Genomic DNA, 66,608 nt, shown 5'->3' with positions numbered 1-66,608 from the left:
CTTAACTGTAACTCTATCCCCCACCAACATTCCTTCCATCCTTATGAATGTGGAGAACTACCGAAGTATTGCCACCAATACCTTATCCTCTGCTAGTGCCACATCCATTCCTTGAAGTTCAAAATTGACAATAATTGATAGCGGGAGCAACATTTGCCTCTTTTGTGGCATGAAGTTGTTGTGGTACGCTCTAAAAAACAATTGAAACTCCAATTGTACATATGCATCCACTCGTAAAAGTTTGTGTTGTGCTCTTTCATCCTTGATGACCACATTGTAACACTTTTTCCCCAGGTCTTTCACATCCTCTACTACTACAGTAACCATCATGTCATGATATACTAATGCTACACACATCCAATTTGATATCACAAAATCAATCAAGACCATTCCTTCAACTATGATATGAATAATCTTCTGCCCTTCCTTCTTGCATCTTGCACAACTCTATAAACTCTTCTAGATCCACTTCTATATGGTATTCTAGTTGGCTTCCTTGGCTGTAATATCTCCTCAATCTTCATAGAGGGTAGCCTAAAAGAAACTATTGGCACATTTGGACATACTGACATTTTCAAGTTCTTTAGCATCACCCTTGGATACTCTACATTTGGCCTTTGCTTACCTTCTGGAGATATCTAGACTTTTGGAAAACCACTATCCTACACTGTTCTTGAAGATGACACCTCTCCTTTTCCATCTTTCATCTTTCCTTTTCTCTCTTCATCCAACATCCTTTTAAACATTTTCTGTTCAATTGATGCTTCATATGTTCAGGCTATTGTATCTATTTCACTTGGATTTTCTTGTCTATCCTCTTTATCCAACCCTACATTCTTTACTTTTTCCTTTTCTAATTCTCTTCCTCCATCTGCTTCACTTCCTCCTCCACCAATTGTTTTGCCTTTTATTCCTTCCTTTCATTTTCTTCCTAGATTGCTCTAAAACAAGAAAGGCCTTTTTTTATGGACAATTTTGCTTAATTCTCCATTTAATCCCTATTGAAGATGTTGTCTTTGCTTCCTTCCCCAGAGTTTCCTTTTCCTCTACCCTTGTAGTTGCTCTTTCATCCCCCATCTCTAGAAACTCCATGAGGTCTTTTGTGTGATTTCTCCTAATTGTTTTTTGGAGTAACAATCCTTCATTATCATTTGAATCTATCTGTCTTTTATTTTCCACATTAACTAATAACACCTCTCTTACCAATGCGATCTTTAGGTCAAGAACTTCCAACAGACCCAACTATACTCCCCCTAACTCTTCCTTTTGTTATGCTTATTCTTGCTATTGCCCTTGTATGTGGCATCATTTCTTTGTTATTTTTCCTCCCCTCAATCTCGAACTCTTGCTTCTCCCCCCGTACCTCTCATTTTCCCTATTGCTTCCTCTCAGCACTTTGCTACTTTGATCCCCTTCTTCTTCTTTGTGCCTTGCTTTCTTTGTTAGTTTGCTCTCAATTCTCTCTGCTTTCAACTCAACCTCATTATGCTTTTGCTCACACTTAGCTTTTTTTTTTCTTCTCTACCCTCCCTTTGAGAATGAAAACAATGACCTCCAAATCGACAAGTCCCTTTTATATAGTAAAGGCTTTGATTGACACATATCATTTCTTGATAGAATAGAAGCTTTTCCACATTTTTTCCCCCCCTTTTTTATCCTTGATATTAGCCTAAATGATGAGCATCTTAGATTTTATCATCTTCTCCTCGGATATAACACTACCAAGCATCCATTCCTTAGATTTAGTACCCATCTTTTCACATGCATCACCATGCATCATTTTTTCCTTCTTCCTCTTCTACTTGATAGTGACTTGTCCAACCACATTAATACCCATGTGAAGAGAGCTACTATTATTCCTTGAACTTTCCCAGAGTTTTTAGAGTGTTACTATTAATTACCTTTTTGCTCATATTCAATACTTTCCTCAATTTTTCATCACCACTATCTTTCTTGATTTTGCTTAATTTGCTATCGATAAACTAGGATTATCAATTAAGCACCACTTAGCCATTACCTTAGGATTCCCACTCCAATTATTCCTCAATTCCTTATCCTATTGCATACACAATTTTCCCTTCATTGATTCTTCTTAAGTGGATTGCATCCTAGCCATCAAGATAAGGATTTTTTTCCTTTGAACATCACAATCTTGCTTCGTGTTTAACACCTCTACTCTTTAGCTCTTTTTGAACTAACGAGCTCAACCTTCCAATTCTTGTGAGGCTCCATTTCCTTAGTTACTCCTATTTTGGATTGCGATCCTTAAACTTTTAAAACCTTTCATAGTGGACCCAAACTAATTTCAGCTTTCCAATCCAATTTTGTTATGCAAGAGATCTCGCTAACTTGTGCTCTAGATCATTACTTTACTGCTACTAAGTCTTTTATCCCCAAAACTCTTTTTATTTTGATGCATACAATGAAAGACTTTTGAGACTTGAATTTTTCACTCTACTTTTCTATAGCCCAACAATTTTACTCCTCTATAGCTTATTCTCCAAAGGACTAAAAGGAATCTTTTTTCAAGCCAATATTTTTAGCAATGGGGCCAGGAGGGGGCAGAAAGAATGTTAGTTGGAACCATTAAAGAATAGGAGTTACAAATAACAAATATAAAATAAAAATGGTTTAAAGAGATGCTTTCAATTTTTTCTTTCTATGCTTTACAACTTAGGGAGAGGCTTTGCTTCCAACTTTAATCCTTTACCTTTGCTTGGAGATCTTTAACAATAAAAAATCAAATAAAAGGCATGAAACCAACTTAGACCACACAATGAGTTTTGCTGACTATTATCTTTTGCTGTAACTTTTACAAGTTGCACAGAACGAAGATAGAACCAAACCCATTGGCAAAAAACACTTAAAGTAGTTGTGACATTGCTCAAACCATCTAGATCTATTCCTCTTTGAAACCAAAAAACCCCAACTCTAATTATTGTTGTTGTGAACAATTGAAGTGCCTCACACCCATCTAACACCATGCTTGAGAGGCAACTCCACTCCCACAGAGCACCCGAACTCACTCCCTTTGCATTGGCACCTTCTTTCCCCACTTTGCTTTCTCTTGTTGCATTATCATTTTTTTTTCTTCTTGTCCAACTTTTTTAGTCTAACTTTGTCAATCGGGTTTTATTTATTTATCCTCTATAAAACCATAGAGTCCAATTTCAACATGCTTGAAACTAGAAAAGAGCAAATGGGGGGTGAGGAGGATAGAGCCAAACTAAAACTCAAGTTTGTGACTATTGTGGTCGATGTAATTGAAGTCCCCGAGGGAGAATCTGAGGGGCTTGAGAAGGTACACATTCTGTCGTTCTTAGACAAATGTTGCCAAAGCCATAGTCGTGGTTTCCATCGTCTTTGCTAACTTAGCTTCAGTGTCTAAAGAATGGCCAAAGAGCTCGCTCCTTAGCAATCTTTCCCTCATCTTCTCTCTTCGTCAGTGTGTTTAGTTAGGATGCCAGTGCAACGATGAAGTGTGGCCAAACTTTTTGAGATTGTTCCCTAAGCCGAGGGATTCTTGTTATTAAACATCTTGGTGCAGTAGGCCTTCTAAGGCTCTACAAGAGTACATCCCTTGAGGACATAAAAAATGCTCTTGGTGAAAATATTTAGTTAGGTTGATTGAAGTAGGGGTTTTTATTGTATCTCCATTTCCAAGAATTTGGGTGTTTGGTCTTCCCTTTTATGAAGCAGCCCCATAGCACTAATTCATAAGTTACAACTGCACCACCTTAAAAGATTCATTTAAGAATTGCTATAGAGGTTTCCCAAACTTCTTGTATTGCTGAACATTCCTATAGAATATGGCATTATGTTTCTTTTGCTCCACAGAAACTACATGTTGTGTTTGGGAGATGTGAGGGAGGTGCTCATGCTAGGTGAGCCACATGAACTATTGGGTTTTAGTGGACTAGCAGCCTTTCCAAATCTTGTTCATACATTGTGGACAGTTTTGGGGTAGGATCTATTGTGCTCTCACTTTCTTGATAAATGTGGTTTGTACCAAGGGGCAAGTCACTCTTTGGCCAAGTTTGGTTTTATACTGGAAGAATCCTTTATAATCCTTCCATTCCTATTCAGCCAAATCCCATTTCAATTCTTTTAGTGTTTGGTAGTGGAACTAGTAGAGTTTGACATACTATCATTCTGGTATTGCCAAATTTATGCATGTTGTCTTCTTCTCCATCTGAATGATGCAAACTAGCTTGGCATTGCTCATATCCAAGAGTTCTTCATATTTAAGAGTGATTATAGTGAGAAGTTGTTTAACATGTCCCACCTTGAAGATCAGTCTGGAAACTTTGCTAGGGAGTGCATAGATGATAGTGTCATTTAGCTTCCACTAGTGCTGGGCTAGCGTCTCGAGTATCTATAATGTCTCCAAGCATGCCTATTCGGCTTTACAGAATGTAGTTTGAAATTTTTGCATTCTATATTCCAAGGCATCTAGGCCATAAAAAGCTTTAATCCAATCATAATTGCTAACTATCTATTACTCTTAGATCATAGTATCGGCCTCTATAGAAGTTTACAGTCCCACTTTGTGTAGGTCCCTGTAGGTTTGATCTAGGATTTTCATTGAGCATTTTCCCCTTAGGTCCTTATAGGTTTGGTCTAGGTTATGATTGCAAACTAATGAAGGGGTTAAAGTTAACTTTGTTAGTTTGGACCTTAGTAAGTAGTTTGTATAATGCAGATATTTAGGGTTAAAGCAATTGAGTTGGATAAAGTCTAGTGTTAGCATAGAAAAGTGGTTATTGCCTTTTTCTAAAAAGGTGACTTTTGTGCCTTTCTTTTATAGTGTTATATTTAGTGGCAAGTTGCACTTTGCATTTCATTAAACTCTATAAAAGTAATGAACTCTTATTGATTTTGATTTGGTCTTAGTGGCTTTACACCTTGGCTAAGGATAGTGATATCCAACTTAGTTGTTTACAATTGAGATGTTAATACCCATACTATAACTTTGTCTATTAAAAGGCTATATACTATATGAGTTTATATTATGATTTTCATTTTAGTTTCAACTGAGTTGATTATGTATGGCTAGCCTTTTTGATTATGCTTAGAGTTATTAGCTATACATGTTAGTGAGCTTATTGTTGTTTGATTGGATTCGAGTAGTTGTTTATCTATACTTATATTAAAGGGTTACCTTTCTATTGGACAAATATATAATTTGATGATATGAGTTTAGTATTTAGGTCTTATAAAAGTGAGTAGAAGAGTGATTGTTAGTTGCTTTATGATTAATTATTGCTTGTAAATTTCTTTTAAAACTATTGACACTTTACTTAACTTGTTAATGATTTAGTAATGATGAGCTCACTACCATATCGTGTTGCAAGGATCATGTTATTAGTCTTGCATGGTTTCTCCTTGTTAGCATTTTGATTCCATCGGAGTCAATATTATTTAGTTGTGTTTAGTTTATGGTGTTAGATTTTATTGCGTCTTGAACGTAGTGATTCATTCTTTGATAAAGTGTTATCTGTAGCTTAGTGTTGTTGAAGGATTAGTCTTAAATACTAAATATAGTATCTTTGACTTTGGTTAGCTTTATTGTTAAAAAGTTTTGAGGGGTGATTCATTTTTGCTTTTTACTAGCTTAATTATGTTATTTACGGAATGTTAGATTAACAAGTCCAAAAGTTGAATGACTTAGTAGAGTCAAGGGATGGTCCCAAAGGCTTACAGGAATTATGTTTAGATGGAGATGTGTTGTACTCTACAAAGGAATGGGAAGATCATGAGATCTAAATATGAAAATAATAATGATATTGAAGTGATGCCTTAACATTAATATTATTGGAGTTGAGAGTGAAGTGAGATTACTTATTCTTTATGGGCATACTAAGGAAATTAGATTTTCCATCTATGGTGGTTCAAATGGTTGATGAATAGTTAGGCTCAATGGAAATTAATATTTTGTTTCACTAGTCTTAATAAAGATGGTTTTGATAGTTGGTTGTACCTTTGTGTTATTGGCATTTGTGCATTTTGTTAGTTAACAACTATATTAAATTAGTCTTAATCTAGACAGCAAAAGTGGGGGTTAGAGGTGGGAGCGAGCATGGACTCCAGTGGTGCCAAAGAGGCCACCCAAAGAAGTGCTTAAGAGCAATTCCCACTCTCAAAGGGGAAACCAATTGTAGTGCTCCTGACTCAAGTGTAATGATGCCCCATTTAAGTACTATACAACTTATTTGTCCTCGCTCTTTCCTAGGGGCTTGGGACTTCCTTTGGCTTGGGAACTAAAGAAGGTAGCCTTAGAATAGTGTTATGATAGACTTCTTACGGGACATGGCAGAGTGCCCAAGACAATGGGTTTATTCAAAAGAAAGTATCACTGGCTAAACATGGCTAAGGATATTCAAAACTATATAAAAACATATCCAATATGCCAGCAAGTAAAAGCCATAATTAAAGTTAGTGGGGGCTTATTACAAAGCCTCCCAATTTTAGATCTTCCAAATTCCATAGAAATATCTTACGATGGACTTCATTATGGAATTCCCCCAAGTGAGGGGTTTGATGTGATATTTGTAAGGTGGATCGGTTTTTTAAAATGACACATTTCATACCTATTACAACGAAAGTGGTTGCGAAAGGTATGGCAAAGTTATTCTTCAAACAAGTGGTTCGAGTGCGGGGAAGGTCAGAAGAAATTATCTTAGATCAAAATAAAATTTTCACCAATAAGTTCTGAAGAACTCTTATAAAGCAATATCATACCAAGTTAAAATTCATCATAGCTTATCACCGGCTAGAAGATTATTTGTGATGCTATGTCTTTAGAGACCATATTAATTGGGTAAATCATTTAAGACTTGCAAAAATGTGTATAACAATTCACCAAATTCAAGTATCAGGTTAAGTCCATGGGAAGTTATTAATGAGTGAGTTATTGAAGGTCCCGTAGAACTCAGTATGGCCACATATCATGGATAGTTCCCCACACAATAGAGGTGTTCACGGCGGAAAGATTTAACATTTGGAATCTAATGAGGGATTTTTTAAAACAGGCTTAACAAAGGTAAACCAATGTGCAAACTAGAAGTATTGAAATGTAGAGCTCTAAGTTGGGGATAGGGTGTGGTTAAACACCAAAAACTTAAGGTTACCAAGTGGGATCAGCCAGAAATTTGACCCAAAGGTAAAATATATGTATTCCTAGAAATGAACTAATCTTGAATTCTTTAAGAAAATTTGCAAAACCTTATGAGATTAAGGCTCAAATTGATAATATGCTTTAACGCTTCCAACTTCTCCAAAAGATAGGGGAATATGCATCTTGTTGTAAACTCTTGAATTTGGACTTCCCAAAACGTCACTCAACCCAGTAATTCAAACCCAAGGATGTTTAACCCTAAATATCCCAAAACCCTTAACCGATTGGAAAAAAGGGGTTATCAAAGGGGAGGAAGAATACGAAGTCGAAGCCATCCTCAATGTGCATAAGAGCAAGTGACAAGAATGTGAGGTGAAGGAGATCCATGTAAAGTGGAAATGATTTCCGCTCTGCAAAGTAATATAGGAATTGGAGGAGAATCTAGAAAATGTGCAAGATCTAGTGGACGAATTTTTGCAAGGTAGAATTTTATATATTTATGCAAAGTTCAATTAAAGTATCCATTTGTGAAATTATGTTAGGACCTGAAAGCACGCCAAAGGTAAGCTAATTATCATGGGTCTACCAAGCATAGGGAGCTACATTTGACTCCCCAAGGGGATGTCGAATCCATAAACATATTTTACAAAGGTTGGATTTGAATTTCAACCCTCTAGTGAAGTAAGGTTGAGTCCAAATCTCAACCCTATACTAGGGCAAGGTGAGGTGAGGTGAGTAGTATAGGGACACTTAGATCTCATTAGCATTTTTTCTTAGTTAAGGAGGCTGACTTAGGCACACCACTAAGTGGAGGGATGCCTTTGGAGACATAGTCAACAAGTCATAAGATTAAATAAAAATGTTTGATATAGGCATCGAACTTCTTTTATGGGTGGTGGAGTTGTAAAGAACCAACTCCACAAGATGTTAAAGGCTAAAGGATCCCTAAAATCACGACCAAAATCATAAAGAGTTCATCAGATGAAACCGAATCCAAGATCGAGTTTGAAACCGAATCCGAGATCGAGTCCAAGGCCGACTCCAAGACTGAGTCCGAGACTAACTCCAAAACCGAGTTCGAGACCGCTCAAAGAAATGCTTAAGAGCAACTTCCACTCCCAAAAAGGAAATTGATTGTGGTGCCCCAAACTCAGGTGGAGTAGTGCCCCACTTGAATACTATGCGGCTCATTAATCCTCACTTCTTAAAGGGTTGAGCTTTCCCTTTGGGACAGAAATGGGGGGTAAAGGTACCCATACCGGGCTGTTAGGCCACAATGTTTCTCCCTAGGGTCCTGAAGTAAAATAAGCACCCAAAGCTTGGAATTTAAAAGGTCTTTTGTTCCTAAGGATTTAGAGGGTCTCTTGTTGCAATAATGCAAGCTCTCTATATGCTATAGTTAAACCCTAGCTACCAACTGTTGGTGAATGACCCTAAAAACCTAGGACAAATGAGATTTGTGCTAGGGACTTGTTTCCACAAGTGATGTTGTACCTCATGGAGGTGCCGAAAAAGAGAGCCATATTGCAATGTAAAGTCACTCAAATCTCGTAGATCTGGGATCAGAATGTTGTGCTGCTGCAGGAGATCACTTTACATCCCCTAGATGCTAGCCATGAAGAGAAATCCTAGAAAACTAAAAGCCCCAAATTGCTGAAACTTGCATACCACACCAAGAACCCTAACCCTGGCTATAGTGCATGGCAGATGTGGGCAGTTGCACCCCCACTATAGAAGGATGTGAAACTCTACTTCTACAAGCCCTCCATGGAAGGAATCAAAGAAACTCTTAGATCAAGGTCCAAAAGTGGAAAAGCTTTTGTTGAGATAAGAGAGGAAGAGGAGGAATGAGAAGAGCTATGCTTGATGTTGCCATGCTCCCTCCCTCACTCCTCCTCACTCTCTCTCTCTCTAGTGCCTTTTAGCTTGCTCTTCGCTTTTTTTTTCTAAGTCTTTGGTAGGTCCCCTCTAACCATGAGTTGGAGGACACAAATACCCAATGCTGCTCTTGGCTATTCAACTCCCAAATGACTCCACTGTGAAATTGAAAGCTATGCTCTATGACATATGAAACCCCATATAGCATCTCACTGCCTCCAATGCTTCCAATGTGAAAATGATGTTTGATTGCAATGTAATTTCAACTCATAGATCCAAGTAAGGTGTGAATGTGCTTGTAGTTTTGCTAATTTCTCCTTGTGAGAGTGCAATCTTGATGTTGTTAAGTCCTTATGAAACATTAAGAAATATATATATACATTTCATCAAAACAGAGATCTTCAGCCTCTTACTTGGCAGGATGCTAGATGAATTGTTCAAGAGCAAGACGTGAAAGCCTACTGTGAAGAGCTTTGTGGAAAGATGTGGACAACCATTTCATAGAGGAAGAGTTGACCTTAATGCTGAAATCACTACCCACGAACAAATCTGGACAATCTCTGGTCTGACGAGAAGTACGAAGCCTCCATACGGTAACCTCTCGAGCAGCACGCGATGTTAGGGATTTTTGTTTAGGGTTTTGTTAGGGATTTTCATGGCGGCCGACGAAAACGAGTCCCTCCGCGATTGGATCGATCGGCTTCCAGGCTACTCCACTCCTGCGAAGCGCAAGCTGGTGGATGTAGTGGAGTCGCAGCTCTTGTTCTCTGTCAAGGATTTGAAGGAAGAAGATGCCAGGGCTCTATTACCGCCAGGCTGCCGCAACGAGATGTCAGCGGCGGGCATGTTCCGCAACAGTCGTTCAGATGCAGTGCTGCGGCGCGTGCGGAGCATCGCGGATTCCGTCGCAGCGCTTCTAAGTGTGGATTTCGAGGAGGTGAAAGTGTTTGACAAGCTGCCATGGCCGAGCTTGCAGCCCAGCGTGCCGCACGTTTCGTCAGAGACTGATGGCATCTGGCTTGTGGGGCGCCCAGTCTTCAAGGACATACTGGACAGATTCACAGCGGCGAGAAAGAACGATGAGATATCAAATGTGATAGATTTGGACGGGAATGTCGGCTCGGGTAAAACTTACCTCTTACTCATGCTAGCTTTGCATTGTCTCCACACGTTCTCGAAGGGGAATGGAACAGCAGCAAGGAAGTCGCGGCTGGTTTGCATCTTCAGGATGCCGGAGGAGCGCTCCGGCTTGCTGACGGCGATCAGGGAGGCTCTCTTGGTGGCCTTTGCGGAGGATACTCGGACGTGCAACCGGTTGTGCTGCATTACAGATTGGGAGGAGATGATGGAGGTGGTGACATGGTTGAAAGACACCAACGACCTGTTCTTTGTGATCGACGAGTACAATGTTTTGGACGATAGAACATCCAACAGTTCCCTTATGGAAGTCTGGCTTACTTTGGAAACTCTGGAGGAAAGCTCAACCTGCTTGCACGCAAGGCGGAATGAAGCGTTAAGCAGGGCTTTTAAGTCCACTTACAACAGCAACTACCTTTGCAAATACACAGCCTTCACGCCTGAGGAGATCAAGCAGTACATCACCCGGAAGGGCTTGCTGTCCGAGCCTGGTGGAATGCAGGCATTGACGGGAGGTTTGCCACTCATGGTACGTCTTTTCGTGGATTGCTACGTTGCAGCGGCGAGTTCTCCAGATCGTGATAACGAGGCCAGGGAGAAGTTCCTGTGCACCAGGGATGTCGAACAACAACGAAGGACTTTGGAACAGTGGGTGATGGACATAGCTGCCTTGGAACCTGTCAGGAGGAGAAGAGCGGCGGCTGCACTATCGGATCTGATAACTGGCAGAGGCAGGATTGACTCTGATGATTTCAATCCTCGGTGGATTGTACAAAACGGAGACAAGTTTGCGCTGGTTTCTGATCTTGCAAAGGAAATGGTTGTGGCCGCCGTTGGAATGCATTTCGGTAAGGCAGATGGAGATGCCTTGATGATGAAAGTGGCGGAGCAGCTCATTGAAGAATGCATGGCCGCACACCCTGTACCGTCGCTGGTTGGACTTATGGTGGAACTGGTCGTAATCCACATCGCGAAACAGTGGGGCATGGGTCCATTGAAGGGAAAAAAGATCGAAGCTTTTCGTTACTTCGACTCGAAGCTGGGAGCAGTCCTAACACACTTGCCAACAACTTATATCCCCAGCAGCTGGCAACGCTGTTGTGTTGACTTTGCGACTCGAAGAGTGGAAAGTGATCTGCTCTTCATTGACGTGTTTCGAGTTTCTGTTGGGCCACAAAAGGGGATAAAAAAATGGCAGAGTGTGGACAAGTTCTTCAAGCCGGAGGACATGAGTCTTTATATAGGTGGCTATGTTCTCAAGAATATCAGATGGGGTTTTCACTGGATTGGTCCAGAGGGTGGTAAGCCAGATTGGTTTCCCTCAAGGCAGTTGTCTGCTGGTAGTGTTAGTTACAATGAAACATATATTGTTTTCTCGGCCGTCGCAAGTCCCAAAGACGTTGATGGTGTTTTCATAAAAGCACTTGAGCTGACATCTTCACTGAAGAGGCAGTAAAAGAGCAACTGGAGAAGAGAGGCAGTAAAAGAGCAACTGGAGAAGAGAACATGCTTGCTGCGATCAAAGTAAAGTGTTCTGTGCTGGTTACATAATATAAATCAAAGTTAATCTTTTTCGCAATGATTTTCCCAAGGACCTTGGTGTGTCATTCATCAACTGTTTATACAAAGTCTCAGCAAGCATGAAATCGAAGGATTCACGTTGGCTTTGTTGAATGGCCGAATTACTCCGTCAGTCATGTTTTCCTGCGGCTTGCCTTGACCCCTCTTTCGCTTGACACCCACTTTGTGCTGGGGAAGAGGTTGACGGGTCATGGCTGCAAGTGCATGCATCATCCCTTGGCGCTGTGCTTCCATCCACCGAAGAAACGCGCACTGCTCAGTGTAAGCCCACCTTCGCCAAGACAGACACGCACGTAATTAAGCAATGGGCACTGATGGGCCGCCGCCACCTTTTGGTAGAACTCGGACCGTGTCGGAGTCCCAACAGTGTGTTATCCTGCGTTCATAGATCACACCATCGCTGGAGTCCAGAATTCCAGCTGGTCGATTAGTTCTACCCGGAGGGTGTGCAGGCCGTGGCCAAGTGTGGCCGTCCAGTCCTTGAGGTTCTGCCGCCTTCCTGTCCGCCATTTCCTGTGATTCTTGGATGGCGGCGTCCGCTAATTTGTGCTGGGGGACGACTTTTCCATGTGAGCGCAATTAGGAGAATGTCATCGGCATAAAGGAGGTGGAAGATCATCCACTTATTTTCTCTTATTATTCTCGGTTCCTTCACAGAAAGGAGAAGTAACGGAAGACTCCAGCTACATGTGAAAATTATATTCTTGCGGCTTGTCCAAGCTTTTACATAGCAAGTATTCTCGCGCAAACGAAGAAGTCCTGCTCTGCTGGAAGAGAGAAAACTTATTGGATGTGATCACGAATTCATCGAGAAAGAAAGACGACGGATCAAAGCTCGCTCATTTGCTCCACTCACTCACCCCGACTCTCGGATCGGAAGCAAAACAAACGAGAGCAAACCTGGAACAAGCCAAAAAAACTGGAAAGCCGCTACGGCTGCTGATGAGAATCGATAAACCCGTGCTCCACAAGCACCTTCTCACGCTGTGCTTTCTCCAGATCCGAGTCCACCATCATGGCCACCAGCTGCTTGAACGACACCTTGGGCTTCCATCCCAGCGCACTCCTGGCCTTGGCCGCCGAGCCGCGGAGATTATCCACCTCGGTGGGCCGAAAGTACCTGGGATCAATCTCGACGTGCTCCCTCCACTCGAGACCAACGTAGCCAAACGCCTCCTCGAGAAACTCCTCCACGGTGTGCGACTCCTCGGTGGCCACCACGTAGTCATCCGGCGTCTCCTGCTGGAGCATGAGCCACATCGCCTGGACGTAGTCACCGGCGAATCCCCAGTCCCTGCTCGCCTTGAGGTTGCCGAGGAAGAGCTTCTTCTGGAGCCCGACTTTGATCCGCCCGACTGCGCGAGTGATCTTGCGGGTGACGAAGTTCTCGCCGCGCCGGGGGCTCTCGTGGTTGAAGAGGATGCCATTGCAAGCGAAGAGACCATAGGCCTCGCGATAGTTGACGGTGTACCAGTGCGCGGCCACCTTGGCGGCGGCGTAGGGGCTCCGGGGGTGGAACGCGGTGGCCTCGTCCTGGGGCGGCGGCGTGGAGCCATACATCTCGGAGGATCCGGCCTGGTAGTAGCGGATCTGGCGACCCGTGGTGGCGCAGTGGGTCTTGACGGCCTCGAGGAGGCGGAGAGCTCCAGTGGCGACGACGTCGGCGGTGTAGTCTGGATTCTCGAAGGAGACGCCGACGTGGGACTGGGCGCCCAGGTTGTAGACTTCGTCGGGGAGGATGGCGTCGACCCACTTGCGCAGGGCGGAGGCGTCGGCGAGATCGCCGTAGTGGAGCTTCATCCGGGCGGCGGAGATGTGGGGGTCGATGTAGATGTGATCCAGGCGCTGGGTGTTGAAGTTGGAGGAGCGGCGGATGATCCCGTGGACCTCGTAGCCTTTGGAGAGGAGGAACTCGGTGAGGTAGGAGCCGTCCTGGCCTGTGATGCCGGTGATGAGCGCCTTCTTGCAATCCATCTTTCCAAGTCTTCCAGATCTACACTCTACCAAGGAGGGAGGGAGCCCTAAACACTTTCTTTCTCTTTTCTTCGTTAACAGTTGCGTAACCAGAAGGGGATGTTATACTACACCCAGAGATGCTGGAATTTTTCTCGCCTTCCCGCGTGATGTGATGTGATTCTCTCGCGGTAGGCGCAAGTTAGGAGAATTTGGCTGGCAATTTTGACTTTGCCTTGGCCGAGATCATGCATGCCGTATTCTCGCTTAACCCAACAACTTTACTTTAATGCTACCCGTGATCTAAAGGGGAAGCGAGATACTTTCCTGTCTAAGAGCTGAAGTCATGATCTTTAATCTATGATCGAGCAGAGAAATGGAGTGTCATGTCCCTGCCACAACTATCTAATTCATATGGTTTGTCTGGAAAATTTGTTGCCCATGTGTAGAGAGACTTCATCTAGTTTGTGAGGATGTGAATCCACGATGGTTCCAAACAATCGATTTGGTCAAGTCTAGCAACAGGGAAAAATTAGGAAAAAAACAAACGATGGCAATACCAAATGAGCTCAAGATTGAGAGGAGGGATGGTGTGTATGAGGGTAGCATTGGTATCTGAAACAAAATCATGTACATATGATTTCGTATATATTGCTTGATTACAGGTTTGTCCAGAGCAGTAAATCTCTCTTGTTTTGCTTGTAAAAAAAACGATGGTATGTGCATTGTATATTATATACATGTTTTTGGGGCAATTCCAGCTGGAGGCATTAGATAACTGGTGAATCCAATCCAAGCTAACCTAAGCTAGGGGGCCCCCTCTCCCTACTCTCTCTTGAGCTCGTTGCTCCCTAAGCGCAGCAGAAACGTTGTGAGAGGCTGGGCAATCGTGCTGTCAGGGAGGCCGATGAGGTCCAGGTCCCCCCTGGCTGTCCATGTCCAGGTCTATTGAACTTTGAACAAAAAGATGGTGAAATACAACATGGCTATTCCATGGATGGATAATATGTTAAGTTTTCATTAGATTTGCAACCAAATTGCATGTGATTTCAAAGTTGGCACTCTCAACTAGCTTTAAGCATTGCAAATCTATAGTAATGCAGTTTACTAGAAATATTGACAAGATTGTCAAGATTTTTTCAATGATATTTTTATTTTCATTCTGCAAGCCAAAGTTGAGTTGAGTTTATGAGTTGAGCTCAATTTAACATAAGTCAACTCAAGTTAACATAATCAACTAAAAGCTTACCAAGGAAATTTAAATTGAAAAATAAGGAAATAAATGATTTATTTACATCTTATTTTATATTTTAACAAACATCCTTATTATGGCATGTAATAAATATTTAAATTGTTAAAACAAGAAGTGTCCTTTAGAATATTTTTATCTATATAATGGAAATTATTTGTATTAAAATATAATTGAAACTTGGAGCTCAACTCAAACTCAATTTTTCAGAAGTATGTGTCTTAGAGATTTTGGATACTTCACTCTAGTTTCTAGTGACCACCAATGATCTTGAAATCCACGTGAGGCTCGCAGATAATTGACTAGTGTGGCAGGATAGTCGAAATTGCTTTTGTCGTTCGGCATTCACGTTTCCCCTGATTCCAAAACGTAGAAAGAAATAGATAGTTTAAATGCACAACTGTACCTTCAAGGGAAATCCAAGAGAAGCAGCAAGAAGTACTCTTCCATGTCCTTTACACTTCGTGTGAAAACAACACAGAATTAGAGAGATTGTTTCACAGCCAGTAATGTTGCTCACCATGGAGGATGAATGCATAGAACACATACGACTTGTACCGGGAGAAAGGCTGTCGAAACTAGCGGTGACTACCTGAAAGGACTTCAAAACCTCGCACTTCGTGGATGTGAGATGTGCCAAGTGAGAGAACCATCTAAAGCAAGGAACCATGATCATGTCAAGAGAACAAAACAAGGAAAGCCATACCAGCTGGTTTCATGTTTGAGATCAAGTGATTGGCGCCCTCCCAGTTGTGCCAAGAGCGCTTCAAACCTTTACGAAACAAAGAAAAGAAAAGTCGTCAGATGCTAAGCACGACATGGAAGAGAACTTTGACGAGGTTTCTGCTGGAAGATCGTCATCCTCGCTGCTAAACTCTTGGAAGCTCTTGCACAGAAAGCTTGCTCAAGGATTCAATATCAATGAGAGGAGAAGAAAGAGTCACCTCGGACGTGGTATCACTATCGATCGGATCAAGGCTAGAATCCACCCTGGAAGAGAATGATCGCTAGAAGCAAAGAATATAATCACCGGAAATGCAGCTACCTCGTGCTTGCCTTCAACATCGTCGTCGTCGTCGGCGGCATCTGATATACCACTGATCTTATGTTTTCAGTCTCTGGTCAGGGCAGAGCATACCCTATCCAATCAAACAACTCTGATGCGTGTGCTACAACAATTTAGCTTTCAATAGATGAATTATAACATTTTCCCCAAGAGCCAGTCCAATTTCTCATATTTTTGGTGTCTTCTACGCTAATGCGTGGATTGAGTTGTCTGGATCATCTCCAAAGATGCGCCGAAGATCTCCGGACAAATCTAAAATGTTGTTTGATGTTGTTTAGGTGGTCGTTCCAAGGATAATTTATAAGGAGTTTAAGCCTTCTCAATACTTTGTTTCAGAGTGGACTTAGATAAGTTCCTCGCTCCTTCTTTGCCCACTAGGCCATGATCTATTTGAATAGATCTATAGAGAAGTTTCTTCTCGTGAGATGAGAAGCATTGCTGTGTTTAAGCGTTTCTTCTCGATTCGCGAACTCACAAACCAACGGCAGCATCGCCGCCCCAAGTGAATCGCGAATGGTCCGGCGCTCAAGAGATTTCACTCTCTTTGGATGTTGTAGCGGCTGCGAGAACTCACCTGGAGTTTCTATCGGTGGTACACGCGAATTACAAGCTTTTTGAGGAGCCTGCTTTAAACAGAGCGATTGAGAGGTATGATGTGTTTATCTTCTACACTTTGTAAGCTTGTGATTAATTTTCTTTGTCTCTCCCAAAACTAGATACCAATATTGTTGTCTTCCATTGCTAGCCAGTTCTTCGTCAAGACTCCTTCCACCACTTGACTGCGAATGGATTTGGCACTGCCATCGCTTGAATCCAGTGAGTTTTAAAAGGATACTTCCACCAGATTGCTGATACTTGTACGCTGGAGTAGATCCAATATGCCGAGGATTGCAAAAGACTTTTTGGAAAAATAGTGGACGCACCTTGCCTGGAGAAGTCCGAGAATGCTCTTCAACAAAGTATGGTTGCTTGGACTTCCAGCTTTCCAGATGAACCGTATGAACTCGACCTTTCTGGCGAAGGGAAAATCTCTTTGACGAGACCATTGTACTCCGGAAGATCGAGTGGCATCTCCTACAACTTGGCCGATGCGGTTCTCAGGCAGCAAAATTTTTACTATCAGGTACGTGATGGTTTGCTTTTAGACCTATGAAACTCGGAACTCATCGCCATAGCTATAACAGGTTTCCGGGCCGCACTACGTTGACGAGAACTTCTTACGCGCTGCGGTTGCTCGATACAAGGCGTTTCTCCATCTCGTCTTCCGACACACATCCGCAGCATCGGTGTTCTTAGTTCCCACTTACGACATTGATTTGATATGGCACACGCATCAACTTCATCCTGTGAGTTACAGAAGCGACCTCACACGGTTATTTGGAAGGATCTTCGAGCACGATGATACGGACAGTAACAGAGATCCCGGAGGAAAGTTGGACAAAGGATTCGCAAAAACTCTTTCTCTGTGGGAATCTTTATATGATTTGCCATACGAGAAGGCAGGGTGCATGTATAGAGGGGAGCCACCAGCAGCGATTTCGGGAACGATTGCTTATGATCCCACCAAGCTCGCGAGTCTCTCTTGCAGAACCAAGGTTTCACTGAAAGCCAGGAACACTATCCAGGTATATGGTCAGAACTTTTGCAAGTTCGATATGAATCACTGATCGTTCAAACGCAGGTTCGTCTCTCCGTGCGAGGTTCCAAAGGTTTACCGCAGGATGGCAGCGTCTCTTTCGTTTTCAGCATGTTAAAGCAAACAAGTTTTGAGCTCCATAGCGAAAAGCGCGAAGGCTCATCGCCGAGGAATGTAGTTTCGTCCATGACACCCGAGCTATCCACCGAGGGGCTTGTGATCACAGCTCGGCAGAAGGGGATGTTCACGTCCAAAACGCTGGGACGACTCGTCATTCCGTGGAAAAACCTCAGCGATTCCGAGACGCAGTCGCTTGGCGGCTGGTTTCCAATGCAAGACACAAAGAAGGACCGAGAAGTGTCGGTGCTGGTTTACATCTCCGCTACTCCTCCGGTCACTGCGAATTATCTCTTGAGAAGCGTGAGAGTGGAAGACACTGGAGAAGATGGAGCCACTCGCAGGAGTTTTAGTTCTCAAGGCGTGTGGATAACAAGGACTGTCTTCGATCATGCCAACAAGGAATGTTTCGTCATTCGTTGCCGGTGAGTTTGCCAAGCTTTTCTTTTTTGTGGATGACATGAATCGCTCGATCTCTCCTTTGCTGTCTAGATACAAACGTGAAGGAGGTAAACGTCTCGCAGACACTGATAAAGTCGTGAATGTTCATCGGACATACAAAGGCTCCCGCTCCGTTGATGGTAATACAACGATCACAAAGTTTTCACTCTTCTTTTTTTCTCAATTCTTCCTAGGTGAGGTTCTTGGATCTGCAAGGCAGCTCGAGAGACCATCCAAGGACTCACGAAGGTGGTCTCTTCTGGACGATGCCATTGTTTTAGTCGTGGAAAAGGACGCGATTGACAAGCAGTGGAACACGAGACCAGGAATGAGCTTGAATATGGAGATTAAGTCCGAGGACTGTCCAGTAAGTTGTCATGTTCGAAGAACATGATCATTAACCGAGTTATCTCTATTTTCATATTAATAAGATCGCGCTTCTTCCCGGTCGGCACTTGGAGTTTTCTGTGCCTGGATCATCGGACCAAATGGAAGCATGCTTTGTGACAATGGTGAGATTCACAAGCGACGCACCTCAAGGGAAAGCAACAGCGCTCATCAACTGGCGCTCCGGTGGCATGGAGGTGAAGTTTCTTCCATTTTTTCTTTCCATTCTAGCAAACTAAGTGTATAGATTGATCCCAATGAGGATGTGCTACTTGTGCTCCTTTTTTCCGCAACCATAAGCATGTCCATGTCTGATATGCTTGGCAAAGGAATTCCTCCGTGGGCAAAACCAAGGGCTTTGGAAGAAGATCAAGATCACTGGGGTGAGCCATGAGAGTATGCTTGTCGAGTCTAAATTCTAAGTGCATTGTTTAACAGGTGCTGTGAAGATCGACCATGATGGTCTTGGTGGTGAAATCTATTCTAGGTACAATGATGGTTTCTCCTATGTTGGTGGCTGTGGTATTAGTGCTGGCGGCGGTTGTGGTGGTGGTGGCTGTGGCAGTGGTGGATGTGGAGGTGGTGGTGGCTGTGGTGGTGGTGGATGTGGAGGTGGTGGTGGTGGCGGATGTGGTGGTGGTGGGTAATTCTAAAGCATTAAGTATAAACACTTTCATTAACAGCAAATAATATCAATATATTTCATAATTAATGAATAACATTAGTTTAAAAAAATAATGTATGTTTTTATATAATTTAGCAATTAGCTCATGGAAAATATAAAAGTAATTTTAACCTGAACAAGTTTTGATAAACTTGGTGGGGTTTATTTTATATATATTTCCTATCTTGTTACAAAAATGCAATAAAAGAAACTAAATCAGTGAAAAGCCAATTAAACTATTCGCTGAAAAAAAATGTTAGTATAATATAAAATAAATAAACCCTAAAAGAAAGAAGTCCAAACCTCTCATATTTCATGGAGGAAGTTCTTTCATGGATCAGGCATATATTAAAGTGGTCTCATCTGGGCAAGTAAAATGTATATTCCACATGATGAGATTGTGCTTTGGCATTTGATCAAAGACAGTCTTGGATTCCTGGACATGGCCAATCCATAAGTTGCTTCATGGCTGACTAGGGATTTTATATATCACTCCAGCAGAGTGTAAATGTATCAGAGTATGAGAATGCTTCAAGTCCTTGGGATTGGAATGAATTTAGTTAGAATCCTCATTTGAATCTTCATTTTAATTATAACTAGCAAGTTTTCACTACAGCCTTAATATTAGCAAATTGTTCTAAAGGTCTTTGCAATTGTGAATCAAATAGACCAGTTGCATATTTTAAGGCTCTTACTTTAGATTGGAGGCTGTTGAACAATCACTTCGCATCATGGCAGGCAAGTGGAGGAACACCTTAAGTTTCACTTTGCCTAGGACCTAGTGGGTGGGTCTAGTTTCAGGGAGGCAAGGGGCCTATGAGTGGCATTTTCAAGAACTTGAGAGTTGTATTTTGTAATTTTTTAATCCTTCAAATAAGACCATTACCTCATAATAGAATAGCTAAAAATAAAATAGAGTATACATATGAATTGGCACAAGCTTATAAGCTTATGACACTTGATATGTATACTAAGTTTTCTTTGCTATTATATAATATAAAGTGATAAAATTCACAAAATATCTTTGAATGAAATTTTTTGATAAATTTGTGAGGTTTCTATAACCTGTATTATATCTATGTAGATATAAATAAGACTAAACTTTATTAATTAAGATAATCTTAGTTATAATTTTAATATAAGCATTATAGAAACATATAATTATTAATATAAAATAAACATCTTAATATAAAACATTTGTGGTTATTTTATATTCATCCTCAAGTTTTCCATGCCTCATATAATTAACAACATATAATCTATATTCATTTGGTTCATTATTCAAAGTTTTTGAGATTTATGCCGTTACTAAAAGTGTGGTGTGTGAGTGTATGAAATAGGAAAGAGAATACAGAAATATGCATATTAATTAGCCCAAAAACCCTAGCTTATATACATGAGTGAGTGGTCTGAATTGAAATCAATCCAACGGCTATCAAAATCCCACTACGCTAATATTAGTATATAACATTGTAGTTGTACACTTGAACCTCATATCATCCCCTCCTCTTAGAATGATGGAAGACCGTTAGGGTTCTTTTTTGGATAGGTTGGGATCTGGAGGAATATCAAGAGGACATCAGTGCATCTATAGGTGGTGGCAGTTGTTCATGATCCCTTTGTACGAAGTACTAATCCAAATGTTGAAAGTTCATGTACTTCACAATTATCCCTTTGAAGGTATAAACGAGCCATTCCACTCAACTATCTCACTATGGATGATAAACATTTATGAAAGTGTAGCATATCCTCAACCAAAATATCAAAACATGAAATGCCTCAATTATAAATGCAAGACCATTATCTGAAAGAATTCACTCCAGACAAGAATGTTGAAATACCACTCGATTGAAAAGGAAGTACCTAATAAGAGTTGCAGACGCACTAGCAAGAGCACCAACTTCCACTCAAGGAGTCAAGTAGTTAAAAGCAATAATAACATACTTGTTACTAATAGTCGATAGTGGAAAAGGTCTTATTAAATCAAACACCACCAACTCAAATGAACGGGAAATTGTAATTGACTTCAATTGTCCTTCCACAACACGAGGGAGAGTATTATGAGTTTGGCACCAAATGCAGTTACATATATACCGAATAACGTCATATTGAATTATTAGTCACCTTTGGTATATCGTAAAGAACTTCATCTATCATCTATGGAAAGTTGCTAAAGCATTATTCAAACCAAATAATATCACCAAGAACTAAGACAAACCAAATAGTATACAAAAAGTAGTATTAGGAATATCTTCTTCAGCCATTGTGTAAGCGACTAAATTTTCCATTCTACTTTAGTCACTTAACCACACCTCCGACCATTTGGAGGAGTCTCATTCACAACCTCCATTAGTCCAATTCAGGACTTGGGACTTGCTAGCCCCAAGAATGGCATCCATGCCACTCCACACTTGCACCTGGTCCAAGTGCTCCACGTGTCCAGTCCTGAGACCGACACCCAAAGGTACCACTGACATCTCGGCCCGTTACGCTAAGGCCATGCCCATTCACCTTTGCTGCACTAGCGGTTCAACACCACTTACATCACCACCTCGTCTCTCCAAGACTGGGCCATGTGTCCACGAGGGGTCATCCTAGATCCACTCCTTAGCATCCTTAGGATGCCCACAGACCTGGGGAATTGCCTTCCCCAAAGTCCCTTTGTCAGTTCCTACCAAGTCCCTTTCTGCCCCTGGCCGTGTTTGCCAACACTGCCACTGGATCGAGGCCCACTGGCCCGACCCCTAAGTCCCACGGTCCTCTGGGACTTCCTCACCATATGACTGTGTCCTTGGTCACTACCCCAGAGGACTACTCCTCTTCCTTTCCACAGTCTGGGCCTTTGGGACAACATTTCGGAACACCGTGGCCTTACGCGAGCCACCTGGGTACCCTCCCCACCTATCGCCTTTAGGTGCTCTAGCCATGGGCTTAGAGCGAGGTTCCGTTGAGCCACGCCTGGTATCCAAGTAGGTAGTGCCACCCACACTTGGACTGGGAGCATCGGCCAATCGATCTCCCGGGGGAACTAGAGCCGGCTCTTGAACACTTCACCAAGCTACCCCGCTTGTCGGTCTGTGTTCACTCTAGTCTTGGACTTCCTAGTGGGCAGCTCATCACCCAACACTGGGTCTGGCCTTCCTGGGCCAAACTGGCCTTTCCTGGCCAAACTGGCTCCACTGCAGTCCTCCCCCTACTATACTTTTGGAGCTCACCAAACCCCCCTGGGTCTGGGAGATGAACGCTTTGGGCTTTCACCCTCTCAGGCTTCGGACTCGGACTCGGACTCGAACTCGGACTCGGACTCGGACTCGGACTCGGATTCGGACTCGGACTCGGGCTCGGGCTCGGTCTTGGCCTCGGCCTCGGTCTCGGTCTCGGTCCTGATCTCGGTCTCGGTCTCGGTCTCGGTCCCGGTCTCGGTTCCGGTCTCGGTCTCGACTTCGGACTCCATCTCGGACTCCATCTCGGACTCCATCTCGGACTCCATCTCGGGTCCATCTCGGGTCCATCTCGGACTCCATCTCGGACTCCATCTCGGACTCCATTTCGGGTCCATCTCGGGTCCACCTCGGACTCCATCTCGGACTCCATCTCGGACTCCATCTCGGGTCCATCTCGGAATCCATCTCGGACTCCATCTCGGGTCCATCTCGGACACTCCCACGTGTCATGTGTTGGTCCTTTTGGGTCCCTTTTTGGAGCCTTGCCTTTTGCTCGCTTCGTGCTTGTTCCTCGAGCACTTCGTTGGGAGTTCCACTCCCGCTCTTGACTTTTCAAGTCGGAGCTTTTGGTCCAACGTGTTACGCTTGTTTGGCTCTCGCTTCGGCCACTACCATGTGGCGCCCTTCCGGCTCCACTTTGGGGCCTAGGGATTTTGTGTCTCACACATTGGTACTTGTCAGTACCTAGAGGCAAAATTTAACTTGGTGAACCAACAACTTCTCCCTAGACAATCCAAGAGATCAATAGTGTGAGGAAGAAGGTACATATTCAGGATAATCACTTTGTTTAATGAATAATAATTGATGCAAAAACAAATACTTCCATCAAGCTTTGTCACAAAATGAGGTTTATATGCCCAAGGACTCTACAACTTTTGGATAACACCCTTTTTTAACATCTCCTTGACGTTTGCATATAAAATCTTGATTCCTTTGAGTGATCGATAACAAACTAAAACCTTGATTAGACGAGCATCCCTAGTTAGAATAGGATGATGTGTTGCAATCTTGGCCCTAAACGACAAGTCAAATTCAAAGAGATTGGCATACTCTTTTATAAGCCAATCACCTAATGCAATACAAAAACTATTGAAAGGATTGGAAATGGGCAGAGAGGAATAAAATGGAAATATAAGATGAAGTAATAAGGAGACAAAAATGATGGAAGTAAAAGGATGAAGAAGTACAAAAGTGAGAGGAATAGAAGAAATATAAAGAAGTATGACATAAGAGGGAAAAACTTCAAAGTCATACTTGGCATGATTGTGCCACAACCAGTCTATATCAAGGATAAGGTAAAAAGTTTGACTCAGCACTATCCACAATGTTTGCAACTCAAGCTCAAGATCATCTACATACACAATTAGGTTTACCTCATCCTATGTACATACGTGTGCATGGTAAAGAATGAAAATTGCCTCTACCACATGACATTAATGTAGATGGCAATGTAAAGCAATAGAAGCTAAACTCGAATCTATATAAACTAACACATAGAGAATAATATGAGAACTTTTGTTATAAAAATGAGCTTGGAAAGTAATCAATAGATGAATTAATGCTAAGTGAACCCTTGATGATACTCATGAAAGAAAGATATAAGGGTCATTGACTTATTCGTGCAAGGTCCTTCCACAATTGTTAGCATGTCCAAATGCACATTTGAAGATGTTTGAAAGAATACTTTAATTCTCATGAGTGGCTGTGCTCAAAGTATTATACCATTGCAGTGCCATCCCTTGGAGACATGTAGGAAACTCATGTAAACGTCAAACATCATCCCAAAAATGATATGTGGCAATCATTGTGAAGTGATCAAATCAATGGTACACATCATCCCCAAGATTCCCATGGAAGAATTTTGGTTGGATGCGAGGATTGGTAGCAAAAGCAGGATGAGATGTACCACATGTTATGAATGTTATCATTAACTGAGTCTGATTGTTCAGTTGCAACCACATGACATCGAGCAATTGCACCAATTACTACTCTAGAGTCAAAGGAGGAGGAGGCTGCAACTCTACTATGAAGATGAATAAAAAGAAATAAATAAAAATGAAAAAGTTAGAAGAAAAGGGAGATTTAGACAATGTAAAAGCTAGATCTAAACCAAAAATATTAAATCCTAGCACTCCTTAGGGACAATTAAAATTGTTTTAGTGCATGTGATTATGGGATGAGATTTGGATATATTATCATCATGAATCCTTGAAATTTTAGGGGATAAAATAGCCATTAAGGGCAAAATAATTGCCCCTTTTCCAGTTGGCTTAAGGGGAGAAAGATAATATGTGATTAGAGTAAATAGTATGGATTCGATTTCCATTGATTAGTGGTTATTTAAAAATATAATATACCCTTGAGTAAAGTATGTTCTTCCTCTTGATTGGTGGAGCATCCATGGACGAAGGTATCCACCGTAAAATTATGGTACGGGTGGATGACTACTTGCCTCATATGGAATAATTAATTTACACAATGGAATTCATATGAAATAGTTAATATACACAATGGAAGGATTGGTAGATTCAGTGCAGAAATGGAAGTGCTAATTCCCCTAAGCTTAGTACAAGTTATTAATCAATAGGCAATAAGTCAATTGAAACTTTGAAGGATAAATAGGGATAAAATAGCTATTAAGGGCTCTTTTATCAAATAATTGCCTCTTTTTCAATTGGCTTAAGGGTAGAGAAATAGTGTGCGTTATAGTTGCTCTTATTTCCACCAATGTGAGTGCATGAAATATGAAAAAAGAATACAGAAAATATGCATATCAATTAGTCCAAAAATCTTAACTTATATACACAAACGAGTGGTTTGGATTGAAACCAATCTAACACCTACAAAAATCCCACTACGCTAATATAAGTAGTCATAGCTATACACTTGGACCTCATAGCTGTTATATATGTTATATATGACAAAAATAAATAAATAAATAATAAATAAAACTAATATAAATAAACTTTAAATTTAAGTATAAGTTATATACATTTTTTGTTTTATGATGTGTATAAAATTGAAATTATTTATGTTTTATATCATTTTATATTCATCAATTTTTTTGTGTTCTTCAATAGAACTTCATGTTATTAATAGAATAGGTGCGTCTATTGATGCATCATGTGAATCAAATGATGATAAAATAGGTCCATTTACTCTTAAAGATAGAAAGAAATTTTCATTTAAATTTGGAACACGTTGGTTTGGTAGAACTCAGTTTTGGTGTCAATTTAAAGTAAATGATGGGCCTTTTATAGGAAAATCAAGAGATTTTTCTGCTTATGTTCAAGATAGTAATAGTGATTATGAAGAAGCTAAAAATATAGAATATTATATTTTTGGATATGGTATTTTTCAAACTTACACAACAAAATATTTTGAATGGTCTTTGCCTAAAAAGGCATATGATCAGAATTTCTAATTAAGAAATATTTAAAGATTAAAATATTTATTTGAAAAATTTATTATGCTTAATTAATAACAACACTTGGTTTGGTTTGGGGTTTTATATTTTATTTTAAATAAAATAAATTAAGAATACTATAGTATATGTTATTTAATGTGCTAAATAGTTATAAATATAATTATAGATAATATTGTTAAAGAGGGAAAGATTGTGCAATTTTATTTATTATTCCTTTATTTTAATATTTAAATAATAATAGATTTTGTTTTTCAAATTGGTCTCTTTAATTGCTTACAATTTACCATACTTTCTTGGTGCCTAGCCTACCTAAATTAAACTAGTGGTGTGATATAACTAACTAGTAGAGTTGGAACTAGATACCAAATATAGATTTCTGAATTTAAACTTTCTAGGATGTTTAATATTATTTAAACTCAATGATACTTAATTAAAACAATTTTAAAGAATATACTATTACTTATGGGTCTTTTCTCTTTTAATTCATTATTTATTTTAAGCAAAATTTATAACCATACAGTTCATTTTTTAATACTAATAAAAATTTCATTGTTTTCACCAAATATGATAAGGAAACCATTGTATTAAAATTCCAATATTTGTTGGTTTAATGTTTAATAAAAATATAAAATTGTGACTAAATTAGACTATATACATGATTTTATATGAATAAAAAATAATAATTATAAAAAAATAAAAGAAAGTTTAAAAGCAGTTTTATTTATTTATGAAGTACTAGTAATATAATTTTATATTAACTTCTCCTTTATGCATAGCACTTTTTCTTCTTTAATTATTAAAAGTTAAAATATCTTTTAGGAAAGCAATAAATAAAATAATATTTATAAAATTACCACTGTTAACTATTTATAGTTAGAGGTTTAGGGCTCTCGGTTCGTTGCCAAAAATCGAATTATATTAAACGATCCATCGTAAGTAGAGTCGCACAAGAAATCTTACAAGAAGCGAAAAAGAAAGGCCAGGAAAGAAGAACCCTAATCCAGCTCGTAGACGAGCTTGGCGCCCACGTACCCGAGCTTGGCCGCCTCCAGGAAATCGTTGGTCACGTCCTCGAGCGCCCTCGACACATTGTACATCGCGAAATCATCGTCGTCGTAGGGCGTGTCCTTGACCTTGTCGCGAGAATCCGGGAAGAACTTGCGCAGCTTCTTGAGCATGGCGGCCGTCCGGACCACCAGCTCCGGCTCGATCACGGCGCCATCCTCGGTCCGCCGCTGCAAATCCACGATCGGCCCCAGCCCCTCGTCGCCGAGCAGCGTCCGCGCCGTGAGCTTCTTGAAGTGCGCGTCATCCAGCAAGGGGCGCTTGGCCGGCGGGCAGAGCATGGGAATGATCTCCATGGGCCGCGGCGGAGCATCGTCGTCCTCGCTCTCGTGCTCGCCATCGTCGCCGGGCTCGAGCGCCGCCTTGGCGCGGAGGTAGGCCGCGATTACCATCTGGCGGACGTAGCAGCTCCAGGAATCCCGGGTCGCCAGAGGGATGCCCAGCGACTCCATCACCGCCGATTCCCGGGGCTTGGCCTTCTTCTTGCTGCCGCTACGCCGCTTCTTCTTGCGCGCCTCCTCCCGGAGCCGCTGCTTCTCCTCCTCGTCCACGTAGAATCGGAGCCACCGCATCGCGCCGCGAAGGAAATCCCAGGAAATCGATCGATCGAGCGCCGGAGAAGAGAGATCGGGGAGAGATTGCGAGAGAGAGGAGCTACCCTGCAGAGAAAGGGCGAGACTTTAGGGCAAGCGATCGCGAGGAAGAACGAGCACACACAATGCGAGGGAAAAAAACACACGAACTCACATAGCTTGGTCAAAGATACGCTGACTAGATCGTCTAAGCCGTGCTGCTTACGCTAATCGGCATCGTCAAAGAGAAGTGGGAGCATAGATTTTGATGCTTTTTTTAAGGCAGGCATATTCGCCGCGAGAATATAAAGGCCTAGGAAGAACGAGAGATCGAGCAATCCAGCAGCGTTGGATAGATAGGCGCCAGGGTTTCTAGATTTCTCGCTTCGACCTTTCTCTTGGATCTCTCTCTCACGATCGCGGCGCGGCTATGGCGGCGGCATCCACAGCAACGCGGTATGTGATGAAGTTGTATCCGGACGAGGATGAGAAGAAGCGGCTCGAGAAGAAGCGGCGCAAGCAGCGGCAAAGCCACGGCTACCCGGCAAAGCGCAAGAATCTGGGGAAGAAGCCGACGGAGGTAGCGCTGGACGATCTCGATTCCTGGGAGTCGTATCTCCGCGCGATGCTCATCGCCGCCTATCTCAAGGTCGAAGAGGAGTGGGAAGACGTCGACGAGAAGAAGGAGGCGCTCAACACGATCCTGTGCTGCTGCCCGGTGGATCGCGAGCTCCAGGTGAAGACGCTGGTGAATCGCAAGATAACCAAGATCCTGGACGAGGAGTTCGCGCCGATTTGCGACCTGGCGCGGCGGAGCATGGACGGGGACAAGATCGAGCCGGCGCTCTTCCTCAAGGCCACGGAGATGCTCCACAAGCTCCGGGATTTCTTCCCGACCAAGATGAAGGTCTTGGCGGGAAGTCCGTACGATGGGCGCGCGAGCAACGTTTGCGGGGAGGCGCTGGACAATCTCTTGGCGCAGATGAAGCACGCCGCCAAGTTCCGGCACTTGGGCGCCACTGTGGACGAGAAGGACGAGAAAGACGAGAAAGAGAAGTGATCTTCGCAAGATCTTAGAGATTGTTCCATATGATCTACAAATATATAACACCGCTTATATTTATTAACATATAAGCTTTGATCTTTGTGACTGTAGATCTTTGTGTTGTCACGTCTTTGATCTATGGTCTCTGGATCGCAAGCTTTGATCTCGCTACCGGAAGGTCTCGGCGCGAGTAAAGGAGGAGGACATACATTTCCAGAGCTTCCTGTTGCGAATCCCCGAGGCCCAGCTTCTCAGCGGACTGACTGTCTCGGGGATTTCTTCTTCTTGTTTCTCGCTTTCGCGCTTGTCAACCGCTCGTTTCATTCGAGCCACGGCTTGCGAGACTGTTCCTGCGGCCTGGATAGAGACGAGGTGAGCACGGCGAGTATAGAAATCTAAAGGAGAGCTGCTTGCCTTGAAAGTCTTGAGGAGGTCGATCTTGGAGTGATCCAGTACTCTCAATCCTTTGTCGTTGATCTGGATGAAATCTACGTAGTCGGCATCCCAGACAACGTCGCCGTCGTGGACGAAGTAATCCTGCAGTTAAGTAGTACACCACTCTTGAATTCCGCCCGCCATGAATTGAGGAACTTGAATCACCTCTAGATGGAATATAGGCTGCATTGATGCTCGCTCCAGGCCCATGACAGTCAAGGAAAACGAAGCGTCGCCATCGACCAAGGATTCGTTCGTGTGTCCATAGACAGGACTTTTCTTGTCTATGATGTGCCGCACCATGAGTCCATATCTCAAGTATGAAACCTGTCACATAAGAAGATTGAGTATCGTTGAAACAAAAGCAAGAGTTCGTTTGCCTCGGGTCGTACTACGTCCAGATCTTGAGTCGAGCAAAACACGGAACCAGACGGGAGAGTGACAAATATCCTGAAAGTGAGACATATTTTAGCGTCAACAAGCTCGCACGGCGGTGGCCCTGTCAACACTAGTCGAATGCTGAGGACCCTGCATGGGAAAGTGAGAGCTGACACGATTGTTAAACGAGAACTTACCTGAACTTTTCGCCATCTCCCAAGCTCGGGATGTAGTCATCCTTCTTTATTATCGCTTTCTTTGAACACCGGATGGGATGCGATGGCTGCGACATTCGGGCAAACACTGGGTTGACATGAGTGTTAGCTGTTTTGCTTCTTGAGAGACCAGTCTCTGCTTACCAGCTCCACTGAGAAAGACGAACAAAAATTGTGCCATAAGGGTGTTAACGTTTGCTATCAACAGAGAATACGGTGAGACCGCTATGACAGGAGATCCGCCAAAGGTTGTTGACAAAGACAACCTGGGAGAAGCAATCCAAAAATCAGCACAAAAAATATAGGGAGCCGGGGAGGATCTTACGCATAAAGGAAGACGTTTAAAACAGCTAAGCATGTTTCTTTCGCTGACGCGAGAGGGCCGATAAGTCCCTGCTCCGCCATAGCTTCATCGTAAGTAAGCCCGTCAATGTTTAGCAGGAACAAAGGCATGAATAATAATGACAATGCCATTGGAGCAAGAAAAACTCCAACTAGAAAATACCCGATAGACATCTGCACGAAAAACAGAAGGTAGACACCACATTTAAGTACAAAGAAGACTATTGCGGTACCTTCAAGCAAGCAACGTAAAAGTCCTGGACGAAACCGATGAGTGACTTGTCCTGTCGCACAACGAGCCCTTCCATTCCTTTCCTCCCTTTCAAACGATGTTGCGGCCCCGTTTTCGATCCTTCAAACGCAGCCGCGCCAACGCCTCCTGCCCCTCCTTCATTCAGCTCCTCCACCCTCTTCTCCTCCAGAAGATCGTTCGGAGAATTCTTTACGTGTGCCATGTGAGTGGCAAAGGCCACAGTATGTCTGAGCCTCCGCCACCTATTGCGAGCCAGTAGCGACTCCCCTGGAGTCGAAGAATCTAGCACTCCTCCTGCGTTCTCGGTATCGATGACCGCTTTGGAGCTGGGAAACGTCGGACTGTTTTCATCTACACTTGGGCTGGCAAGAGACGTGGAATCACTCTCGGACTTGGCAAGCACGGGCACTAGCGTCGACGAAGCGTTGTCACCCATGAATTCGTCCACTGTTAAGTCAACCTGTACACCCACGTCCTTTCCCACTTTAGCTCTGGGAGAAGAAGTAGCGGCAGGAAGAACTTCCTCCAGATTCTCGTAACTCAAGCTTGACATGGAGTCCATCTCGCAAGCCTGGCTATGCCTTCTTACTGCCTCTGCCAGCTTCCATCCCTTCCTTACTCTAAACCTCTTGGCCTTGGCATGCTCGGCAACGTCGTCTATCTTCCCTTCCTGGAGCCGGAAGCTCGGAGACCTGAAGCTTCTAGCTCCCAGTTTCTTTCGACGCTGCTCAAGAGCAATTGTGGAAGAAGAAGCATCGGTGCCTTTCTCTTCTTCCTCTTGCTTGCTTTCTCCTCCCCAGCGATCGATCGACATGCTCCCATCAGGAGCTAGAATGGACTGCCCCTGGTGAGCCAAATGCGGCGAGAAGAGGGAGGGGTCTTCACGGTACCTGGACGAGTCAAGGCCGGTCTCTTCGATGGATCGAGCGGAAGGAAATCTCACTCGCAGATTGTCTCGTTTCCATCCTCCAGCCTTGCTTGACATTGACCTCCTATGGAAGAACACGTAGTAAGAATTCCTATGATCACGCGCGTCAATCCAGCTAAGAATCACGGCAATCTAGAACCAGTCCAAAGCAGAGGAAGAAAATCGAGAGAGAGGGACAGGAGCTGCGAACCTGGAGTCTGTGACCGGGCATTCTGCGCAGCGAAATCACGCGCGCGAGAGCGCCATTCCTCCCACTCCGGCGCTAGAACCCTAGAGAAGGCGCATTTTATTTTACTCCGTTAGAACCCTCAACCCTAGCGTCTAGCGATGGTGCTGTCTATGGTGGGATTGGGCCTGGGCGACGAGCGCGACATCACGATCCGGGGGATGGACGCCGTGCGTGGCGCCGATCGCGTCTACTTGGAGGCGTACACATCCTTGCTCGATCTAGGCCCTGTGGAGTCCACGATTTCTAGACTGGTAATATCCTCCTCGATCCTCGATTCTCTCTTATCTGCTAGCTCTCACAGGAAGATTTCTATGGACGAGAGATCATACTCGCAGATAGGGAGATGGTAGAACAGGCTGCCGAGGAGATTGTCGAGGCTGCGCGATCCGAGAAAGTGGCTTTCCTTGTGGTTGGAGATCCATTCGGGTATGGAATATCTTTACTCGTTTCTATTTCGCTAAGCTCTTCGCTACAGTGCCACCACTCACTCCGACCTGGTGGTCCGTGCGAGGAGATCCGGCGTCGAAGTGGAAGTCATCCACAACGCATCGGTCATGAACGCGATCGGTGTGTGTGGCTTGCAGCTCTATCGATTCGGGGAGACCATTTCCATTCCATTCTTCACGGAGACTTGGAAACCGGATAGTTTCTACGACAAGATCAAAGCAAACCGGACACTTGGTTTGCACACTTTGTGCCTCCTCGGTACGTAAGCTACTGTTCTAACACCGATCGTTCTCCTCGAGTTTCTCACTGTGTTCTTCACTAGATATTCGTGTCAAGGAGCCTTCCGTGGAGGCCTTGTGCAGGTAAGCTCCAAATTTTTTTAAAAAATTTCCTCGTGAATCCTCTTACGCTTGAAACTTTGCTTAGAGGCTTGAAGAACACGTACGAGCCGCCGAGATACATGAGCATCAACACAGCAGTGGAGCAATTGCTGGAAGTGGAGGAGCAACGCAAAGAGAAAGGTTTGGAAGACTTTGGATCAATCAATCAAAGATCTAACTTTGTTACTTCTTCCAGCTTACAGTGACGAGACTCTAGCAGTAGGATTGGCACGCCTAGGAACAAAGTCACAGAAGATAGTGGCTGGAACGCTCAAACAATTGGAAGCAACGGAGTTTGGCACGCCTTTGCATTGTCTCGTCATCACCGGCAACGTTCACGTCATGGAGAACGAAATGCTTAGCTTTTTCGCGACTTGAGGTAGGATATTCTTATTCAAACCCGGAATATTCACTCACTCACTGGAGCAGCTCGTTTCTTCCCCATTTCTTGGGCTTGCTCGCGCCGGTGGTTCTCACGATCGTGTAGCCGGCGGCACCGAGAAGACAACCAAGCGTCGGTGCCACTATGTAGACCCAGAGGCTCTTGTAGCAATTGGCGGCGATGGCAGGGCCGATAGTTCTGGCTGGATTCATCGATGCTCCAGTCGCTTGGCTGAGTGAAACAAAGAAAAGATCAAAGGTTTAGAAGGCACACACAAGTACCTTGCGGCCAAGTTGTTGACAAACACTGTAGCGCCCACTGCGACGGCTGCCATGTCTCCAACCTGACAGAAAAGATGTGAGATCAAACCACCAAAGTGAAGAGCTCGGGAAGGAGTACCGCAGATCTATCGGTGGCGAGAGCTGTGTTGACAAACATGAGGATGAAGGATATCACGAGCTCCAGGACGAAAGCTTGGAGGTCCGATCCAATGGGAACCGTCACTCCTGCGGCGATATCTGGATAGTAGACCCCTTTGAGAATGAAAGAGGCCAGAACAGATGCCAGGAGCTGCGCGAAAATATAGACGGGAACCTGTACACTCGCGAAAGGAAAGTCATCACGACAGCTTCAAGTTACGAGCTCGATCTGACCAACCTGGATCCAAGGAAACTGTCCGAGAGCAGCGAAACTTATAGTGACGGATGGATTTAGATGCGCTCCACAAATATGGCCGGTTGAGAAGATGATGGTCGTCACGGCCAGGGCGGGAGTAGCAGACAGTGCAAAGACCGAAAGACCACCGAGCTGCTTGTTCACTATAGGAGTTGCCGCGGCGGTGAAGATGAGAATGAACGTTCCAATGAACTCGGCACCAACCTTCAAGATCAGAACAAGGCCAAAGAAGTTAGCATGATCGAAGAGATGGATCGGATCGGTGGACCTTTCTAGCAAAAGCAGTGAAAGGCGTGAGTACGAGCTCCTCATCTTCGTAACGTTCTCGCTTGCCACTGATCAAAGGACGGGTTTCCTCGCTCATGATCTGTTACAACAACAAAAGCGAAGAGCATATATCTTAGCGACAGCAGAGAAACAGAAAAATCGAAGCAGAAGAAGATCCATACGCTGGATTCAAAGTTCGAGGAGGATTGACGTTGTGCCAAGACGGTAGGAACTTTCAGGAGTATCTTATAGCCATTAGCTCCTGGAATGACATGGTAGAAAGCTCTGGCATGTGGTCCATGCTCGGTCATTTGAATTGACAAAGGTCCCTACCTCTTTACTTGATCTTGATGCGCTGCTGGTTCCACGAGAATCGGCTTTCCAGCTCGTGCTCCACAATCCGACGAGCCGACCAGTCCTTCAACAATTAATGCCATGTTTTTGATACCAGCTTCCAAGCTCTGTTCCTGAAACAACGCACTAGTAACGTTAGCAAGAATGAAAAGTGGAAAGTAAATAAGGGACTAGCTGCTACTTACAAATCGCTGTCTTCCCTGATGCAACTTGCAGAAGGAATCTGCTAAAGCGAAAGCCACAATAAAGAAGAAAGTAAGAAGCTACGAACGATATGTCGTTTGATTCGGGGGGCCCGAAGCCTTCCATTCCATCAGAGAAAACTTTTACAACGCGATGGCAGTGCCTCTTAGAGTTCACTCTGCGCATCAGCATTCTCATCAGCAGCCATTAGTTCCTCGAGAGAAAATTCCTCTTCTGGAATAGCTTCCCCATCTTTACCATCCCAAGGATCGGTTTTGACGATCTCGTAGCCGGTGCCAAGCGGAAGGTTTCCTTTCCCACCTTGTCCTGCATCTTTCACGAAGTCCCTGCAATCGGCAAGAACAACGATATCAGTCCTTGGCGACTCAAGTGCCATTAAAGACTTACAGCACGGAGCTTGGTTCAAAAGCACTTCTTAACGGGAGAAACACCGCCTTTTTCACGTTGAGAGCGACTAATGCCGGGTAGCCATATCCACCAACTTGAACAGCTTTTTCGAGGGATGGTTGCTTGCCAGCCTCGGCCCACAAGTACCTGCAATATCGCCGCTGTAGATCCAAAGTTCGGAAGAGAGCTAGTTACGTACCCATAGGGGTCTTTCCCAAACTTCGTGGCAAGGTTCTTCAGGATGTCCAAGTATTGGTTACGGCCGTCAGCCTTTGAGTCCAGAATATCTGGAAGAAACGTCACAAAACAAATTGCTGCCGAAGAGCAGTGACTTTCCATGATTTCCTGCACAAGAATGTGAATCAAAGACGAGGAATGCATGGTAACAATAAGTTTCGTACCGGTCCAGTCAGCTCAGTAACTTCTGGCGGAACAGCGCTACTTTCCAGCAGCTGAAGAGCATGAGACTCAATCGCTGATGCGTCTCTCGCACCTTGGTAAACCGTCGGGTTCTGCTTATCTGCTCCAAAAACCAGGATAGTTGGAAATCCTGTGACACTATACTTGCTCATAAGATCCTGTTTAAAGAAAGAAAACAGGTCATGGACAGCCCTCTTGTCATTTTGTATGCAAGACGAACCTTGTGCGCGTCGCCATCCACCTGTCCAAGCTTAACTTTGCCTTTCAGCCTCTTGGCAGCATTCTTCCATTCTGGCGCAAGTTTCTTACAATGACCACACCTATGGTACAAAGGTTAGAGCTTTCATCCAGAATTAATAGCATAAAGAGTACCAAGGCGCGAAAAACTCAACGAGCCAGATATCGTTGCTCTTTAGCACTTGCTCGTCAAAGTTCGTTGGCGTAAGCTCAATCGACGCCTTCTCCTTATCTTGGTTCTTCTTCTCCTTGTCTTGGCTCTTCTTTTTGGACTTGAGTCTATCAAGTGCAAGAGTCTTGGCCTGCTTAACCAGTTGAGAAAAAAGAAAACACGAAAGGAAAAATCTCTAACCTGTTGAAGCGCGAATTCGACAATTCCCTTTGCCTCCCGTGGACCCTGATAATCGATAGGGGATTTCCCTACTCCAAAAACTTTGATCGTAGGAAATCCTTGGAGTCCATATTCCTGGAATGAATCGTGGAGGAGTTGATAATTCTTATAGAAAACCACACGTACCGCTGCCAGAGATTTGTGCGTATCAGCATCAACAGCTGCGATGGTAACAATCCCTTTTAACGCTGTGGCTGCTTTGTCCCATGCCGGAGCTAGAGCTTTACAGTGACCACACCAGTTCGCGAAGAACTCGACAATTACGATTCCTTTAGCGTCGAGCACCTAGGAAGAAGAATCCTCGTCTATATGACGCCTAGAGAATGCGAATGCAGGTGTTCATACCTTGGACTTGAAATTCGATGGATTGACAATGACAACGTCCGAGGATGCATCGTAAAGACCTTGCGCCGCTCCAGCGATTCCAAGAACAAGTAGAATCAGGGGAAGCGCACTGCGAGAAGATCGTCGTCCCATCTCCATTCTTCTCTCGCCCGCCTAGGGTTTATCAACCCAAGCAAAAATTGTTGGTGACGTGTGACGTGGTTTGGTATACGTGGCAGGCTTCCATTGGCAACATCATCCTACGTGGCTGCTCTAGGGCTAGGGTTCTTGAGCTCTTTCCCAATGGCGGAAGACAAGCGCGAATACAAGCTGCGCTGCCAGCTGATCGGACACGAGGACGATGTAAGATTTCTCTCGAAATTTCTTCTCAGGGAGCAAGAATCTCTCGTTTCCAGGTGCGCGGCTTGTGCATCGTCGGTGAATCGACGATCGCTACGGCGTCGAGGGACGGCACAGTGCGCGTGTGGAACGAGAAGGATCAGCGCTTCGATCTGGCGACGACTCTGAGAGGCCATTCCAGCTTCGTCGGCTGCGTTGCGTGGATTCCACCCTCGGACGAGATGCCGGCCGGCGGACTCGTCTCCGGTGGGATGGACACGAACGTGATCGTCTGGAAAATGGATTCCACGGAGCCAGTCTCTGTGTTGCGAGGCCACGACTTACAGGTGACCAGTGTGGTGATTGGCAATGGGGGAGAGATTTTTTCTACTTCTGTGGACAGGTTTTTGCTTAGAATTTGTCCTGCATTGTGATCCTCTATTCTCATTTTTGTTTTCTTTTTTGCAGCACTGTGAGAAGATGGAAGAAAGGGGGTGCCTCAGAAGTTCTCAAAGGTCATAGAGCACCAGTCCAGGCTGCTGTCATTCTTCCAGACGACGTCCTTGTGACAGGTACCAAACTTCACCAGAATTTAATTCTTCTCATGACTTGAGCAGGATCGACCGATACAACTATCAAGTATTGGAAAGGCTCTATGTTCACGAAGTCTCTGGATGCTCATACTGGTTTGTAGTGTTAACTGCATTTTGCTGCACCTTCTCAAGTGTTCTTACTACAGATACCGTCAGAGGGCTGGCACTAATGCCGAACCTGGGATTTCTTTCAGCCTCTCACGATTGGTAAACTCCATTGATGTTTTAGGAAGTGCTGTTTTGAGCTTACTCCTTTCTTACAGCACTGTCAAGCTTTGGTCATACGCTGGAGAACAGCTTCTCGAAATGGTTGGTCACACGGCTATTGTGTATAGCGTCGCGGGTCATTTATCAGGCGATGTGGCCTCTGGCAGTGATGATGGATATTGCAAAATTTGGAGAGGTGATTTTGATTTTGTGCTTTGAATTATGTGCATTGTTGACATGATGCATCCTTTAGGTGGCGTTTGCATTCAGAGCCTGGAACATCCTGGATGTGTTTGGGATTTGCAATTCTTACCCAATGGTGATCTCGTGACTGCTTGTTCTGACGGGGTTGCGAGAGTATGGACGGTAGATTCCAGTCGTTATGCATCATCAGAAGAAGTTGCAGCCTTTGAAGCCTCAGTTTCTGCTCGAAAATTGCAAAAGTCAGCGTTTGCGCTATTCTTTGAGGTTTCCTTACATATTGTTGTATCTTTGCAGGAAGACGGTCGGAGGTGTCAAAGTTTCGGAATTGCCGGGCCTGGAAGCACTTCAAACCCCAGGTTCTGGCACCACGTCTATTCCTAGAGCGTTAATAACCATGATCTTTGAAACAGGACGTTCCGACGGCCAAAGCAAAATCGTCCGTGAAGGGGATACCGCTGTTGCGTATTCGTGGAACATGAAAGAATATAACTGGGACAAGGTATTAGGCACGGGCTTTTCTTGTGCTTCCTGAATACTCTTCGCAGGTGGGAGAAGTTGTTGAAGGTCCAGAAGATGCACTCGGTGCAAAGACACTAAACGGCATTACGTATGACTACGGTAAATTTGCAAATTTTGTTTGCTTTTGGAGCGTAACTTTGACTGGTTTTTAAAGTTTTTGATGTTAATATTGAGGACGGGGAGCCGACTCGCAAGCTACCATACAATAGAGGAGGTAATTTAAATACTTCTTTTGTTGCATTTTAAAAAAAAAGGTTTGTGCAGACAATCCATATGATACGGCAGATAGATGGCTTTTGAATGAAAACCTTCCCATGGGATACCGACAACAAATCGTTGATTTTATCTTGAGAAACACAGGACAGCAAGCAAACAGTTTCATGCAATTAGATGACTGCTTTTACGATCCTTACACTGGAGGTAAATAATCGCTATATTCAATTGCTTGTTGATTCGAAGCATTTTAATCAGGAAATGCTTATGTGCCACGGCAAACATCACGCCCTGGTATGTGGAGGGTATTGTTATACTCTCGCTATTGGTTTTTACGGTTTCTTTTGCAGCTTCTAAGACGGCATCAACTTACAATCTGAAGCACATTCCAAAGGTAATAGATAACAGAAAGGATATAAGGAAATGACTGACCTTATTCGCAATGCAGACGGGAATAACACTTTTTGATACGAGAACGCAAACCGATGGAATTTTTAAAAAACTTACGGAATTCAACACTGGTTCTGTGGCTCTGTCGTCAGAAGAAATGGAAAGAATACAGGGAATGTTACAAGCTTTAAAAAGCACCTCGCATCAGTCCGTATTTGCCGATGCAGACTTCGAGATTTTGACCAAGAAGCTATTTACGTGGCCAGTTGCAAATCTTTTCCCAGGTAACACGGTTTTTTTTTTTTTTTTTTTTTTTTCTTTATCGCGAACTCAAATTTGTGCAGTGCTGGACTTTCTAAGGATACTTGTCCTTGACCCGCAAGCTGCAAATTATTTCTCTCGGCAAAAAGGTGTGGTCAAAAGCTCGTGGACTAGTTTAACATATGTATTGATTCGCCAGATGTTCTTTTAAATCTGGTGAAGTCTGCCATTCAGTCTCCGGCTCCAAATGCAAACGTCTTTCTCAGTGCTCGGGCTATGGTAAATTGCTTTCGACACGAGTGCTTCCAGAATTGGCTCCTCGATTCCAGAAGTGAAGTGAGTTTCTTTTATCTGTTTTGACGTTCTGCTACTGACGTGTGTAATTTTTGTGTTGCAATCAACAGATTATTGACATATTCTCGCAGTTTAGTACGTCACCTGTCAAGAACATCCGCAGTGGATACGCGCATCTACTGTTGAAGTATGCTTTTGGTAAATTTTGATTTCGTCAATACTAACTGGCGCTGGCTGCAGCTATGCCGTTCGAGTAATTGGTGCAAACGACGAAAACGCTCAGCTTCAGGTTCTTTCTGCCGCAATGGAGGTAGTTGCTTTTGTTTTAAGTCTCTGGAATCCTGACAGAAACGACACAGATGACTGGGCCGCAAGAAGATGACGATATTAACTTCCTCGCGCTTCAAACAATAGGATCCCTTGTGCACAGTGGTCTTGTGAAGTCCGTGGCCAAGGACCTGGACATCCAGAGTGTTGCTGACACCGCTAAGAAGTCGAAAGTCTCTAGAATAGCAGAGATTGGAGCGGACCTTGATTACGTTCTAAAATGAAGTACAAGGCGGCGGATTTTTCTTTTTGTAGTAAGAGGCCAGTTATGCAAGGTATGAGCCTCGTCCGTTTTCCTTCCCTTCAATGGACTCCCGGCACTTGAAGCAGTGATAGAAGTTTTGGAAACTTGACGAGATCTTTGTTTCCTCCAAACTCACGGGCATTTTGGTCCCCCTTTTGAGTTCTTTATGTTGTTGTAGCAGGGGCATTTCTCCTTGTTACCAGCTGTGCCTGGCGGAACGCAATTGCACTTCCGGCAGCAGATGTTGCAGAACTTTATGCAGCGGTTGTGCAAAGAGGCTTTGGAGCAACGGTAGTCACAAGCCGAAGGACAGTCTGGAGACGCAGAGCAAAACAACCGATCAGGTTCATATTTTTACGTACAAATCAATCATTTTCTTACTGATGCTTTGTAGGAGGTGTCTTCCAGACTGTGGCGTGTCCTGGACTGTAAGCTGATATGAAACAAGAGGAAGCAACATACCTCAAGAGTTTCTTCTCGGCTGTCAGGTACTATCAGCAGCACCATCAGAAGGATTGCTATCTTGTAGGAACTCATCTTCTTTCTTTTCTTTCTTCAGGGCGACTTGTGTGTGCAGCAGGCTTTTAAAGCAGTCCTGACCCGAGAATCACCGAGGGGATCAGAGAAAGTTCCAGACCTGGCCTGGAGCCAGCCAGAGCTTGGATCTTATCTGACTCACGCAACCACTGTGAGCCGGACAAAGTGACAAGAGCATTACCTCAAAAGCAGGAGCCACTTTGACGGAACGTGAAGAGTTTGGTACAAAAGAAGCAAAGGCAGCTTCAACCGGGATCCCCCTGTCAACTCAATCAATCAGCTAATGACATCCAGCACACTGCCAGCCAGCTACAGAACGCGAAGAATCATTGTTCTAGCACTCGGCCCGATCGGGCACAGGATTTTCACTCGGCAGCACAAAGGTGGTGAGTACTGTACGCCCGAGGAGATATATCGCTGTGTGATTTTCACCTTTCCTTCGCTTTTGTAGGTAGCAGCGGCCAACCCGGTGCTTCCACAACACGTACAAACATCCAAACTTTTTTCACCGCTTCTTCACAGCTGTATCGTTTTCCTCAGGTTCACTGCTTCAAAACTCGGCTGTGTATATATTTTGAGGGGGCTCGATCGCGGGGGGCACTTTTGTTTCCTTTCTTCCTCCCTAGTGGATACGCGATGGTCCACAAATCCGCGCTGGTGGTCCTCCTGGTAGTGGTCTTGATGATGCAGCAGCATTGCCAGGTACGAATTTCTTTCCCTCGATTTTCAGGCTCAAAATGCTTTATGGACTTTCGTGTAGGGAGGCGATGTTGGTGAAAACCATCCGAGCTCTGTGAGTGTCATCTTCTGTGCTCGTTCTGCTCCGTGCTGATTTTGTTGTGCTTGATGGTTTTGATAGGCTCTCACCACCGCGAGGAGACTCCAGAATATCAGTAAGTGGACTCTTTCTTCTTTCAGGACAGAATCTAAATGATTTTTTTGGTCGATCTTTGCAGACTGCGGTTCTGCCTGCGATTACAGGTGCTCCAAAGCTGATGCGCACGACAGATGCATCAAATACTGCAACATTTGCTGTGGCAAGTGCAACTGCGTTCCTCCGGGAACTTACGGGAACAAGGAAACGTGCCCCTGCTACAACAATCTCAAAAACTCCAAGGGCGGTCCCAAGTGCCCCTGATTTCGATCAGCCTCCAGGTCCCGGTACACAAGATTGCTCCATAAACTTTGCTCCTGCAAGGAAAGAAGAGAAACTCCATGAGGTTTGATAGGATGTATTGTTTGTCTTTGTGCTTGAATAATACATCAATGTTCATTGATGTGTAGACAAAAAAAGATTTGTGGAAAGATCGAAATGGTCAAACTAGTTGAGCCATGGAACTTTCAACTTTAAAGACGACTTTAATATTTAGTTGACTAACGTAGGATCTTGCGAAGTTTCAAGTAGTTGACCATGACTCTAACGGCGAGTCTTGCGAAGTTTCAAGTACAATTACCTGGTTCTCCATTTCGGACCAAATCTCCTCCGCATACAAAAACAAAGAATCATGAGTCGACCGATCAATCGAGTCTTCCAAAGAAGAAAAAATGTTGGCAGTGCACGCATCTCTGGTTGTGACACAGTTTTGCTTCGCGGGTTTTGAGATTCTGGCGAGGATAGCGCTCGTCGATGGAGTCGACCATCTTGTCTTTACGTTGTATCGCAATTTCCTGGCTTCCATTCTTCTCCTTCCCCTTGCTTATTTTGTGGAGAAGAAGAAAAGGCCAGCGCTAAACTTTAAGTTCGTTCTTCTCTCGCTTTGCTTGGGTACGTTTATCCTTCCCTCTTTTTTCTCTTTAAAAAAAAAAAGAAGATCTTGAGGGTGACGATCAATCAAATGTGTTCATTTTTCCACAGGGTGACGATCAATCAAATGTGTTATTTAATTGGACTCCAGTACACAAACACTGTCATCGCTTCAGCACTTCGGAATTTAATCCCAGTTCTTACATTCGTGCTCGCAACAATCTTAAGGTAGATCTCTCTCTCTCTCTCTCTCTCTCATTTTGTCTGCCGCAAATGATTGAAGGGTCGACGAACTGGACGTGAAAAAACTGGATGGAGTGGCCAAAATCTTGGGAACACTCCTGGGACTCGTTGGAGCAGTGCTGCTCTCTTCACACCATCCCACAGTCAGAGAAATACTTCGCCACCAATTTCTTCGAAGAAGAGGTGATCTTGAGCTCCAAACAAGTGGATGGGAGCTTGGCATTGGCTGCCTCCTCCTGGCCTTCCTCTCCTTCGCGCTCTTCCTCGTTCTCCAATCTCTCCTCCTCAAGAAATACGCCGCTCCATTCTCGATTGGAGCATTCTCGTGTTTGTTCAGCACGCTCCAGTTGGGAATCATCTCGGCCAGCTTTGGCCAGGCCTCGAAGATCTGGAGCTTCTGGACGACAAGCCAGCCTCGAGTGATCCTCAGCGTTTTATATGCAGTAAGCTCTACGATCACTATGATCTTTCAAACTTATCAACTTTCATTCTTTCAGGGATTGATTGGATCTGGATTTGTATCCGGAGTCCAATCTTGGGGAGTTCATAAAGGAGGACCCGTGCTCGTCGCTGCTTATCAGCCACTGGAGACTGTTCTAGTCACACTTTTCTACGTTTTCTTCGGTGGACAGGCACTAGATCCTCTCAGGTGATGATCAAAACTCCAAGAACCACATTTCTAAAACAATGAACTTGTTTGGTCTTGCAGTATGGGTGGAATCCTCCTTGTGTTTGCTGGGCTCTATCTTTTAGCATGGGCTCAAAGACACCAAAGGCAACGCAAGCTTTTACTGGATCAATCGATCCGAGAACCACTTCTAGACAACGTAGTGATCGTAGAATAGTAGTATCTATGATTCATGAATAACAAAAACAATTTTGCTATCTCGGCAACTCAAAACACTGCCAAGCAATTGGCACTAGGAATTCTCGGCATGGTTTTGGAGCTCCAGTAGCTTATCTGGAAGAATCAACAAGGGTTACCACATGAAGAAAAGGTGAGAAGAAAGTCTCAAGTACCTTCTTTGGGGTCGTGAAGCTGATACGAGGATCAATCTGCCGCTTGACTAGCTTCACCTCGGTATCCACTTCATGAAAAAACCCACGGCTCTTGCAAGCTTCAATCCTTGCACAGTTTGCCCATTATCAATGTCCGAGTTGCGTACGTACTCTAGTGGTTAGTTAGGCGTTTTACCGGTAGCCGCTCCCACAGCCTTCTTCTTTGGGACCGGAGCCGGAGCTGGAGCCTTGACTGAGAAAGGGATGAACTCCAACCCAGCCATGTATGGCTGCAAGGCTTTGGGAACTCGGAGCCCATCCTCGGTCTGGTAGTTCTCCAGAATGCAGCACAAGGTTCGCTGCGTTGCGGTCAGTGTGGAGTTCAGCAGGTGCACAAAATGCTTTGGTTGCTCGTTGGCCTGGAAAGAGAGAGAGAAAAAAAAGCTAAGCAACATAGAAGAAACTAAGAATGTTACGCACCGTTGTCTGGCCATATCTTATGTCAAGATTTCTCGCTTGATAGTCAGTGCAGTTTGAGCAAGAGACGAGCTCTCGGTAGGCCTTCGATGCTGGAAACCACGCTTCGAGGTCGTACTTCTTGGCAGCGGCATCATTCAACGCTCCAGACACGATGACAACTACTTGGTATGGAATCCCGAGCTGCAAACAGAAGAACAAGGATAAGTGAATAAAAACCAGCAAAGCAAACAGTGTACAACCTCCTGATAGAAATCTTCCGAGTTCTTTAGCATCTCCTCGTGCATCTTCCAGGACTCGTCACCGAGAGGGCTTGTGATACAAAACTGCTCAATCTTATCGAACTGATGCACCCGGAAAATTCCAAGGGTGTCTCTGCCGTGCGAGCCAGCTTCTTTGCGGAAGCAGGTAGACAGCCCAGCGTACCTACATCACGCAAAGTTCTTATATGCTGCGCTATGCTAAACAGGTAGCTCTACCTGATAGGCAAGGACTTCGGATCCATCCAGTCTCCACGATGGTACGCACAAAGAGGCTGCTCCGAAGTAGCGATCAAGTACTTCTCGTCCTTTTCCGCGAGCTTGTCATCCCCTTCCCCTTCTCCAACCTGTCACGACAATATGTCAAAGAAAATAGCAGCGCTTTGAGCTTTTTTACCTTGTAAAGCTCCTCATCAAACTGTGCAAGTTGTGCACACTCCTTCATGACATCCTTCTTCATGAAATACGGAGGCTGGAGAGGGCTATATCCACGCTTGGTAAGAAACGCGAGACCAAAGTTGATCAAAGCCTGGTTTAGCAAGACACCATGCCCTTTCAGATAGTAGCCCCTTCCACCAGCAACGTCCGTTCCTGAAACCACGGATGGAAAAAGATATAAGTGGGAAGAACGAGACGTCCTATGCAAACCTCTTTTAATGTCAGCGAAACCCAGGCATTCCACCAAGTCAACATGGTTCTTCAGATTTTTCTCCTGTCGCAATTCTCCCCAGGTACGAATGACCGCATTTTTCTCCTGCAAAAGCCAAAACTTGAGCACAAGGAAAGAAGAAGCAAAAACCCTGGGAACATCACCTCGTCATTGTCCACGGGGACGGAGTCATGCACGAGATTTCCAATGAGCTTGAGCTTCCCGTCCAGAGTAGACTTGACAGACTCGACCTCCTTCTCCTTCGACACGAGGCTGTTGTCCAGGTCGAGCTTCTTCTGCTTGAGCTCCGAAGGATCTTCTTTGTTCTACACCGCAAGCAACTTTAAGTCCCCACTCACTACAAAGGAGAAGAAAAAAATAAAGAGGGAGAGACGATTTTACCCGAAACTTGAGCCCAATCTCTTTGCTGAGACGATTTCCCTCCCTTCGCAGGCCCTCCACCTCGTGTTGGACTAGACAAATTCACCGAAAACAAGCTGAAAACAAGAAAAGAGAGCCGAGAAATCACTTACGCTTGCGCCATTCCTTGTCGATCTGGATCACCTCATCGACCAGCTCCACAGATGCGTAGCGGCGGCGCTGAGACTCGCGGACGCGCTCCGGATCGCCGCCCTTCTCCTGCCGCACAAGATTGATGTCGAGCATCTCGGATTCTAGGGATAGGGTTTTAGCGAAGCGTTTTATGGTAAGTGTAAATGCGATTGGTTAAATTTAAACGCGTTTAACAAAATTTATTCTTCTTCGCTTTCATCTTCGCGATCTTCATCTTCTTCTTCATCGCTTTCTTTTTCTTCGCTTTCATCGCTTTCTTCCTGACTTCCTCCGCGAATCGTGACAAGGATGGCGGCAGCGCAGTAGAAGCTCTCGGTGCTGGGCTCATTCCCATAGCTCGCACACGCGCCACCGAGATTCCAATCAAAGCTTCCACGGCACCACACGATCTTCCATTCTTCCACCAAACGTCTGTCGAGGAACTCACTGAGATCAAACGATTCTTTGTCCTGTGATTCGTAGCAGTCGTCCGAAACAACAAACTTCCCAAGCATGCTCTCATGCCCAATGAAGCGACTGTCCCCAAACTTTTCCCTCGACCACACCGAGCACACCCGGGCTTCCAATCCAGCCGCCACTGCCGCGTGATAGACAAACGCGTCGCTGCCCTTGAGAGCCTCTGGAATGCTCACTTCACTGCCCTGAGCGTAGAGATGCTCGCAAGGAAATCCCAGTGTCATGTTCTTCCCGGATGCCTTCGCCTCCACAAAGAGCTTGTAGAGCTCCGACCGTGAAAAGTCCGTCTTTCCAGCCACTGTGCTGGATTCCTCCACAAAGAGGTTGTAAGTGAGCGTCAATCGATGCCCGGAGGTTACCTCGAGCACCTCGTGCTCGCAATCCGAGAAGAAAGCCGCCCAGCCTATCCGGTCATCGCTGTTCTCTCCTCCAAAGCTAAAGCTCTGCGATTTCTTGCCATGCCGGACCACCAAGTCTCCGCCGGAGTGAGCGCAAGGCAGCGAGACGACGAGCGAAGCTAGCATGTTTCCAGCCTGGGGAGTGTCTACGTGAGCCTTGAAGAAATCTCCCTGCGCGTAGACGTTGAGCTTGTAGAGCTTGGGAATCACTCTTTGATTGCTCGGGAAGAGCAGCGTTTTGATCTCGTCTAGAATTCCATACCCGGAGAGATCGAAGCTGGTCGTAAAATCGCCGGGCTCCAGCTTGAGCGCCTTCCTGTAGCTCGGATCCATGACCCTCTCGCCACCGATTCCAAAGCTCGCCTCGCTACACGCCGCCGCTAGGGCCTGGATCCCGTCGGGCAATGCGATGCTCTGCCACGAATCTTGCTGCCTGTAACAGATTCTAACCGGAAATTCTGGCGCCAGCGATCCACCGCAGCAAAAGGGACTGGAGATCTTCCTCGCAGCGGCCGCGAGCATCCACTGATCACCCATTGGCGCCAAGAAACCCTAAACCCTAATGTCAAATCTTCTCATGTAAGCTTGATCGTGGCCGTTGATCCAGTGCCCATTTGGACCGTCGATTACATTTGAAGCAGTTTTGGCGCTAAGATCAAGTCGAGCATCACAAAAAGAATTGGAACTTTAATCAAGCATGATCGTCAGTTTGGGTCTTCGTTTGCATCATCTTCCATTGTATCATTTTTTGTATTTGGATCATCTTCGTTTTCGTCTGCGTCATCTTCATCTTCGTTTGCGACTGACTCCGTCGTCTACACTGACAAGAATCGCGGCAGCACAGTAAAACGACTCAGTGCCTGGTTCATTCCCATAGCTCGCGCACGCGCCGCCGACATTCCACTCGAAATTCTCGCGGCACCACACAACATCGCCCACATCTTCCTCCATTTCCTCGTGTAGCAACTTGCCAATCTCAGCTATTTCAACTTCCTCCCTGTAGAAAGCATACCCGGACACTAGAAATCTTCCAAGCATGTCTTCGTCACCAATGAACTTTGGATGATCGAAGTCGGGGTTCCTCCTCGAGGCGCGAAAGCCATCTTCTCTCGACCACACCGAGCACACCGAGGCATTTAACCCAGCGGACAGTGCTGTGTGATAGACAAAAGCATCGTCACCTTTGAGGCCACTCCCTTGGGCGTAGAGATGCTTGCAAGGAAATCCCAGTGTCATTTTCTGTTCGGACTCCTTTGCCTCGACAAAGAGCTTGTAGAGCTGCGTGCCTGAAAAATCCGTCTTTGGAGTGGTAGAGTTCTCGACAAACAGGTTGTAAGTGAGTGTCAATCGATGCCCCGACGTTACCTCCATCACCTCGTGCTCACAGTCCGAGAAGAAAGCCGCCCAGCCTATCCGGCCATTGCCATTCTCTCCTCCAAAGCTAAAGCTATGGGATTTCTTGCCATGCCGGACCACCAAATCTCCGCCAGAATGAGCGCAGGGCAACGAGACGACGAGCGAAGCTAGCATGTTTCCACTTTGGGGAGTGTCTACGTGAGGCTTGAAGAAATCTCCCTGTGCATAGACGTTAAGCTTGTAGAGCTTGGCAATCAGTGACTGCTTGGTCGGAAAGAGCAGCGTTTTGATCTCGTCTAGAATTCCATACCCGGAGAGATCGAAGCTGGTCGTAAAATCGCCAGGCTCCAGCTTGAGCGCCTTTCTGTAGCTCGGATCCATGACCCTCTCACCCCCGATTCCAAAACTCGCCGCACTACATGCCGCTGCTAGATCCTGGATGCCATCGCCTGGCGGCAGCGCGATACTCCGCCATAAATCCCCTCCCGATCCATCTTGAAAGTGGTGCCTGTAGCAAATCGTGATCGAGGCTTCCGGTGGCATCGATCCCTCACAGCAAAAGGGACCATCGCCAACAGCGCTCGCCAGCTCCAGTGCATTGACCATGGCGACCCTATAAACCCTAAAGTGTCAAACAAGATTTTCAAAACTAGGGTTCTTCGTCCTCGATCAATGCGTGGCACGGCTGGCGCCGAGGCGCTGGGCCCGGTGGCAGATCGGCTGCCTGTGTGGGATCTCTTCCAGTGCGTGGCGGTCTCCAAATCCTGGCGCGACGCGATCGTCCCCAAGATGAAGCGCGAGCGCTGGTTTTTGGTGGTAGGGGAGGGAAGGGCCGTGTGGGCGTGCTTTCCCCGGCTGGGATCCTGGCACAGGTTCAAACTGCCCGCGAATTTTCTGACGCGGAGGTATGTGGTGGATTACTCGCAGGGGCTCGTGTGCATGGGAACCAGCAGCAAGCTCGATCTCGTGGTATGGAATCCAGCGACCGGATGGAATCGGAGCATTCCCAGGTCGCCCAGCAAACCTTGCAGGGCCTCGATCATCTCCATGCTCGTGGACGAAAGTACCAACGAGCTCCTCAAGATCGTCATTATCAGCCCAAGGATCACGAAGCCCCTTGGAGACTATGAACGAATCAAAGACAGAGGGGGCTACTTGGTGGAGATTTTCGATGCCACCTCCAACGAGTGGAGTGCCAGTACCAGCACTGGAGTAGACACCATGTTGAAGTCCCGGGGATCTTGGAGGACGAGACCCGTTTTGGCAAAACCAATACCACAGCTCAAGGCACAGAAGAACGGGGTGATATACTTTGTGGAAAAAATCGGCAACAATGACGCCCGGTTGATGAGCCTGGACGTGGAGGCCAATGCTTGGAAGGAGGTTCCACTTCCAAAGAGAAAGGAGTCCGATTATCGCGGTGAGAGGGAGATCGAGATGGATTATTCATTCTATGACTTTCGGGGCCTTGCGTGTGCTGGAAAAAGAATCATGCTTCTTGTGGGTGATGGACTCTATCAGCTGGAGGAGACGAGTGGGAAATGGGAGCTTGTGTTGGATGATGCCTATGATGTGACTGCTTGTGCCGGGTGTGGGAATTTGCTTCTAGCCAAGGGAAACCACCACACACTACGATCTGGATCGAGAAAAGTAGAACGAGAAGAAGAAGAAGAAGAAGAAGAATTAAGTGGGGATGATGGACTGTTTGGGTATGATGTGGAGGACAAGAGGGCGTTTTGTATCAATCTGGACGAGGATCTTGCCAAATCCTTTGGATATAACGGGTGGGATCACACTGAATGTTTGTTTTGGGGGCATTTTGCTGCGTTACAAGGCCTGCATGTTTAGTCAACTCTAGATTAATTCTTTTTTTAGGGGCTAAAGATCTAAGATTCATATCCTCTGTATATATGCAAATCTTTTTATGCCCATTTCTTTTTAATCTGCTGATGACTTGTTATTCTTGGTCATGCAGCACTTCTTGCATTCTAAAGTGTGTTTCAAAAGTGCATTATATAGTTGGAAAATTGAAAGTGTGAAGGCTAAGTGTACAGTTATATGATGTTGTATATTAATATTAGCGTCGTGGGATTTTGGTAGCCATCAGATTGATTTCAATCTGGACCACTCGCTCCTATATATAAATTAGGGTTTTTGGACCAATTGATATACACATTTTCTATATTCTCTTTCCATATTCCATACACTCACATTGGTGGAGTTTAGGGGCACTTTTGTCAAAACAGGACATAATTGTAAGTTACAAAAAGAAAGCTTTTGTTTATACGTTCTAATAATGTGTTTGAATTGATCAGCCTCCTTTGTCAATCTACAATCTCTCCGCGTCGTCAACTTCTTCCGTTTCATCATGCTCGGATCCACTATGCACTGGGGAGGAAGTAGTCTGTTCCCGTAGTGGAAACAACAGCGCTTGTGCCTACGTTAGTTCATACCAGGACAAGTCAAAACACTTGGATTTAAGATTTTGGTTTAGATCTAGCTTTTTCCATTTATTTTCTTTTGTTCTTTTTGGTTTAAATATAGCTTTTTACATTGTCTAAATCTTCATTTCCTTCTAGCTTTTTGTCATTCCTCTTCTTTTGCTCTTTCCTTTTCGTTCATTTTCATGGCAGATCAGCAATCTCCTCCTTTGACTTTGGAGCAGCAGTTGGTACAATTGCTTGATGCTATGCATTTGCAATTAAACAACCAAACTCAGTTGATGGTGGTGTTCATGGCACATGGTATAACTCCTTTTGCTCTTGGTGCAAATCCTTGCGTTTGGCTGGAGTTTTTTTGCGAGAATCCTAGGGATGATGTGTACTATTAGTTTGATCACTTCACGGTGATTACCACATATCATTCTTGGGATAATACTTGACATTTGCGTGAGTTTCCCACGTGTCTCCAAGGGATGGCGTTGCAGTGGTACAATGGTTTGAGCGCAACCACTCGTAGGGATTGGAGTGTTCTCCCAGACGTCTTCAAATGCACATTCGGACATGCTGACGATTGTGATAATGCCTTTTAACAATTGCATCCTCTTCACCAACCGGTGATGCAATTTGGCATTTGTTTCCGAAGTTTTTAGCTTCATGCAGAGCCAAATATGTCAGAGCGAATCAAGCTAGGAATGTTGTGGCCAGCACTTCGTCAAGATCTTGTCGGACTTGTGCATGCACTTGCTCCAGCCACCCTTGACGATGCTCTTTGCTTAGCACAATATTATGAGACATCACCTCTTCCACTTCTCGCTGCTTGTCCTTCTACTCCCCTTTCTATGGGCGATGGTCTTGTTCCAATGGAGGTTGATGCTGTTGCTGCTCGAGTCTAAGGACAAGGGCGAGGACGTGGTCGTGGCCATGACGTTCACTATTGGGCATGTGATGAAGTTGGTCACACTTATCGGCGTTGTCAGCATTTTCTGGATTGGCAACCTTCATTTCCTAGGTGGTGTCAATAACATCTTGTTGGTGCTATTGTAGTAGAAGGTCTAAACACCAAAATGCATCTGGGAAATGAGGTGTCACACGAGTAACGAAAGGACCTTACATGAATAAGTCAGTGAGCCCTCCATCTTTCTTTTGAGAGTATCATCAAGGGGTTCATTCGGCACCGGTTCATCTAGTGTTTACTTTCCAAGCTCATTTTTATAACAAAAGGTCTCTTATTATTCTCTCTGTGTTGGTTGATACAGGTTTGAGTTTATCTTCTATTGCTCAACCTGTTGCCACACATTGCTGTCTACACTTGCGTCGTGCAGCGGAATTAGTTTTCATTCTTTATGGCAGTGGCCGTACACATGCATATGCACAGGATGACGCAGACCTGGTTGTGCGTATGGGCGATCTCGAGCTTGAGTTGCAATTATTGCGAGTGGTGCCGAGTCAGGCTTTTGACATCATCTTTAGTATGGATTAGTTGCAATGCAATCATGCCAAGTGTGACTTTAAAACTTCTCCCCTTTGTCTCATACTTCCTTATGTTTCATCCATTCCTTTCACTTCCGTACCTCTTCGTCCCTTTACTTTTACCTCTGCTTCCATTACTTTTGTTTCCCCACTATTTCCTTCTGTGTTTCCATCTTGTTCTGCTCTTCCCTTTTCCAATCCCTCCGACAATCTTTGTGTTGCAGTGGTTGACCGGCTCATGAAGGAGTATTCTGATCTCTTTGACATTGACCTGATGGAAGTAGTCGTTTTTGCATCGACTATCATCCGTTAAATGAAGTGACAATCCTAGATGTGTACCCTCTTCCTCATATTACTAATCTCTTGGATCATCTAGGGCGAAATCATTGGTTCACCAAACTAGATCTTGCTTTTGGGTACTGGCAAGTACCAATGGCCGAAAAACAATATTCCTAAGACTAATTTTTGCACACCATTTGGATTGTACGAGTTCTTGGTGATGCCGTTTGGTTTGAATAATGCTCTAGCAACTTTTCAACAAATGATGGATGAGGTTCTTTGTGATGCCAGAGGTGACTGCTGACTTCATTGATGATGTCTTGATCCACTTGGAGGGGATGTAGGAGGAGCATTTTTGTGATATTCATAAAGTGTTGGATCAGCTACGGGATATTAGTTTAAAGCTAAACCGGTCGAAGTGTTTATTTCGGTCCAAGGACACAACTTATCTTAGGTACTAGGGTTTGCAAGTTGATCCTGACAAACTTGTGACTGTTCTAATGTTCCTTACTTCAAAGTGTGTAAATGATGTGTAGTGTTTCTTGGCAAAGTGCAGTATCTTAATCGCTTTGTGGATCATCTTTTTTATCGCACTGCACCATTGCAAGCGTTGCTGAAGTCATCAACGTTATATTTCATCTGGTCTCCAGATTGTGAGCAGGCGTTCATGGATCTCAAAGAGCTATTGACAGCTCCTCTGCTACACTAGACTTTTTATTTTGCGCATAGATGCTTCTGACATTGGTTTTGGAGGTGTATTAATGCAAGAGAGCTTGAGTGTGTTTGGTCAATCCCATCCTATTGCATATATAAGATGTACATTACAACTAGTGGAGATGAACTACTCCACGATAGAGAAGGAGTGCTTAGCAACAATCTGGGGTTTCGAGAAACTTCATGCATATCTACATGGTTCTCAGATATTACTTGAAGGTGACCATGCTACCATTACTTCATTATTGAAGTAGAAGAACCTGGTTGATTGTACTACTCGGTGGGATTTGAAGCTTCAGATACATGATTTTGATGTTGTTCATCGCCCAAGGAGTTCTATGACTGATTGATGCTAATGCCCTTTCTCGAGCTCCTCTTCCTTCTCCACTCTCTTCTCATGTTTCTGACGAGCTTGTTCTGTGGATTTTTCTAGACAAGGATTCTATGCCGTCAGTAGTTGCTGTAATTAACGTTTAATATTCACAAGGTGTAGAGCAAGATCTACCTTCTCTTGATGAGGTTTGCAAGGCTCAAAAGTTTGAGCCATGGATTCGAAGGCTTGAAAATGGATTTGAGAATCTTGCATCACTTGCTGATGACTTGCCTTTCCGGCATTTACATTCTCAATATTACCTTAAAGACGGCCTTCTTTATTTTGTGGGGACGGATTCTAATGATCATTTATGGCTGGTGGTGCCTTTTGTCTTTATTCCGCGGTTTCTCCATGCCTACCATGATTCTCCTATTCTAGGTGGGCATATGGGACATTATTGTGTAACCGAGAAGCTGTGCAAGTCTTTTTATTAGCCCAAGATGTGATGTGATATTATCTGATATGTGCGTAGCTGCGTTTGGTGCCAAACTTGTAATACTCCCCCTTATGCCACGGAAGGACAGTTGGAGTCAATTGCAATTTCCCGTTTGTTTGAGTTTGTGGTGTTTGATCTTATGGGACCTTTTCCACAGTTAACTGTTAGTAATGAGTATGTTATTATTGCTTCTGACTACTTGACTTGTTGGGTGGAAGTTGGTGCTCTTGCTAGCGCCTTTGCAACTGCTGTTAGATACTTCCTCCTCAATCGAGTGGTGTTCCAGCATTCTTGTCCAAATCAGATTCTTTCGGATAATAGTCCCGTATTTATGGCTGAGGCATTTCATGTTTTGACATCTCGGTTAGGGATACGCCACACTTTCACGAGTGCTTATCATCCACAATCAGACAGTCTGGTGGAATGATTTGTTCGAACATTCAAAGGGATGATTGCGAAGTATGTAAACTTTCAGCATTCGGATTAGGATGGTTATTTGTCGTCTCTTCGGTATACATATGTTACAAGGGTGCAGAGTTCTATTGGTGCTTCACTGTATAAACTCCTATATGGTCATGATCCAATATTACTAATGGAGCTGGGTTTACCTTCACGATTGCCACGAGCTGCCGATGCTAGGTCGTGGGATCAGTATTTGACGAGCATTCTTCCACTTGTTCGAGTAGAGTCTGCCAAACACTTAAGCTGTGTATAAGTGGGACAATAACGGCACTACAACTCCCATTATCATCCACCTACGGAGTACAAAGTGGATGATTTGGTGTTAATCTATTTTCCTCATCTTACGGTATGTGGTTTATCTAAAGGGCTCCTTGCATAGTGGAAAGGACCGTATCAGGTGTTGTGGCAAGTTGGACCACAAGTTTATGAGGTTCGACATGACGTCCAGCAAGCTGATCCTCCAGAGATTGTGCATGTGCAGTGGTTGAAATGCTTCATACAAAGGGATCAGGAGCAGTTAATACCACTTACAGATCTGCCAATGCCTCCTTCTAACGTTCCTCCACATCCTGGCCCGTCTACAACAAAACCCTAATGGTCTTCCATTATTCCAAGAGGAGGGGATGATGTGAGGGCGAAGTGTATGGCTACAATGCCGTATACTAATATTAACATAATGGGATTTTGGTAGCTGTCGGATTAGTTTCAATCGGGACTACTCACTCCTGTATATAAGCTAGAGTTTTTGGGCTAATTGATATGCACATTTTCTGTATTCCCTTTCCATATTTCATGCACTCACCAAAGCAAAAAAAATTATTTGCAAATCAAGAATTTGAAAATGTCTTAATTATACCCTTCCTAGAAATTTGCAATATCATCATGATCAATTTGGAATTGGGAAGTCATTTTACATTAGGTTTTTGAAAAAATTTCATTAATTCTGTTTATTAATATTTTAATATAGTACAAATTAGTTTTTCAACTTATAATTAATATATTCAAATTAATTAACTTCATTTTATTTTATATTTTTTTGATCAAATTTTATAATTAATAGATTTCTTAAAACCGCTTTTAGTAATTTTTAACATAAGTAATCACCTTCTCTTCTCATATAATAGTTATCTATTTGGATTATCAATACAATTTATTATATTGTAAGAAATGCCCTTCATTTCATGCATTAACATTGAATATACTATATGATATAATATAATACATTATTTTAATGCCATCTTATATGAATATACTTGTATATGCTTTGATATAATTAATAATAGTTAGTAAAAAATTTAAATTATGGTTTTAAAACTATAACAGAACTATGTTGAATCTAATCATTGTCTTGAGCGCTTGTAGTACCAGCTGCAACAAATAGTGTCTGGCATAATTTTGTATAGCTAGTTTTATATATATATATATATATATATATATATATATATATATATATATATATATATATATATATATATATATATATATATATATATATATATATATATATATATATATATATATATCCATTTTTTAAAAAAAAGGTGTCAATGGTTTTGCAACATGTAAGATTGAAGAGAGCTTAATTTTGGTATTTATTTAATCCTGTCATTTCTTATGAGTTTAAATCTATAGTACAATAGTTAAAACTCTTCCCTATGTCTTAAACTTTCAGTAGAATGTAGAAATCCTAGAGCCCATCTTTCTTCATGTTTATGATATGTTTTCCTTATCTCCATGGCAATTGTTGGTATCATCTTCTATATAGCAAAGAAATGGTTGATGATATTATAGCTCTAGATCCAAAAAAAGGTTGATTGATATATTTTAGTGACAGTATGTAGTGTTTATAGATATGTATTTACCATAATTTATATTTACTAAAGTGTATTTTACCATTATTGTCCATAATGGGATTCATACCTCAATCCTTTATTCATAAGATTTGATCTCAACAGTCACCATGCACATCCATGGGCATTTTAAGATTAATAAAGACCCATACCCAAATAAGATCATATAAAAATACTGTTTTAAAATTTTTATATTTAGAGTGTTCAATATAAATCTATTTTTCCTTCTTTTTTCTTTTAGAATTTTATCTTCCAGTTTCAAGACAAAGATCTAAGAAGTAAAATAAGTGATAAAACAAGTAAATATGGACTTTAAACAAGAAAATTACCACTAAACACTAAATCCTGATCACAAGTAAATTAAAGAAGTGTGTTTAAGACTTATACCAAAAATATTTTAGCATATGGTAGCTACATGTTAAAAAATCTTCTTCATTGTCTAGTCATTAATAATGTACCAGCAAAAACTCTATAGTTGGCTTATTCCCATATCTTCCATACATGTCAAATCCTAATCAAAATTCTTGTAGTAGTGAACAACATCTCTCAGATCTTCCTCAACTAATCTCAATTCTTTTATATTCCTCACTTGGGAGGTGTGAAAGTCATTGTTTATCACACACCAAACAAAGCATACCTTGGTCTTCAATCCAACCACCATTGCTTTGTGATAGACAAAAGCATCATCACCTTTGATAGTAAAGAAATTTTAATGTCATCTTCTTCCTACACTCCATTACTTGAACAAAAAGTTTGTGGAGCTCCTGGTGCAAAAAAAGCATCTTTGGAGTGTCAATTAATGCCTGACAACTAGAAGTCCAACTAGAACCCTGAACTCATACTCCAAAAGCTGCATAGGAATAAAACCTTTTATTCCTCTAACAATTCAGCCAAGACTTCAGCTAGTAGCCTAGTCCACTCTTGCCCATAGTGTGGCACACTGTACTCACTTGCTGCTCACCAAATAATCTTGTTTGTTCCACACATTGCCGCACTTAAATATGCCACATCACCACATCAGCTCTATGTTGTGCTCCATTGTTTTGCCTCTCTGACTCATGCCAAGCTCCACTTGTCATTCTCCTCTCTTCCCTAACTTCTCTTAACTTCTTTTTTTCTTGTCATGAACTCTTAGAATATCCTTCTTCTGAATATTCTCTAGAATCTCGACACTTCTTCATTCCACAACTCGCCAACTCTTCAAATATTAGAAAAAAAGAAAAGGAAATGCCATACCTTAACAATGTTTTATCATTGACATCACCCCACCACTATACTTGGTGCATTGTCCTCGAGACACAAAGAAGATTGCTTAAAGTATTTTTTCACTTGATAACCATTCACTCACATTGACTTATCCAGCTGCTGCAACCTGTTTTTGATAGCCCCATCCCAGTCAAGATCATGTTCCACAGCTGTACACAAAGATGGAATTTCCAGCTCACTTGGCAACACTGCTTCCTGTCCATACACCAGCTGAAATGGTGAAGCCTATGTCATCACTTTGAAAGCCACCCTATAAGCCTAAACTACATCTAAAAGCTGCTTGTCCCAATCTATCCTGTTGGCTGAACAAGTCTTTGAAATAATATTGCAAAGCATACCATTAATCTGCTCGACCTGACCATTACAACGAGGATAATATGGCATTGATTTCCTATGAGCCACACTATACAGTTCTGTCAATGAAGCTACCACCTCATTTAGAAAATGAGAACTTCTGTCACTAACTAGCTCTAATGGACAACCAAACCTAATAATGACTTGCTTGTACAAGAACTTAGCAACTTTCCTGCCTGTAGCTTCTTTCAACGCTTTCACCTTAGCCCACTTGGTCACATAATCTGTACACACTAGCACATACCTACAGTGAGTATGCTTGGAAGATGGAAGAGGTCCCATAAAATCAATTCCCCACTTCTTAAATAGTAAAACTGGAAGAAGTGATTGCAATTGCATCATATCATGTCGTGTTAGCTTCTTTATCCTCTGACATAGATCATAACCTCACACATAATCTGCAACATCCTTACATATAGTTGGCCACCAATAACTTGCTCTCTTCACCAACTTGATTGTGGCCTCCACTTCAAAATGTCCACCAACCGGTGAATCATGGCAAGAATATATAATTGAAGGTACCTTATGCAATAAAACACATCTTCTGAGCATGCCATCATTTCCCACTTGATACAACTACCTCGCAATAAGAGTAAATTGACAAGATTGAAGAAGCAATAATTCCTTTTGCTTGGTTGAAAATTCTAGAGGATACTCACCACTCGCCAAAAATTGCACTACTCAGAATACCACTTAGGAATAGCTTCAACTTAAAAAATCTACTCGTCCAAACTCTCAAGATCCACCTAAAAAACATTTGCATCTAGTAGCTCATCATCAACACCCTTTTCTTCATCTGCAATAAGAGTTGGCAATCGAGAAAGATGATCTAGCATACTGGATTTTGCCTAGGCTTAAGAACTATTTTAAACTGTGCTTTTTCAGCATATCTTCTCACAAACCTGTGATGGTATCCTACATGTCCCAAGAAAGCTTGCAATTGCTTCACATTTACTGAGCTGGCAAAGCTTGAATAGCTTTCATCTTACTAGGATCAATTGCTAATCCTTCTCAAGAAGCAATCCTTCCCAATAGTATTCCATGCGTAGCTCCAAAACTACACTTGAAAGGGTTGAGCAAAATTCCAAATTGCCTGCACTTGTCAAAGAAACTTGCAAGCCTCTTCTTGTGTTGTTCAACATCAGTGAACACACTAAAATCATCCAAAAATACCTCTATGAAATCTCGCATAAAAGGTTGGAAGGCTGCCGTTACCACTCTTTGGAAGTTTGTTAAGCCAAAAGGCATCACCTGATATGCATAGCATCTGCACTCTGTCACAAATGTAGTCTTAAGATGGTCCTCTTTAGCTATTTGAACTTGATTGTAGCCACTAAAAGCATCAAGAAAAGAGTAGAGCCCATAGCCTGCAACTAAATCCAACACTGTGTCCATAAATGGCAATGGAAAGCCGTCCTTCCTTGTTGCATCATTTAGCTCCCTGTAATCTACACAAATTTGGAGCTAACCATTCTTCTTCTTGACGACTACAATCAGAGAAAGCCACTCACCAACTTCCACTTCAAAGATAAAACCAACTCACAACAACTTCTCAATCTCTTCTCTCACAGACTTGGAGTAATGGGGATTAGAGCAATAGGGTTGTTGACACATTAGCACAGCACCAGGAACTAGAGGAATCTCGTGGACAGCTAAATCTGGATCAATTCCCTTCATATCCTTGTATGTCCACACAAAAACATCTTAATGGTTAGACAGCAATTTCGCTAAACACATCTGCTTCTTGTGATCTAGTTGGGCACCAATCCTCACCCCCCTAGAACTTCTTGGCATCCCCAAATCCAAATTGATCAACTCAGGAGGCTGATAAATCTCGACTCCTTTCCAATCTTTATTGCTGGCTCTTCATTGATTGTGAAAGATTTTTCTGCCACCTCTACTTGCAAAAAATGTTCTAGGTACTGCGATAGCTTAGCCTCGTTTGAAAGCTCTGGAACTTCAACTTGTACCATGCTACATACCACATCCCCTTTTCATAACCAATGCTTCAAACGATCACTACTAGAATCATGCTCAAAACATGACAAGGCCGAGTCGGCATAATTTGTCATCTTCTCTTTCTGGACCAGAGCTGTTTCTTTGTCCTCTTCTGAGTCATCACTAGAACTTGAATTAAAGCAAGAATTCTCCTCTTCCTCACTGCAAGAAGTAGTGTCATTGTTGTCATCATTCCTCTCAATTTCCACTGACTGGTTCAACTTTGACATTGCTCAGACACTAACTTGAATCTTGCATTTGAAATTTCCACTTTGAATCCTCATCAAGCCTTTACGATAGTATTAAGCAGCATCAACTTGCACCAACCAGGGTTGGCCTAGAAGCAATGGATAAGTTAATTCACCAAGACTCATCCTAAGAACCACAAAATCCACGTAAAAGTTCAGCCCTGCTACGTCCATCTTCACACCTGTAAGAACTCCCAACGGCTTCACTCGACCATCCTAACATAGAAATTCACTGGTACAGGAACTCTTAAGCCAAGCTTAAATGCCATCTCATCTGGAATACTGCTATCTCCACCTCAATCACCGGAGAAGACATATCTGCTATGATTAGCCATACTGAATTCACCACTACCTCTCTATGAGATTGCATTGCAGCAGAAACAACCCTCCGAATCCCTGGAGCTAACTGAAGTAACTGAGCAAAAGTAATTGTTGGTTTTTTATTGTCTAGATCCCTCAAAATAATAAGGAGTAGCTTCCAGATTCAAGACTTGTTTATACCTGTGCTTCTTCCTTGCTCTGAGTGGCTTCTTACTCCCTCTAAAATGATCAAAGAGCTCACTCACCTACGTTGGAGAAGGAACATCTACATTCTCAAGTATTGCCATTGAATTTGGAGCACCCACTTCATCTTCCTTTCTGTTCTTGACTTGAACTAAAATAGGACTTGATCTAAAATTTCTCGCCTCCTTTTACCTGGCCTCACCCCTCTGCCTTCTTGCAATGCGCTCAGGATCACTCTCTTCTTCAAGATCTGCAAAAACCCCCTCATTTTGATCATGCTCTGGCTGCGAGTTTGCACCATCCAGGTAGGCACATTTTTCTTTCACAACCACGACTTGTGCCTAGCTTATAATGAGTTTAGTCTAGGTCTGCTTCTTGAACAAACACAGCTTGCGAATCGACTACTTGCTTGCCATAGTCCTGCTTCAACTTGTGAGGACAATGATCTTGAGGATGGAGGCCTTGAGTTCTACACATCCCACACATTGGTTGGTAATCTTCTAGCTTCTTTACATTTGGACAATCTACTTGAATATGACCAAACTCCTAGCATCTATAGCATTGAGGACCTCTGCCACAGCCTCTTCCATGTCCATCCCTTGCTGCTGTTGCACTCCAACTCCTACAGCATATGCTGGAACACTGTTGCATTGTATTCTCTTGGTATGGAACTTGTGGCCAATATGGTGATGGAGTTTGCATTTGAACATGATAACTTGGAACCACAGGTACTTGCGATTGTGGAAAACTCACTGATGGAGACACACATTGCATATAAGGCTGCTGCTGCTAATAGACAGGTACTGCTTATACTTGTGCTCTCATTAAAACAATTTTCCAATGCATGGTTAGTATGACCACATAATTGACAATTTACTCTCGCTTGTTGGACAGGACACTCATTTGGATAGTGACCATAATTCTTACATTTCACACACTAGACATTTGAGCGATCACACACTGGCTGGGGAAGATTTTGAACACCCTTGATCCAATTAATTTGTAAGTCCCCCATCTTCTTTGTAAGAGCCTCAATTAAATCTTCTTTAACCTTGTTCATCTGCACCTCTAGTGATGGAGCTGGAACCTAAAATTGCATAGGAGCCATTGGAGCCATTGCTGGGATCAAAGTTAGAGCTGTCACACTCGCTAGATTCAAAATTCCAGGTACTCCACTTGGATAGACTCCTAGATTTGTATGATCTAGCAAGCCTACTGACTGTGTAGCCATTCCTCGAAAGACTGATGATACTTGAACATGTCTGGAATGACTTGGCAACTTGGCCTGCTCAAACTGTGATGCCAAAGTGATTGTTGTGTCAAAATCAGCTGGTTCATGGCATCGCACATAGAAGGATGTGTTCTTTGGTAAGCCTTGCCAAAAATATCAAACCTGATCATCTTCTATAGGTTTTGGATCCTTCTTCGAGAGGAGTCGCTGAAATCTCATTGCAGCATTTAAAAAGCATTTAAAACTTGGGTGAAAAGCATTTAAAAATGCAGTCTTCAAATCATCCCAATCAGTGAAAGTTGCTCTTGCCACTGCTACTGCATACCACTCTGTGGCAACATCCTTTAACGTCACTGGAAAAAGTCTCTGCTGCAAAGTTTGATCACTATTGGCCGTTGTCATGTTCTCAAATATGGTGACATGCTCATCAGGATCACCAAATGTCACATATGTTGGATATTTCATCCGGCCAGTAACTGCTGGTGGTGGTATTGCTGCCATCACGATAATTGATTACTGCTGTTGGTGTAGTAGTGAACTTTGATAAGGTCCCCACTCTTCCTCCTTGGTCTGCTATGACTTTTGTGCTGTTTTTCTAAAGAAGACACTGGATCATTTTGCTGGTGCTTCTTAAATCTTGCTTTTTTTGTCTTTTTTCTGTTTTTCTGATTTCTCCTTCTAAGAATATCCTCTACGATTTTTTCTATTTATTCTTGTTGTCATCTTTGGCCATGCATGCACAAACTACCACTCTGCAGCTAAAGTCTAGCCTTCCACGCTCAGCTTCAATGCTCACGAATGCAGCTCCCAGATGATGCACCAAACATGACAACTAGAAGTCCAACTAGAAGCCTGAACTCATACTTTAAGAGCTGCATAGGAACAAAAAGTTTTTATTCCTCTAACCATTCAGCCAAGACTTCAGCTATCAGCCTAATCCACTCTTGCCCACAGTATGGCACATTGTACTCACTTGCTGCTCACTAGATAACCTTGCTTGTTCCACACATCGCCACACTCGAATATGCCATCCACATCCCCTCTATGATGTGCTCTATTGTCCTGCCTCTCTACTTGTCATTCTCCTCTCTTCTCTAACTCTTCTTAACTTCCTTCTTGTCATGAACTCTTGGAGTATCCTTCTGAATATTCTCTAGAATCTCGACACTTCTTCACTCCACAACTCGCCAACTCTTCAAATATTAGAAAAACAAAAGAAAATGCCATACCTTAACAATGTTTTATCACTGACAACGCCTTGACAATACCTCAAGCACCTCATGCTCACAATTAGAGAAAAAAGGCACCCAACTCCCCAAAGCTAAAACTCTAGGATTTCTTGCCATGGCAAACAACACATGGCAGTAAGACAACAAGTGAAGATAGCATGTTTCCACCTTGGGAAGTCTCTATGTGAGGCTTTATGAAATCTCCCTGCACATAGATGTTGAACTTGTAGATCTTGGGAATCACACTATCTCTTTACTTGGGAAGAGCAACATTTTGATCTCATCTAAAATTCCATATCCAGAGAAATCAAAGTTGGTAGTGAAATTAGCGGGCTCCAGCTTGAGTGCCTTTCAGTAACTTGAATACATAACCCTCTTTCCCTCAATTCCAGATCTTATGTTTCTACATACAGCTACTAGATCATGAATGCCATCGCTTAATAGGAACACAATGCTCTTCTATAAATCTCATTGATAGTGCTAATTGTAATTGGTGCTTTAGGCACTATAGAACCATCTCACCAAAAGGGGTGTATAGAGCCCATATAAACTATAAAGTGTAAAAATATAGTATCAGTTTTTTTAAAAATATATTCATGAAAATCAAGCAACTTTGTGCACCAAAAAAACTTTTAAAATTAAAATAATTTTATACAGTATAGCTTTTTTATACTATATGTTAACATGACAAATGAATAGGTTTTAATTCTTGCATGGAAATCCAATAGTTTATATATTTTTAATGCAATTTTCACTGGTTTTATCTTAGTTTTATATTTTAATATACTTCCTAATATTTAGAAATATTAAGTGGATGTTAAGTGTAGTGTCTTATCACACTAAATGTTTGTTCAAATTGAGACATTTACACATATGAAACATTAGGGAATAATTTCACTTTTGCCTTCTCTAAGGAAAAACTTTCTACTCCATTAAGGTTTTTTTAATGCAAATTCTTTTAAAATTTTTTTATTAAAAATATCTAGAACAATTTTAACCCATTATTCTATTAGGAAAGTTGAATTGTTTACCTTAAAATAATTTACCATAAAAAAGCTTTAATTTCTATTCCATTAGTGGTTTTTTTTCACCATATAAGCATAAGTATGTTGCCACATGTTACAATTCTAATTCAAAATTTTCTTAATTTATCTTTTATCTTAGATTTAATATGAATTAACTATAATTCTTAATAGTCTTTTCATTTAGCCCATTTATTTCCTTCATCTTTCACTTCTCACTTTTTGCACAATGTTTCTTTTCCTTCCTTGCCTCTTTTTTTCTACCAATGGATATTTTGGAATTCATTGGATAGAATCTAGAGGGCTGGAATTGGCTAATTTAGAATTTAAAAACTTAAAATTAAATCATTTAGAATTAAAAGATTTGGTCTATAGTGGCATGAAAGAAACATTTCATGATACTATGAAAGAAACATTTGACACAAAAGGAAGATAAAGAAACATAAAAAAGGGATTAAGCCTTTGAGAGAATGGTACTATATTAAATGGAAAAACCTGCTTTAGATGAGGTTGAAATAAAAAATAAAACATAACTTCTGGTGGCCATTTTATAACATCTTGATCATTTTGATCAAAACACTACTCTTCCCAACTAAGCAAGACCTCTGGCACCTCCAAAGGATCCCAAAAACATTGGTTTTCTCAAGTGCAGAACTCTACAAACTCTTTGTCGAGGCAAAGGCATCTAGCCAGAAGATTCCTTGCGAGCATCTTGGCAGTGTCCAGTCAAGGGCAGTGACGCATTTGTCTATCACGCAGCAGATTGGAGACCAAGGTGTGCTCGGTGTGGAAGAGCAGAGATCGCCACCTCATTGGTAAACAATAATCAGACTGACTCTCACGGCCGAAGTTTGAAGGAAGACCGGAAGATCATGTGGTGCTGCAAAATGTTTGAGTTGAATGTGGGCCCATAGGGGAACTTCCACAACCTACAGTAGAATCTAAACTTCATGAGACTAGAGGCCGCCAGGCACTCTAGGGGGCAATTTCTGTTATGTGTGTCAAGATGGACTGCATAAAAGACGACTTTGGAGCCACATTAATTGATTTTGATACAATGATTTGCCTAAGAATGCAAGCTCAAAGAGCATCACTCACTTTCCATCAGTTGCGCATCCACAAAAGATTAAAGATGTGAAGGCGTACAATTTTCCATCAAGTGCATTGCCGGTGTGGGACGATGTCTTTCTCCTCTTTCTCCCTGCAAAATGACAAAAAGGAAAACGACCTCATCCCTAGGCTTGGAAATTTAGGTTTGGTATCCTGGCATTATGCAAATGCCTGAGGAGTCACATGTGTCTCAAAATCGTAAAACAACGCAGCCAAAACAAACATTCACTTCCAAACCACCCATATTGTCCTAAACATTTAGCAAGATCATTGTCCAGATCCATTTCTTTTCCTCCACATCATACCCAAACACTCGATAAGCCCAACCCTGAAACCACATTCTAGTTGTTCTTTGGGGTGGATTCCCTGGGCTATGAGCAAATCCTCATCCTGGCACAAGCAGTCATCCTATGGGCATGATCCAACACAGGCTCCCACTTTCACTCGCCTCCTCCAGCTGATAGAGTTTTGTTATGATCTGGCGCAAAAAGACAAAGATCTAGTTGCCCAAGACTATGCTACGCCACCTCTTGAGATTCCTCACCACCCAACCACCCCCGAGCTACCTCAAAAGCTCCACTGCGCCGCCGCTCCACTGTGAGCCCTAGGGTAGGTTAAGTCCCTTACCCTAACATGCCTTAATATACCCTTGAGCCTCCCTTTGACCGATGTTGACCACGTAGTCAAAGCTGGCGCCTAACAATTCTTCCCCCCCAACAAAGTCCTTGTCCCAAGGACGAGTTGTACCGGTGATCACCCTTTCTGGGGAATCCTGCTCAAGCTCCTGGTCCATCTTCCACAGCCGTATACATCAAGGAGGCATTGGGCCCGTCACTCCGAGATAGTACACCTTTCAACTGGCTGACAGAAAATACCGGATGAATTTTCACCCCAACTGGCAGCCGCACTCAATAAGCCGCTTTACCAATGCGCTCCAGCACTTCATATGGACCAGCATATCGATGGGAAAGTTTATCACTCTTCCCTGTCCGTAAAGGCACCAAGGTGTTCCGCCGCTCACTTGACGGAAAGATCACTCGCACAAAGACGAGATCACCCACCTTATATTCCCGGAATTGGCGATGCTCATTGGCAAACTTCTCCGCTCTATCCTGAGCTGCTTGCAAATTCCGTTTGCACACCACCAGAATCTCATCAAGTTCTGTGGCCAGATCAGTTGCCTCGGAATCAAGCTTATCTTGAACGTCCTTACTCAAATGCAATCCCAACTCCACCGCTGTTCGAGGATGCCTTCCAAACATGGCAAAGTAAGGACTTAGCTTGGTTCCACTGTGTTGGCTATTGTTGTAAGCAAATTGCACCAACGGAAGATATAAATCCCACTGTCCTTGCCTTTGACCAATGCTACAACATAGCATATCCTCCACCACCTGATTCACACGCTCAGTTTGCCCATCCGTCTGAGGATGATCTCCACTCGAGAGTTTCAAAGTCACTTGCATAGCCTTTGCAAAGCTTTTCCAAAATCCACTAGTGAACTTTGAATCTCGATCACTAATGATGTCCTCCGGCAAACCAAAATCAGGAAAAACCTTCTCCAAGTAAACCGCAGCCAATTCTGAGGCAGTGACAGTCTTCCGAAGAGCCAACAACCGCACATACTTTGTCAACCGATCCACTATGACCCATACTTGCTCCTTTTGCCTCTGTGTTCGTGGCAAACAAGTGATGAAGTCCATAGAGATACTACACCAACGGCTCTGAGGAATAGGTAAAGGTTGCAAAAGTCCCCCCGGCTTCTCCCGTGGCACCTTAACCCACTGACAAAGCTCGCATGATTTACAATACTTGAGGATATCAGCCTTCATATTCCTCCAATAAAAGTTGCGCTTAATCAACTCATACGTCTTCTTCCCCCCAAAATGACCGGCCTCTGGACGATCATGATAGTGGAATAAAACTTGAGTAATTAACGCATCCACCCGTGGCAAATATACACGGCCATTGTAGTAGAGAATCCCATCCACCAATGAGAAAGGAGCTTCCATCTGGTCTCGCAAAGAGGCCACTTCAGCATCCTGAGCCTGAGCATGCTCAACCAATTGCCCAAACTCGCTGACCACCTTACTCAAATGATGACAAAATCGTGTTCGTAGCGTCGTCACATGACGAACATGAGATAAAGCATCCGCCACCACATTTGATTTTCCCGGACGATGCTCAATAGGAAACTCCCCAAACTCCATGAGTTTGACCATCCAACGAGCTTGCTTAGTGTTCAACTCCTTCTGTGTGAAAAGATACACAAGGGGTTTGTGATCTGTCAACACCACGAACACTGCACCATAAAGATAGTGCCGCCACATCCGCAAAGCATGAACAATAGAGAGTAACTCTTGCTCATATGTGGAATAGCGTTGCTCCGCAGAATTCAAAGTTCGACTCTCATATGCAATAGGCTGTCCCTCTTGCATGAGAACTCCTCCCAGTGCATAACAACTCGCATCGCAAGTCACCTCGTAAGGTTTCGATGGATCAGCAATGCGAAGCACTGGAGCCTCGCTCAACAA

General features: G+C 43.4%; 12 protein-coding genes and 1 long non-coding RNA gene across 15 annotated transcripts; 5 read left to right on the top strand and 8 right to left on the bottom strand.

Annotated features, from left to right (window-relative positions):
* Positions 1–12,312: 12,312 nt before the first annotated feature.
* On the bottom strand, positions 12,313–13,738 carry LOC9649357 (GDP-mannose 4,6 dehydratase 1). Its single transcript, XM_002976574.2, has one exon. It carries the CDS (start codon positions 13,685–13,687, stop codon positions 12,644–12,646), a length of 1,044 nt encoding a protein of 347 aa, XP_002976620.1. The 5' UTR covers positions 13,688–13,738; the 3' UTR covers positions 12,313–12,643.
* Positions 13,739–16,434: 2,696 nt separating this feature from the next.
* LOC112348643 (glycine-rich domain-containing protein 1-like) lies at positions 16,435–20,840 on the top strand. The gene is made up of 11 exons (XM_024681537.1): positions 16,435–16,629; positions 16,731–16,797; positions 16,853–17,104; positions 17,166–17,606; positions 17,663–18,159; positions 18,227–18,315; positions 18,370–18,542; positions 18,607–18,759; positions 18,810–18,945; positions 19,001–19,126; positions 20,776–20,840. Exons 3-11 carry the CDS (start codon positions 16,943–16,945, stop codon positions 20,838–20,840), a joined length of 1,842 nt encoding a protein of 613 aa, XP_024537305.1. The 5' UTR covers positions 16,435–16,629; positions 16,731–16,797; positions 16,853–16,942.
* A 7,723-nt stretch (positions 20,841–28,563) lies between these two features.
* LOC9649778 lies at positions 28,564–31,413 on the bottom strand. Its single transcript, XM_024681472.1, has 9 exons — positions 31,301–31,413; positions 30,163–31,174; positions 29,913–30,103; positions 29,732–29,853; positions 29,570–29,675; positions 29,375–29,522; positions 29,160–29,321; positions 28,974–29,096; positions 28,564–28,916 (listed from the first exon to the last, which is right to left on the bottom strand). Exons 2-9 carry the CDS (start codon positions 31,165–31,167, stop codon positions 28,728–28,730), a joined length of 2,046 nt encoding a protein of 681 aa, XP_024537240.1. The 5' UTR covers positions 31,168–31,174; positions 31,301–31,413; the 3' UTR covers positions 28,564–28,727.
* Positions 31,414–31,418: 5 nt separating this feature from the next.
* On the top strand, positions 31,419–32,712 carry LOC9649355 (probable diphthine methyl ester synthase). Its single transcript, XM_002976742.2, has 7 exons — positions 31,419–31,590; positions 31,641–31,765; positions 31,815–32,044; positions 32,109–32,148; positions 32,213–32,307; positions 32,363–32,545; positions 32,596–32,712. Exons 1-6 carry the CDS (start codon positions 31,438–31,440, stop codon positions 32,542–32,544), a joined length of 825 nt encoding a protein of 274 aa, XP_002976788.1. The 5' UTR covers positions 31,419–31,437; the 3' UTR covers position 32,545; positions 32,596–32,712.
* Positions 32,539–34,020, bottom strand: LOC9649354 (probable aquaporin NIP5-1). Of its 2 annotated transcripts, XM_024681474.1 has the most exons (7): positions 33,824–34,014; positions 33,673–33,752; positions 33,492–33,590; positions 33,206–33,427; positions 32,948–33,142; positions 32,830–32,891; positions 32,539–32,779 (listed from the first exon to the last, which is right to left on the bottom strand). In XM_024681474.1, exons 3-7 carry the CDS (start codon positions 33,585–33,587, stop codon positions 32,584–32,586), a joined length of 771 nt encoding a protein of 256 aa, XP_024537242.1. In that variant the 5' UTR covers positions 33,588–33,590; positions 33,673–33,752; positions 33,824–34,014; the 3' UTR covers positions 32,539–32,583. The 2 variants fall into 2 exon arrangements, with proteins under 2 accessions (XP_024537242.1, XP_024537241.1); XM_024681473.1 differs by having other exon boundaries at positions 33,673–34,020.
* Positions 34,021–34,119: 99 nt separating this feature from the next.
* On the bottom strand, positions 34,120–36,007 carry LOC9649777 (protein disulfide isomerase-like 2-3). The gene is made up of 9 exons (XM_002976570.2): positions 35,829–36,007; positions 35,610–35,768; positions 35,445–35,558; positions 35,228–35,394; positions 35,076–35,175; positions 34,837–35,013; positions 34,635–34,780; positions 34,436–34,582; positions 34,120–34,374 (listed from the first exon to the last, which is right to left on the bottom strand). Exons 1-9 carry the CDS (start codon positions 35,964–35,966, stop codon positions 34,194–34,196), a joined length of 1,329 nt encoding a protein of 442 aa, XP_002976616.1. The 5' UTR covers positions 35,967–36,007; the 3' UTR covers positions 34,120–34,193.
* Positions 36,008–36,092: 85 nt separating this feature from the next.
* Positions 36,093–39,481, top strand: LOC9649353 (phospholipase A-2-activating protein). The gene is made up of 20 exons (XM_024681471.1): positions 36,093–36,170; positions 36,224–36,549; positions 36,615–36,718; positions 36,764–36,832; positions 36,886–36,946; positions 37,003–37,142; positions 37,200–37,389; positions 37,445–37,506; positions 37,561–37,649; positions 37,696–37,768; positions 37,824–37,883; positions 37,934–38,089; positions 38,141–38,176; positions 38,233–38,276; positions 38,331–38,556; positions 38,617–38,682; positions 38,733–38,869; positions 38,938–39,014; positions 39,068–39,137; positions 39,187–39,481. Exons 1-20 carry the CDS (start codon positions 36,111–36,113, stop codon positions 39,376–39,378), a joined length of 2,238 nt encoding a protein of 745 aa, XP_024537239.1. The 5' UTR covers positions 36,093–36,110; the 3' UTR covers positions 39,379–39,481.
* Positions 39,338–39,959, bottom strand: LOC9649776. The gene is made up of 3 exons (XR_002993116.1): positions 39,861–39,959; positions 39,780–39,807; positions 39,338–39,712 (listed from the first exon to the last, which is right to left on the bottom strand). It is a non-coding gene; the product is annotated as an uncharacterized LOC9649776 (long non-coding RNA).
* Positions 39,960–40,198: 239 nt separating this feature from the next.
* LOC9649775 lies at positions 40,199–41,228 on the top strand. 2 transcript variants are annotated; one of them, XM_024681475.1, is made up of 5 exons: positions 40,199–40,318; positions 40,387–40,637; positions 40,696–40,728; positions 40,795–40,828; positions 40,892–41,228. In XM_024681475.1, the coding sequence occupies exons 1-5, from the start codon at positions 40,219–40,221 to the stop codon at positions 41,071–41,073; spliced, it is 600 nt and encodes a 199-aa protein (XP_024537243.1). In that variant the 5' UTR covers positions 40,199–40,218; the 3' UTR covers positions 41,074–41,228. The 2 variants fall into 2 exon arrangements, with proteins under 2 accessions (XP_024537243.1, XP_002976786.2); XM_002976740.2 differs by having other exon boundaries at positions 40,199–40,321.
* A 252-nt stretch (positions 41,229–41,480) lies between these two features.
* LOC9649352 (protein WALLS ARE THIN 1) lies at positions 41,481–42,785 on the top strand. Its single transcript, XM_024681536.1, has 5 exons — positions 41,481–41,704; positions 41,791–41,907; positions 41,963–42,365; positions 42,420–42,571; positions 42,632–42,785. The coding sequence occupies exons 1-5, from the start codon at positions 41,481–41,483 to the stop codon at positions 42,765–42,767; spliced, it is 1,032 nt and encodes a 343-aa protein (XP_024537304.1). The 3' UTR covers positions 42,768–42,785.
* On the bottom strand, positions 42,754–44,990 carry LOC9649351 (serine--tRNA ligase). The gene is made up of 11 exons (XM_024681616.1): positions 44,841–44,990; positions 44,710–44,780; positions 44,472–44,633; positions 44,307–44,412; positions 44,056–44,249; positions 43,878–44,005; positions 43,641–43,824; positions 43,402–43,581; positions 43,118–43,340; positions 42,943–43,040; positions 42,754–42,883 (listed from the first exon to the last, which is right to left on the bottom strand). Exons 1-11 carry the CDS (start codon positions 44,971–44,973, stop codon positions 42,818–42,820), a joined length of 1,545 nt encoding a protein of 514 aa, XP_024537384.1. The 5' UTR covers positions 44,974–44,990; the 3' UTR covers positions 42,754–42,817.
* A 69-nt stretch (positions 44,991–45,059) lies between these two features.
* LOC9649350 lies at positions 45,060–46,271 on the bottom strand. Its single transcript, XM_002976567.1, has one exon. The coding sequence runs from the start codon at positions 46,269–46,271 to the stop codon at positions 45,060–45,062; it is 1,212 nt and encodes a 403-aa protein (XP_002976613.1).
* Positions 46,272–46,520: 249 nt separating this feature from the next.
* Positions 46,521–47,471, bottom strand: LOC9649774. Its single transcript, XM_024681535.1, has one exon. The coding sequence runs from the start codon at positions 47,469–47,471 to the stop codon at positions 46,521–46,523; it is 951 nt and encodes a 316-aa protein (XP_024537303.1).
* Between the last annotated feature and the right edge of the window lie 19,137 nt (positions 47,472–66,608).

The sequence above is a fragment of the Selaginella moellendorffii genome, unplaced genomic scaffold (assembly GCF_000143415.4).
Source record: "Selaginella moellendorffii unplaced genomic scaffold, v1.0 SELMOscaffold_31, whole genome shotgun sequence".
Classification (NCBI taxonomy): Eukaryota; Viridiplantae; Streptophyta; class Lycopodiopsida; order Selaginellales; family Selaginellaceae; genus Selaginella; species Selaginella moellendorffii.
This window is presented reverse-complemented; position numbering and strand designations above follow the sequence as displayed.

Coding starts and splice junctions, on each gene's coding strand:
- LOC9649777 (XM_002976570.2), bottom strand. CDS start 35,966: ATGGAGATGGGACGACGATCTTCTCGCAGTGCGCTTCCCCTGATTCTA. Junction 35,769..35,828: donor CATCGAATTTCAAGTCCAAG/GTATGAACACCT, acceptor TCTTCTTCCTAG/GTGCTCGACGCTAAAGGAAT. Junction 35,395..35,444: donor TCGAATTCGCGCTTCAACAG/GTTAGAGATTTT, acceptor CTGGTTAAGCAG/GCCAAGACTCTTGCACTTGA.
- LOC9649353 (XM_024681471.1), top strand. CDS start 36,111: ATGGCGGAAGACAAGCGCGAATACAAGCTGCGCTGCCAGCTGATCGGA. Junction 37,507..37,560: donor GGAAGCACTTCAAACCCCAG/GTTCTGGCACCA, acceptor TCTTTGAAACAG/GACGTTCCGACGGCCAAAGC. Junction 37,884..37,933: donor GCTACCATACAATAGAGGAG/GTAATTTAAATA, acceptor AGGTTTGTGCAG/ACAATCCATATGATACGGCA.
- LOC9649357 (XM_002976574.2), bottom strand. CDS start 13,687: ATGGATTGCAAGAAGGCGCTCATCACCGGCATCACAGGCCAGGACGGC.
- LOC9649774 (XM_024681535.1), bottom strand. CDS start 47,471: ATGGATCCGAGCTACAGAAAGGCGCTCAAGCTGGAGCCTGGCGATTTT.
- LOC9649354 (XM_024681473.1), bottom strand. CDS start 33,801: ATGACCGAGCATGGACCACATGCCAGAGCTTTCTACCATGTCATTCCA. Junction 33,591..33,672: donor CCTCGAACTTTGAATCCAGC/GTATGGATCTTC, acceptor TTGTTGTAACAG/ATCATGAGCGAGGAAACCCG. Junction 32,892..32,947: donor TCGCCACCGATAGATCTGCG/GTACTCCTTCCC, acceptor CTTTTCTGTCAG/GTTGGAGACATGGCAGCCGT.
- LOC112348643 (XM_024681537.1), top strand. CDS start 16,943: ATGGTTGCTTGGACTTCCAGCTTTCCAGATGAACCGTATGAACTCGAC. Junction 18,543..18,606: donor TTAAGTCCGAGGACTGTCCA/GTAAGTTGTCAT, acceptor CATATTAATAAG/ATCGCGCTTCTTCCCGGTCG. Junction 18,760..18,809: donor GGCGCTCCGGTGGCATGGAG/GTGAAGTTTCTT, acceptor CTAAGTGTATAG/ATTGATCCCAATGAGGATGT.
- LOC9649778 (XM_024681472.1), bottom strand. CDS start 31,167: ATGTCAAGCAAGGCTGGAGGATGGAAACGAGACAATCTGCGAGTGAGA. Junction 30,104..30,162: donor TTTACGTTGCTTGCTTGAAG/GTACCGCAATAG, acceptor TTTTTCGTGCAG/ATGTCTATCGGGTATTTTCT. Junction 29,322..29,374: donor TGGACGTAGTACGACCCGAG/GCAAACGAACTC, acceptor CTTATGTGACAG/GTTTCATACTTGAGATATGG.
- LOC9649352 (XM_024681536.1), top strand. CDS start 41,481: ATGTTGGCAGTGCACGCATCTCTGGTTGTGACACAGTTTTGCTTCGCG. Junction 41,908..41,962: donor GTGCTCGCAACAATCTTAAG/GTAGATCTCTCT, acceptor AAATGATTGAAG/GGTCGACGAACTGGACGTGA. Junction 42,366..42,419: donor TCCTCAGCGTTTTATATGCA/GTAAGCTCTACG, acceptor TCATTCTTTCAG/GGATTGATTGGATCTGGATT.
- LOC9649350 (XM_002976567.1), bottom strand. CDS start 46,271: ATGGGTGATCAGTGGATGCTCGCGGCCGCTGCGAGGAAGATCTCCAGT.
- LOC9649355 (XM_002976742.2), top strand. CDS start 31,438: ATGGTGCTGTCTATGGTGGGATTGGGCCTGGGCGACGAGCGCGACATC. Junction 31,591..31,640: donor AGTCCACGATTTCTAGACTG/GTAATATCCTCC, acceptor TAGCTCTCACAG/GAAGATTTCTATGGACGAGA. Junction 32,045..32,108: donor GCACACTTTGTGCCTCCTCG/GTACGTAAGCTA, acceptor GTTCTTCACTAG/ATATTCGTGTCAAGGAGCCT.
- LOC9649775 (XM_002976740.2), top strand. CDS start 40,219: ATGACATCCAGCACACTGCCAGCCAGCTACAGAACGCGAAGAATCATT. Junction 40,729..40,794: donor GTGAAAACCATCCGAGCTCT/GTGAGTGTCATC, acceptor TGGTTTTGATAG/GCTCTCACCACCGCGAGGAG. Junction 40,829..40,891: donor GAGGAGACTCCAGAATATCA/GTAAGTGGACTC, acceptor CGATCTTTGCAG/ACTGCGGTTCTGCCTGCGAT.
- LOC9649351 (XM_024681616.1), bottom strand. CDS start 44,973: ATGCTCGACATCAATCTTGTGCGGCAGGAGAAGGGCGGCGATCCGGAG. Junction 43,825..43,877: donor CCGAAGTCCTTGCCTATCAG/GTAGAGCTACCT, acceptor TGCGTGATGTAG/GTACGCTGGGCTGTCTACCT. Junction 43,582..43,640: donor CGGAAGATTTCTATCAGGAG/GTTGTACACTGT, acceptor TTCTGTTTGCAG/CTCGGGATTCCATACCAAGT.